This window comes from Acyrthosiphon pisum, chromosome X, assembly GCF_005508785.2.
Source record: "Acyrthosiphon pisum isolate AL4f chromosome X, pea_aphid_22Mar2018_4r6ur, whole genome shotgun sequence".
In the NCBI taxonomy this organism is placed as follows: domain Eukaryota; kingdom Metazoa; phylum Arthropoda; class Insecta; order Hemiptera; family Aphididae; genus Acyrthosiphon; species Acyrthosiphon pisum.
The window spans coordinates 8864162-8930404 of record NC_042493.1 but is presented as its reverse complement, the minus strand read 5'-3'; the positions used below and the strand labels follow the sequence as shown (position 1 = coordinate 8930404).

General features: G+C 28.1%; 1 protein-coding gene across 1 annotated transcript; it reads left to right on the top strand.

The window, feature by feature from the left end:
- The first annotated feature begins 5997 nt into the window (after nucleotides 1-5997).
- LOC100164184 (KN motif and ankyrin repeat domain-containing protein 2) lies at nucleotides 5998-61070 on the top strand. The gene is made up of 13 exons (XM_001942584.5): nucleotides 5998-6362; nucleotides 20445-20665; nucleotides 21885-22029; nucleotides 22093-22226; nucleotides 22299-22379; nucleotides 23024-23117; nucleotides 29079-30021; nucleotides 53330-53422; nucleotides 54061-54193; nucleotides 54255-54365; nucleotides 56993-57205; nucleotides 59677-59877; nucleotides 60038-61070. The coding sequence occupies exons 1-13, from the start codon at nucleotides 6326-6328 to the stop codon at nucleotides 60293-60295; spliced, it is 2664 nt and encodes an 887-aa protein (XP_001942619.2). The 5' UTR covers nucleotides 5998-6325; the 3' UTR covers nucleotides 60296-61070.
- Nucleotides 61071-66243: the final 5173 nt, after the last annotated feature.

Below are 66243 nucleotides of genomic sequence, written 5' to 3'. Positions count from 1 at the left end.
TTCAGTCAAAATTTCATGCATCCACGGTCAGTTTTTTAAAGTTACACCAAAAACCAAAATCGATTTTCTCGAAAACAGATTTTGCGTAAAAATTCCCGTTTTTCCTTAATTTTTCTTTTGTTTTTCCCGGCGCTTTTGAAAACTACTGGGAAATTTAAATTTTGACCTCCCCAATGCACCAACGATATTCACTTTCTGATCGAACAAGATACTGAAGTTGAAAATCGTAGCATTATTTCGACTACTTATCGTGTACACAGACACAAAAAAAATAAAAAATAAAAAAATAAAAAAATAAAAAAACACACATCATTGTAAAATCAATACATTCATTGTTCCACTCAGAATCTAAAAAATTGAAAATGAAAATGTCCGTAAAGAGCTCAAAATAAATCAAAATATTTTGAAAATGTTATGGTGTATAGAAAATGCTAAGATAAACATTCAGTCAAAATTTCATATATCTACGGTTATTTTTTTTAAAGTTACACCAAAAACCAAAATCGATTTTCTCGAAAACAGATTTTGCGTAAAAATTCCCGTTTTTCCTTAATTTTTCTTTTGTTTTTCACGGCGCTTTTGAAAACTATTGGAAAAATTTTACTTTTGACCCCCCAAAGTACCAACTAGATTCACTTTCCTATCAGAAAAGGTACTGTTGAAGAAAATCCAAGCACTTTTACTGTCCTAAAACGTGATGACAGACTCAAAAATAAAAAATAAAAAAAAATAAAAAAAAATAAAAAACACACATCATTGTAAAATCAATACATTCATCGTTCCACTCAGAATCTAAAAAACATTTCCCAAAACTCGCAAATACTGTTAACGTTGCTTTAGGTAAGTATTACAGCTAAAAAAATTTCAAGTAAAATTCAAATATGTACTATATATATAATACAAAGCTGAACATGAGTTAAAAGTTAAAACGTTAAGTTATTTTTGTTTTATTAAAATATAATTACAATCTGTACACATTTGGTACAATAAATAATTTTGATTAAAGATAATATATACATAGCGAGACTAACAGATATTGGGAGGACACTCATGTAACGCCACTGTCAAAAGAAGATAGGCGTTCTATTAATGGATTGTTGTGATAGATTAACTTAGAGTGAAAGGAGACGTAGTGAGACTTAGTTGTGAGAACGATGGAATATTTGGGTCTTTGTGGAGATTATTATATTTGTGATGTACTATGGAGCAGAGAAAATTTGCCGCAGACAGATTGACTGGAATGCCTGAATTGTTCTCGTGTTGAAGGGTTTGGCAGAACCTCAAATCTAGATGCCGTAGGACCAAACAGGTCTGATGATGGCTTTGTATATTAGTAGTTTATTACTGATTGCAGCTATCTTAGATCGTAGAAGTGGGCGGAATAAGTAGAATCTGGAGTTGACTGTTTTTCTTTTGTTTTTAAGGTGTTGGGCAATGTTAGGCGTCTGTCAAATGTCAAACCTAGATATTTCATTGTCAAGGTAATTGGAATTAGGTTATTATTGAGCGATACAGAGGGGCAGACTGACAGTCACCTAAGTTAATTTTAATTAAGTTAATTAGCTCGTTACTTTTTTTTAAATTAACTTTTATTTTAATAAGTTACTTTTTTTTCAAGTGTTAATTTTAAGTTAATTTTATTTCAAAAGTATCTAAATTAAATTAATTTTTGGCCGGAGAATAATGCAAATTTTAAAATGATGTTTTTACTTTGATGTATCACTTTAAATTTACCCAGTAATTTTCTCAAGCGTAAAGAAAAACTATCTAATAAACCATAATATATGTCTGAAATTTTTTATTTTTGCAAATTATCAAATTTTAACTTTACACTAAGTTAAGTTACTTTTTTTCCAAAGTTAACTTTTAACTTAACGAATTTACGAAAAAAATACGAGTAACTTTTAACTTCATTATTTTAAGACAACTTAACGAATTAAAAAAATTCGTTAACTTGCCCAGCCTTGCACTAATATAATATATATTTCATTGACGATAATTGAGTGTAGTATTGTTTACAATTTCTACTTATAATGGTAATATCGTAACCGGTTAAGATATACATAATTATTTCGTTAAATTATAGTAATTATACGGACTAATAAGAATAGAATTGGTTTGTGCGTCAATAACAATTTTACATTCATAAATATCAAAATTTTAATTTATATTAACGCCTTAACGGGAGTATATAGGTATATACATATAATTCGTTTATATTATAATCTTGTCAACGAATCATAATATTATAATTTATAACTATTAACCATAAATTAGTTTTATGAACGAGTTATAATGATATAATATATAATCATAATATAGTACGGTTATAGTTGAAAAAAATAATACTAACAATACCTAGTATACTAACTGATTATACAAACTCTATTTATTTCGGTTTATATATAATATTATATTATACACAAGATACATAATATTATACGTATACAGTATACTCGTATAATAGCCGTATATACAATGAACATTCACTATACTATGATGCTCGTTTAATGTCAAATATATATTATCATATTTGTAATTAATGATTACTTGTTTTACAGAGCTTGTTATTAAGTGGCGCAGGCAGGTACTATACTTAGTGCACAAACTTTGTTATACGAAGCATAATATGTTTATTAGGTATTATACTCGCACTGTGCTATAATAATTAGGTACGTTAAACATGTACTACTTAATGCTCGTCGTGTTGTCAGCTCAATTATTATTATATTAAACGTTTCGAGAACACCCGTTGAAGAAATAATCGTTTAAACGTTTTAAATGAGCACTTTAAAGCCGATTGATGCAAAAATATAAATAATAAACTTAATACCATACATATTATTACAATATACGAATCGTAAACGCGGATTGCTCCGGCGACGGCGGCGAGTTAAAGATAATTTGTGGGTGGCTGAATTAAAATAATATTTAATGAAGTTTGTATATTTATTATTTATATATATTATTATATTATATTATATTATAATAATATTGTATAATATATATTATTTTATTATATATTGTATTATATTATAATACGTGTACATTTTTTTTAGAATATAATTCTAAAAAATCTGCTTAAGTTGTTATGTTTGAATTCAAAATATTATTGGCCTTTAAAATATTGAAATATTCCAGTACTTGGTTCTTGATTTTATATCTATATAAATTAAACTATCATTTGACAATAATACATGAATATAATATCTAGATTTTGAACGCCTAAATATTACAAAATGGGGTAATATATTTACTATATAGTACCTAGTACCTACTATGTTTCATTTATGGTCGTAGTTCTGCTTCTGATAAATGATTTTTAAGTACCTATTACACCTATAGCTATATGCGTCCATTACGGGTTTGTACCGTAGAGTACAAGTAAATATTTAGGCGTAGGTATACGTAATACAAAGTGGCCCACACAGGTCGGAATTTGGAAAAGTAGACAGCACAATCTGTTCGGTGAGAGTAAAAAAAAAAAGAAACACGACTATACCTAGTCGTTTTTGTTAATAATTATTTTTATTCAATATATTGACTATTATTATTAATCAGTTATAGGTATAGGATGATATATCGGTGGTACGTTCAACCACGTGCCACCGCCTCTCGGTCACGAGCTCTACATCAAAGTGACTAAATTATTATACCAATTAGCAGTGCAGGTCGTGAATATATAGGTTTGAGTTTACTGTTTCGAGTTTTATTTGCTTAGAATACTGTTTCGAGTCATTCGGTTACTCGACAATAACACGCGCAATACAATGACGCATATATAGGAGGTGTTAATGGTCTTCGGAAGAGTTTTAAATCGTCTTCAGCATTCGTAGAGTATTATTTGCCTCATCATATTCCAGCGTCTCCTATATGGGCGTGAATCGCGGCGGTAGATGGGGGTCTGTGAAGTTTTTCCGAGAAACCATATAAGACACCATTAACAACGATTAACGATCCAGCGCGGTGTTTGCTAAACAGGAAAACAAAAGACGACAGAGGTGTGCAACGTTATTGTGTGCATGTGTACATTCCTATTATGCTATAGTAATCATAATATTGTAATATAGGTACGCTGCGCGCCGCGGGACATTATTATATAATATAATATCATTCTTCCGTTTGTAACTTACTATTTATGAATATAATAATATATTAATAATTAATAGATAGGTAGGTATATAGATACATTACATTATATATAAAATATGGATATTATATTCTACATGTAAGTTAATGAATAATTTATTTCAACCATAAAAATTAAACGAATTAAAAAGTCATCAAGAGTATATTATGTTTGATAGTGTTACATAATATATTATATAAGATTAAAGTTTTTTTTTTAATAGATCGGTTAAATTCAATTGTTTTGCATAAATATTAATATGATGATTTTGCCTGGCGGAGTGGCGAAGTATGTTTGCAGCTGTCTGCAAATTTGCTGTCATATTATATAATATACTAATACCGATTTAACCAAAATATATTAGTATTTAAAGTTTACAAAAAGTATTTAACTCGACAGAGATTTGATTCAAAGCATCGTTATTTACCAATTTAATAATATAGCTTAAAAGTTAAAGCTAAGTCAACTTTAATAGTTTATAACTATTAACTTGTAATTTCATTAATACCTGGTATCTATGGTAATAGGTATCTTAGCGTAGAAATTGTCTATAATAATTTTTTATTTAAATCAAATGATTTTTATTAAGTAGGTACCGGGGTCCGGGGTAGGTACCTAATTATATTACTTGACGGCAACGATGATTAAACTTTATCCTAATCAATGTCCACTTCTATATAATATAATACCTACCTGGGTCTAGCAATAATCGTGACTGTAATCGTAATAGATAAACAGTTTTAACCGCGAGTCAAATCAAACGCGGTTTCAACCGCGCGGCGCAACCGCGATAGTGTGACATTTAGTTCGTTATGCGGGTACACACGTGATAATATATAATATTATACATACGTTATTATGTTAGACAAAAATTTCAATTTAATATTATTCAATCGGAAGAAAATACTATCAGGTAATCTAAAAAATGATACATTTTGAATGTTTTCTAAGAGACGTCAAACCATATTTGGTAATACGTAAATACATAATGTCATTACTCATTATATATAATCTTTTTATTTTATGTAAATACTAAATAATAATAATAATTTTTAATAAATACAAATCGTAATACATAATAAATATTTTTTGCTAATTAGTTTTTATGGATGATATTGTAATATTTAAATGTTTTATATATTCATTATATTAATAATGTAAAAAAAAATAAATATAAAATGTAGGTAAGTACCTATTTAGAATTAGAGAAATGCGTGCGATTTATACTTTGTGTATTATTGAATGATCTTTACCTGTTTTACTAGATATTAGATAATATTATTATAACATCTATATACATATTGTTATTATTAAATATAAAAATATGTGGTAGACCGTAGAGTGTAGACCGCATATTATTATGACAAGAATACCAAAATGTTTAATTTGCCGCTCATACGACCCGTAGGCCATAAGCCTGTAACATACATTTTATATTATATTATATTATACGTCATATATTGTTCTGTTAATCAATTTATTACAATATTATAAACACATAAATGTATTAAAATATACATGTACCCGCATAATAATATATTAATATGCGTGTCTGTGTGCTTTTCCGAGGTGGTGAGTATTTTATTCAACAGTTATAAATTAATAAAAACATTTCAATCATAATATTATTAAATAAATATTTTTTAGACATTTTAACAACAGGTATTCTGTATACGACTGGGCTGAATTTTGGGGGATTAAGCCCCGCGGTGTGCTCGTGTCGATGATTTAGAATGGAGAAGAAGACTCGAGTCGGCGTTGGCGGCAATGTTGTTGTACCGCACGCCGCCATCGCAGTACCCCACCACGATCCGCGGCACGACCGCCAAAGACGAACGGCCGCGGCGGAATCGGTCCGGCAAAGCGGTTTCCCCGCCGCCACAACCGTTCGCCGGTCCACCGCGGTCGGTACCTGTTTCGCCGGTCGTCGTGCGCGCTGCTCCTCGCGTCTTGTAAAAACGATTTTCCCTCCGCATCCCCTCGTCAAAGGTGCTCGCAATTTTCCGATTTTTTTTCCCGGTTTCCACCGTGTTTCGTGAAAGTATTGGTCTAGAGGTTTACTACACCTTCCGCGGGGCCGCCGAGCGCGTGTAACTCCGCAGCCGCCGGACCATCTGTCGTCGAAAAACCATGGAAAACTCCGGAGACGCGACGACGTGACCCACCGAATCCACTGTCGCTGCCGCCGCCACCACCATGTACTCGGCGCGAAATCGGAACGCCATGATCACAGGTGAGTTCAGCCGACTATGCATATTAATTATATTCGTGGGTGGAGGGTGGGTGGGTGGTTGCAGACGACTAACCGATTTTGACCGACTCTAAGTAAAAGTTTTGATCGCAGATTCAGTCTGCCCCTCAACCCACCTCATGTAACCCACCCACTGCCACCCACCAGAAGTACCATTGCGAATCGTGGTTAAAAATAACAGTTGCTGGTAGGTATTATAATAATATTATGTAAGTAGATCATATATTATTATGATTTGTGCAGTAATTTAAAACTGTAAAAGCATAAAGTATTATTATTATTATTGTTATTATTATATTATTGTTATCGGTGTGAAATTTCCGTCGGACGACTACCGCGACCGGATGGTGTAGGCAAAACCGGTGTTACATAAATCGTGGTGTCGCACACCGTCGCCGTTACACTTACCTACGAACTGCTGCTGCTGCAGCTACGGTTTAATAATAATAATAATAATAATAATATTAATATCGGTTTGGTACGCTCAACAGGATATCTGTATAAACGACGTGCGTGTGTACCCGCGGGTAGGTGTCGTCCGCGCGTGGGATTCGTGTGTGGTTGGCACCGCGGTGACGACGGGCCGGCGCGACTGCCGTCGTCTCGCGGTAATAATATTTCATCGCCACGCTTTCCTGGAAACGCGCGGGCCGCGACGAGCCTCGCTCCGATTCTGAACACCCCCCCCTCCCCCAGGGCTCATCACCATTGCCATCCGCACATTTTGTGTTTTATATTTTTATTCCTACCCTCTGGCCCCAACCCCGTCGTACTCACATAAAACGCGATATCATTGTGCGTATAATATAATATAGGTACCGCGGAACGTGCCCGTACATTATTATTATATTATACGGTTTGTCGGTATATACGTATATAGTACCCATGTCCTATATAACTATGTGTGCCCGCGGCGCACGTAATCGAATCGATTTCTTTAGAAAAAAAATCGACCGTCGGTTTTTATTTTATGTTTCGTCTTCACCGAACCTTTTCGGACCCAGCCGGTCTTACAATATTATTATATTATTATACATTTATACATACACTGGAACATTGCGACTACGGCGTCGACCGAATGTGGGTATACAGACACGTCCGTCTTGTTCTTTTTGAACGTCCGTTTCGACGATTGTTATCGAAAACCCATTGCTTATTACTATTATTATTACCGTTGTTGTGCACGTGAAAATCGCGCGAGCATTCGGCGGTTGGACGTATATTATAGTGATGTAAAATAGGAGCAGGTGGTATCCGCCGCTGCTGCAATTTAGTGCAGTAGTCTCGCCGTCGCACTTTCTGCTCGCAGTTTCCGAAAATGGAACTGATTTCGATGTACAAATACGTACCGATATAATATGTATATGGATATGTACGATTGTTTTCACTTTTTAGAAACTCGCACAAAGCTCCCACACGATCTTTTGTATAAATTGCGCAGCATCGGGTACGTTATAACCCCCGTGCAGCGCGTGTACAGGACGAGTAGGACGACGTGCGTTATATAAATGCGGTATTGTCATCTGGTTGATTTGTTTTTTTTCTCATCCGAATCGGTCACGCGGTTAAATTTACGACTAAATCGAAACGAACACGACACGGACGCCGAAAATGCATTAGTACTACTTAGGAACCGGGCGGTGTAAGTGGATTCTTACTGCATAATATTATAATACCTGCATGCGCCATGCATGCGTCTGCAGCAGGAGTGCAGTAGGTAGTTTGAATAAGGTATAATATTATGTTATTATACCGTAATTTATAAAATAATTATTTTCGACTGTCAAGGTGACGTTGTCACTCCAAGGTAATACTTTCTCCATTTATTTGATATTACTCCTCTCGTCACGGTATTTATTGTACCTACCAAATGCCGAAACTATATATATATATATATTTAATGCCTAGATTATGCATAGATAATTCGAAAACATTAATTTCAGATATAAAATATTACGACACTACACGGTGATTCTTTTATAAGTAAACGCTCTTTATCCTTTAAAAGTTAAAATACCTATGGACGCTTTTAAAATAACAATACCTAATAATAAAAAAAAAAAAATGCTTTCAGTTTTGAACGATAACAATTTTGAATGAATAGTTAATTAGTTATAACTTAAAAATATTTAAAATTGAGAGGAGCGGAGTAAAAATAAATTATTTTCATAATCGTCAATACTTTTTGATACCTACCTATAATGCGTGTTTACTGTTAAAATAATCACCCTGTATATTATATAGATATATACGTCCTTGATATTATAGGTACTATTTGCGCCGAAACGTAAGTACGCGAATAGGAAAACACGATTATCGCCGCCGTCGTGAAACGATATTGAATAGGTACTACGTACGTAAACCGCTCGCGTAACATATGTTATCTCCAGTGTAGTGATGATGTTTCGCTTCGAAGGTGAACGTTTAGCCACCGATTACCATGAATACCTAACCTACTATATGTTCGATTTTTAAAGCATACGGTATTGACTCAAATGTAATTATTGCGTTTAACTAGGTTAAAGCTATAGTTGGTTGAAAAGTTTCGGATTATGCAGAATCATTGCGGCATTTTCAACTTTCTATTGCCTATTTAATTTACTGCCAAGTAAACTATATAAATCCTTTATGAAATACCAATGATAAACGAGTTTATATTATGAATATTACTTATGTTTAGTTTTATACACTTTTACAAGTTAGCTAAAAACCTTATCACCTTATAATTGAAAAAAAAAACAAAGTTTTTTGGCATAAATTAAATTTTAAATTATAGGTATTATAGGTATTATAAGTATTATACTATTATAATTCATTATAATAGTGTTTACAATGTATAAGTGAATTAACCATTGGTATTATTGCAATGTTTTTAGAAAAATAAACAATTTATATCTACATAAATATGTATGTTGAATAATATGTGATATTATTACTATTTATTAATATATATTTATAATAATTGTATATAATTAATTTGACATTGACATTTAATTTTGATTGTCAAATTTCAATTAACTATTATGATATTCCCATGGGTTTGTTATTAAATCAAAATATGCTTATTGAATACTATAATAAGTACGAGTAGTAGAACTAAACTTCAACGAGTTTCAGTCCCTCTTACGTAATAAAGAATAATATCTAATATTAATATGTGAGTAATATGTTTATTGTATAGATCAGTCATTATTCTTTAGTTTTGTTATAATCCTGCAATATTCTATGGGTTTTTATCAGAAAGGTAGAAAGGTAGACACTAAATACAACACTGAAATAAATACATGTTACTGTCGTCTGTCGTATCACGGCCGTTTTATAATTAGTAATCAAAAAATTATTATCACCACGAAGTAAAAAAAAAATTCAATTCAAATATAATATCAATAAAGACATTTCAAGAAGTATTCGGTAGCAAATAACATCATCGCATTCACGTAATATTACCAGCCACGACAACAACTATTCTCATTTGTGTTTTATTTTTTTTTTTATATATCATAAAAAATGTGGATAATAAATAATGACAGTCAGTAGCTATGAGTCGTATAGCGTCATTATTTAATGTAGTATTACAGTTAGACAATTATTTAAATTTTTAGAATCGATTATAGATAGTAATAATATTTTTTTTTCGCTCGCGATTTGTTTAGACTTAACATGCTGGCACACCGGAACACGCCATATAGCGCCTAAACAATAACATTTATCTTATTACCTTTTTTTCCCTTCAATATAATGGGTAATAAATAATATTGTGCTAAAAAAATGCTACAATTTATTGAACCTGTACTGTCAACTGCTTTGTAACATTTTATGGTAACTTATTTTGAAAAATTCAGTACTTGTTTCCCATTCATGGAAAATGAAATAAGTATGTAGGTCAAACTAGATATTCCTTATTGTACTTATCCGATATACATCACGATGGTCGACATAGCGCAGTGGAAACTTCACTGTTTCATTTTATACACGTCCATGAAACGTCGTATGTAGATGAGTAATATTTTAATAAAGTACATTGTTTTATTTTTGTTTTCATTTCAATATTCATATTGTTTTCTTGTACCGGATTATACATTCGCGTGGTTTTATAAATTAATTTTTATAACTTTTTTTATCTAATTTACCTTTACGTTTGAATGTAATATCGTCCCCGTTCATGCAAAGTACACTAAGTCTGACTTAGAAATTTGTATTTTAACAATAATAAGAATTATAAATTTCACAGTGTCAACATTTACAACTACTCCATAAACAGCTACTTCCCTTAATGGAAACTCAATTAAAAAAAGAAAGAAAAAAAATTTGGTTACATATGGTATACATTTAAAGTTTGAAAAAATTGCAAAAGTTGCAAAAATTCCAAAATGTTTGGACTTGTGTTTTGCATGAACGGGGACGATATTATCCTACACGTGTTTCAACAACTTGGTAAATAATATGTTGTGTACATTATACTGATTATACTGTAGTTTTGTAAACAGATGACACAACGAAGACACCGCGATAATATTATACATTGAAATTCACGTATATCATTAAAATATATAGGGAACATTATAACTTATAAGGACTATATTATTATTATTATCATGAACCACGCACTATTCTTGTAAACGTGTATATTAACTATATTATTATTTTATACTATATTTGGCAGCAAATTGGAATAATTTTCACTTTTACGTTAATCACAGTCGGGGATCTAATAAATTTGAATAATATTATGTTTGCAATATTATTATTCATCAATATTCAATACCTAACCATTACAGTATCCTGCAATCGCTCCACTTATCATATTTATAAAGAAATTTATCAAACACTTAACAAGTAACGACGCCATTATGTTGTATTACAATTTCACAGATTTTTTTTCGTATAATTTATTTATAATTAAAATAAATTATTAATACTATTTTTTTCATAAAATATATGATTATGTTCATGGTTGGTGGCCATCATGTTAGATCGTATCTTGCATGAATGTATGATACGTTTCACCTAAGGTCGTTTGACGATATTAATTATAATATGATTAAATTGGAAATTAACCCCTTACACATTTTATGGTCTTGTTTGACTTAAACTTTTTGTTCGTGTTTTATTTTTACTAGCGATCATTTCAAACAGATGGGCTGCAGAATTAAATTATAAATTACAGAAAATAATATAGATCAAATCATTACGAAGTTATTATTATATAAAAAATAATTTTAAAACTATTGTAACGTAGGTTGTGCATAATGCTAATTTTTAATAATTTACTGTAGCCTGTACTATTAAATATTAATGCATTAGAAACATATTTTAAATGATTTTGTAAATATGTAATTCATCAAATGAAAAATACTTTGTTATTGTTAAATTATAGATTTAAATAACTTAAATAGGTTGTACAATGTACATATGTCAATAGTTAATATATTAAAGTTCAGATATGCGTCAATTATCAATACCTACATCATATTGGATATAAGTAAAATAAATATTTATATATTTCGTAGATATAAATAATAAACATTGATATTATAGAGACATGACTACACAAGTATACAATATTACTCATGAGCCAATCTTACTGAGGTCAGTAATTTACTAAATATTATTATTAGTATTTGGAAAATTGTATGTAATGTGAAATACCATTGTATTAAATGGGTAGGTAATAATAGAAAAATAACATTAGAAATATTTTAGCCTCTCATTGATTCAGCAATTTCATTATTTTAATAACGTTGGTAAAATTAATTAAATGTATTGTACAATGTACATATTAATTAAATGTAACTATTATTTTATTTAAATAAGAATTAGTTATGCACACGAGTTCGGAAAATCAATACCTACCTACTTAAGGGAACCCATGACATTTATTAATTCGTTATAGTATGTTGAATTTTACAGAAAAATTCTGAATTTATATGTTATATATAAGTATTTATAAGCCAATGTTCCTTAGTTTTATAATTGTTCACTCTAAAATATTTAAAAATATTATTTTAATAAAAAACATTATGTAAAGAAAAACGGAATTTGTTCCATCTTACCCACCACCACGAGGTAAGATGAGACATATAAATGCCTAATAGATATTTTTTTCAAAAATATCAACGTTCGAACTTTTATTTATAAGACGTTCACAAAAAAAAAACACATAAATATTAAACATACATATTAAATTGTATAGCCAGACTTTGGTACCTAATACTTTAACAGAACCCCGTATGACTTGTCTCATTATGCCCCGGATAGACTAATTATGTTCAATGGAACCTAAACTATTAAATAAATACTTAATCAATATTTATTAATAATACTTAATACTACACTAAAGAAATATATAAATATATTAGAATAGTTTTCGTTAAGAATTAATAAATTATTCTTGCCTTAAAATAACGTAGAACTTTTAACAAAATAAGCCATTTTGAGACAAAAATAAAAGAAACACTGATATTATGCCATAGGTATCAATTAGTTATTATAAAATTACTATCAAAAATCATCTAACTTATAAATATTTAAAAGTGGTCTCAAATATATTATTATTAATATTTATGGAGGAATAACGCTGTCCCATCTTAACTCGTATTCATTTTGTAGGTACTCATCTTGCCCCATGTTCCCCTACTTTTTAAAGAATATTATTTAGTTTTAGAGATATTATATTAAAATATATTTAGAAGCGATATAGTATAAAATTATCAATTTTATCTATTCTAACTTGTATACCATCGTCATAATTATAGTTTTCAAAGTTATAGTTACAACTGCATATTTTTTTTTATTATTATTATTATAAAAGCCACTAGTATACAACTACAATAACTTAAAAATTATAGTAAAATAAAATATAAAATATTCCATATAGTCTAAATAATTTATATCTTAATTAACTTAATTGCATCTTATCTCTTGTATTGTTGCGTATGTGTAACCTTTCAAGAATTAAAATTCTATATTATTATGTTTTTAATTATGTAAAATATTCATTGTATTATTTAAATATATAAATTGTATAATTGTTGAGCTATCGTAGTCCCCGATTAATAGCTATAAATAAAAAAAAAAAAAAAAAAAATATAAAATGGTAACTGCATATTATATAAAAGTTTATTACAATACTGTGCATATTTTATAGTCACATTTAAGGATACATACCTATTTTTTTTTTCATACCGAGAAAATAAATATTTAAATCAATGCAATAAAAGTTCTAATGCATACAATAACAGTTACTAGTTAAATATAAATGTGATAGCTACATACTTCATATCTGGCCCTTATTAATGCTATGTTGTTGAAATTGAAGGCTAATTTTGAATACACACTGAAAAAGGGCACGGTGCTCATTGTAATTGACATAAGAAAAACCTATGTAAAATACACTTGAAAACAATGTTGTTATAAGTCCAAGTGAATAATGTTTTTAATCATCTCGATTTCAGTTCAATGACAGCTCTTTTGAACACTTAAGATATAAACTATTATATTATATGTATATGAGCTTAAACATTACACACATGTATGTGCATAATATGTATAATACATATCACAGATAATACATATCATAGTGCATTTATACCTACCCATGTTTTAGTACCTTATTTAACTTTTTAATTTATGCATTTGAGTAGAAATAATATAAATACAATTGATTCTATTAAATCATTTTATCTTTTAATTTTCAAAGACTTGAAATATTAAGTAAGAAATAAAACTATATAATCATTATATTATAAAAGGTGGCTATTGTGCCTAAATATATATGAAAATTAAACGATTAAGATAATGCTAAATTCAGAGTATTATAACTTGTTAACTTGTTATTCATTGTTTAAGTGAAAAGATGATCTGTAAATAACGTACAGTCAATATTATTCCGGCTTACGATGGATAGGTACCTATCTAAATGTTAACGCCGCTTCTCTCAAAATATTATTTATATTTAGGTAATCTTGACTCAATTACCTTTTGAGTAATTTCTTGGGAATTTTATGCTGTTTTTACTTAGATTATAAACGGGTACATAATATCTAAATGTAATACTACTAAATAATAGTACCTACTAAATAAATAATATTGACATACCTACAATATCTACCGGTCGATATCATTATATCAATCGTTTCCGGGACATTTAAAAGTTATTATCTAGATTATGTTTTGACATTAATTTCGTGAATTTATTGGTTTACGTCACTTTATACATTTGTCGAAATCAATTATTATTTTAAAATAAGAACATTCAGTAGATACTTCATGAAAAATCTATACATTTTATAGATTTGATAATATTACGTTTTCTGGGATGCAAATAGTTAGTATATTAGATTTGTTTTTATAAAACTTGCATTTTGTAAAGTGAACACCACGGATATTTTGAAAACTTGATGTTTGAATATTAATAGTAGGTAATTTAATAATTTAGCACAAAAAAACTTTACTTTTTATAAAGATAAATAATTATCATTCAATTTGGCAACTTCAGCGGGTTTGTTAAACACTGCAGTGTCGCTAAAATGACGGAACGCTATAAAAAGTTGTGAAGTGGTTGTTTCAGGCATAATAAAACATTGACGTCCTAAGGCATTATACAGTGGCTTATAGTAAATAATGTTTTATTATGTTTAATAAACTATTCTAAAATTTTAAGAAAAATTTACTATATTGACGTTTTTTAGAAACCTTTTAATTTTCAAACGGATTATGAAGTATAAACATATGGCATATTAAAAGTGATTAATTATAGTTTATAATTATATGAATCTATAATCGATAAAAATGTTTAATATATAGTGATACTTATAACTTTAATGTAGGTATATTTAAATAAAATAATAATTTATTTAGCCTTTGTTTAAGTCTCAGAAAATATATGTCCACTTTCAAGTATAATATAAAAATAAATTAAAATTTGACAATATTATATCAGTATTATTGAATTTATGAATTATATAGATACGTATTTAGTAGGTTTATATTATCGAACGTTTACTATTATTATTTCTTTTATTCTTTAGTGTTGTTATTCAATATAATTACTTTAATATTATTATGTAATACATATCTCAACGTTTTCTGGGTTTATACATAAGTCATGTTATGACGTGAATAAATACAAATATAAATCATGCATGTCTAAATAATTGCATCTATTAGTCGTAAACTACGTATATATTTTTAACATTTTATAAAAATGGAACGCACTCGATTTGATAAATATAATCTATTTTCAATAGGTATATAAATATTTTATCCTAAAAGTTAAAGTATTAATGTGATTATTATTATTGTGGGCTTGTTGCTGGAAAACATTTGTTCGAGTCAGGAACTGGAACCGAACCTTTAAAATATAAAAAACCGGAACCGGAACCGGAACCGAACTGAATTTTTAAAGTTAATAGGTAGGTTCTTTAGGTTCAAAAATAAAATAATTTTATTTATAATAGTAGTATTATTGTTTAGTGTATAAACTATGTATGATCATATACTCGTATTATGAGTTTTCTAATATTTATCATACTATTAATGAAACCCGTATTCCGGATAGGTATTTAAAATTATTATATTTTTCGGTATACCTAAATTATCTGTAACCGGTACCAAAATTATTTGGAACCTTTATTTTTTTCTCAAAAACAAGAACCGAACGGGAACAGTTAATTTTTTTTTGGAGAACCAGTACCGGAAACGATACCGATAAATTCAATAGGTTCCCGTCCTTGGTTCAAGTAGAGAATAGTGAACTGAAGTCTGAAATAATGCTATTATTTACTATAGTATATCTATAATTTATTCACTTTGTTTTCAATATTTCGTAACTCAACCATATTATAAATTCAGAATAAAATACTTAATCATAAAAATGCATCTGTATACAGAAAAATGAATGCTATTTACACCCATCAAAAAATGAAATGTTTTTAGATTCATGTGTATTGATATTATTTTTACTAGAATAACAATACTACTTGTTAATAAATGACACCCTTATAAATAAACTTCCGTTAATATTAAGTAACAGCATAACTTTGTAGTTTGTATAGCTTCGAATATTATAAAAGTTATAATTTTGTAACAAATTTAGTTATACATAAAGTACAGAGTAAAGTAAAATTACATAAGTATAAAATCGTTTTAATTTATAAATTATATTAAACAACTCATACAAAAATACAAAATAAATTGACCACATACTTTAAATACCTACTTAAATTACCTACATAAAATATGATATAGTTGTAATATATATCTCTCAAACAGATGTTCAGTTATACGTAATAATAACGGTCATGATCTGAAAATTGTAATAATATTATATATTTTACACGAATTACATAATATTTATTTTAATTTTTTATGAACTTTAATTGACTTTATACGATTAATTCGTTTGTTATTTGTAATGTGTTATCGATCAGTGCCGTTCAAACGTAATAAATGTGTAGCACTTAAGGTAATAGTAACTTAGCCGTATGAATAATATAATGTAATATTATAAATATAATTTGTTTTTTTTTAAAAAAAAAATTATAATTATTATTAATTTATAATTAAATTAATTGTTTGTAAATATTAAAAAATGAAACTCATAAAATAATATGTGGTAAAAAAATTAAATTAATCCGTTGAAAGTTAATAGTTATACTTAATGTACAGTATAACTGTAATGGGCAGAAACTTATAAACAGATATATAGTTAGGTACTTAGGTAACAAAACATAGTTTTTAGGTACTAATGACTTTATATGTGTTAGCCCGTTTAGGAATCTTCTTTAATAGTTTAATAGTTAATACTCATGATAATATCAAAAAGTATTGATGTTTTGTAAATATATTTATTGATTATTGTCACAAAACAAAACGTTTGAAAACAATTTTTATTTTTCATTGGTATAATTTTTAAGTTTGATAATTTTTTAAATGACAACATTTAAATTTATATTCAAAAACAGAATATTTTTTTTATCAAAATTCCGATGACTAAAAATTCAATTAGAGTAGAAAATGTATTATGCGGTTCAATTTGTCATACATTTTAGGCGTGTGAAGTAGTAAATACATATTTCGCTCACTTAAACTTTTGATATACATTTTTAAAACAAATTTACTACTCATACAAGAGTGGATTTTTATAATCAAAATATCTGTAAAATATCTATTTATAAATATATATATATTTCAAAAACGTTAATTGTTATCTACAATAATTAACATGACGTGACTCAAAACAATATAAATATGTGTTATAAACATTATATTTCATTATATTTTTATTAATATGTAATATTGATACTATTTAACTTTTATTTTTAAGAAATATATTCGTTTCTTATTTAGGTATCAATGCAACTTTTTCATCTTTAAATCCTTGCCTTTTATATTATAATAACGCAGAGTGTAATTCATTTATTGGTTTACATTGATGTCCCTTTTTTTGTTATCGAATTCTAATATTGATCCTGTCGTAACGCTATGGAGCAGAAAAAATATTCAACTTTAAGGGTACTTTCCAATAGAAAATTGGACATAGTTAGAACTTTCAGTCAAAAGTAGAAAACTCTCAGTAATCAAAAACAGCTACAGTCTACAGATAACGGTATATTTATACAATTTTCTTTTTGGTCGTAATTAATTAACAAATAAAGCGTAGGTACGTACTTAAAAATATGTTCAGCAAATATTTAAATATATTAACATTTTGTAAACATAATATTATTTTTAAAATATTTTAAATGTTTTTGAGCTATAAAGATTTACCTACCTGAATTGGAAAAAATATTATACTTCTTTATTTTTTTCAACTTATGTTTATACTTGAGAAGTACATTTTAAAGGTTTCATATTACTTCTTCTTTTAGAAACTAAAAATCTTAGAATCACAATTGAAATTCAAATTTGGATAAAAATCGTAAAAATCTCGAAAATTTAAAGTTTTTTGTAGTTAACGATAATTCTCAACGTTTGAAATTCAAATTTGTTCGAAATTATATATTTTAAATTTTAATTGTAAAATCAAGATTTATCCTTTAAGCGGTTTTTGTCATTTTACTATAGGAAATTCCAAAAAATATTTATCTTAGAAACTTTAAATAGGTATTATCTAACTAAGTATCATTTAAATTATAATTGTCTATAGGTTTTTATAAAAAAAATATAAACTAGGTACATAAAACTTAATACAAGATCCCTCTTAATTCGAGGCAGCATTTTAAGAATATTGAAAGTACTTAGTCACCATTTTTTGCAAAGTGATGTGTTTTTTTTTTTACTAAATTCATCAAAATCATAAAACTCATGACTATTTTGTAGTTTTTAATCTATAATATAACTTTTTTTTTTATAGACATTCATGTTCAAATTGTTATGAAATTAGATATTTAATACCAAAAAAAATGAGTTATTTTATGGTTGGTAATTTAAAAAAAAACTTTAAACTTTTTTACATCTTCACATTATTATTGTCGTATTTAAACTAATTTTAAACTGTTTATACTACGAAACTATTCACTACTGTTATTTCGCGAATGTACAGTCGGTATTGACTTAATATTATATAACATTTTATGAATGTGGTAAAGTTATGATCAACATACCGTATTAATTATTACTTATAGAAAAATAAATTACTCTGGTAAGATAAATAAATTATGAAATATCTTAGAAATATTCGTTACTGTTCAAAATCATTTTTTGTTTATATTGTTTTTATAATTGAGTTCAAATTTAACACAATCGTTACAGTCATACAAGGTACACTAGAAATCAATCTACTACACAGGGCATAGGCTACAACAGCATTTAGCAGAATGACTTCTCCGGTATTTAGTTAGAACTTTCAAATATTTTTCAAGATTACCTAACAATACAAAATTAATAACACACCACATTGCGTAACTATAACGCTTCACAATTGCCATTGTCATTGAGTTATCGAAAATTGTTAAGCCAACACAATAATGCACTATATCCAAGCAGATACACACCTAACCACCAACTTTGCTTTGCGAGAAATCATCGTCAAATTAGTCCGAATAATAATTGTTCTTGACTCTATGACCGGGAAAGAAAGTCCTCTCTCCTCATTGCCATTTCTCATCTCAACTATCCGACGACGAATATTATGGCATGGAGGCCAAGTTTATCGTATAAACCATAATATATCTACTTCATATATGTCCATATGCCCTTGATTATAATTTATAATGTGGCTGAATGTGTAGTAATTAGGTACCCACCTAATTTAGATCCGATAAGCAAGTGTGGGTATTTTGATATACCTATGTACAAATATCCAACCAATGGAACGATTTAAATTACCTATTTGTAAGGACTCGTTGATCAATAATAAAAATATATGGTAACCACTCGACGATTCGCTTTCTTATGGTCTGTTACATTCAGCTGTTCTTCTTCCTATAAACAAGTACATTGTAGTTTAAAATGATATTAATTGTAAACAGCATTTTCAGTTAAAGACTAATCTCCAATATACAACTTTTTTATTCCGATTATAGCTTTGTGTATACTAATAAAAAATCGAGTGTATTATTATTATTTAAACTACAATATACTTCTGAATAATGTGAATGTCAGTATGACACTATGACAAATACAAGATGTAAAAAAATACAAATGTAGTATGAATGAGCTAAAAATATTTAATGTGTTATGTAAAAACGCATGAGGCAGGTTACACAATTATTGCACAAATTAATATTTGGAAAAACTATAGGTATAGGTAGGTGCAATTTGGTTATTAGGTTTTTATATAATACCATTGGATCTAGTTAGAAATAGCATTTACACGAGCATAACGTAACATTGTAAAGGAATTCGACGTTGTAAGTGAAGACCAGTTTTACGCGAGTACATAAGACGCATTCCGTATGTCTTAGCGTCCATCCGTTTTGAAGTTGAAGTGCCCAGCAATCCGTGACCATTATTATTATTATTGTTACTCTCTCTCTACCGTCGAGTCATCTCGGCGTTCGTTCTCTTTTCTTTCCTTTATTTTTTTTTTAACCGGTTTTAATTGTTTTTGCCCCCACGCAGACGATACTTTTCAAATACAAGACTGGCTGCGGTCAAACGGCAACCATGACCGAGGCTACCCGGAGTTTGATTACCACCATAGGATCCGCCCTCTTTCACCAGTTAAGAGGCACCGGATCTCCACTATTACCGACGGGAGAGTACCGGACCGTCGGAGACAGCTCAAGTCAATGGAATCGCTGTTGGGATTGAGCGATGAAAACTTAAACGGCAAATATCTGGTACGTGACATATAAGTACAGTACCGGATACAGTGTATCATTATGTAACAATATTTCAAAGAGGAAAACAAATATGATAACACAAATATTGTGTTAAAATCGTACCTAAATCTACTAAGTCTAGCTTAGGTATATAGATTTATAAGGTGATTCACCAAGCATGGCCATTCTCAAATTCTCCTTTAATAGTGAATTTATTCAAATTCTAATTTTTAGAATTTTTTAATATACTCAAAGACCATTTTTTTTTTTTTTTTTGTACTGCAACTTAAGGAGTGCTCGTGGCGATACAAACGTCTGTAAACTGAGGAGCCCCCTTTTTACTACAAATATTATTTATTGGATAATGTTTTTGTTAATTTTGATGTAGGTACCTACCTAATACAAAATTCGAACGAGTATTTTCTTCGTTATTAAAATGTTTGTACTATTAAGTATCCTTATAAGGGTTTTAACAAAAATGTAAAATATATTTAAATTGGGTACTTATAGTATTTATTATATTTGGGCTATAAAATAAATTTTTATAAATTATTAATGTTAATAAATTTATATTGATCACTAAAATTTCCAAATTACCATAGCCCCATATCTCACAAACCCATAATCATGGACCTATTTTCCTTAGCTTAATATAAATAATAAAATATAAAGAAAACAGTAAATTATAAAAATGTAGGTTTAAAATAATTTCACTTCTACATAAATACCACGTCTCTACGACTAAATGGTAAATAGAACTTGGTAGAAAAATAAAATACGACTCATAATAAGATATTAAGATGTATAAATAGGTAAGTAACAATATAAAGTATAAATTTGAATAATGTGTGACTTTTTATTTACTTACCTAATTTTTAGTTAACAATTAATGTTCATAATACAATTTAACAAATATTATAGTATCTAATATTTTTTTTTAATTTAACTCTGAAATAAATATTTTAAATAACATTTAATACAGATTTAACTAAATAATTGAATTACAAATTGATTTAAAATTTTATCGGTTGCATTTAAACTGAAGTTATTATTTTTTAATAATTTAAATTACATTTATTAAAACTGTATACAGAAGTTGGCTAATAGTTAATCAATTACAATTATTAAAGTCATAATTATATATTTTTTTATAGATTTGAACAATTTGTTTTCATTTAAATTTTGTTTCAAATTGATATGACGCACATTTGATTATAAATATAATTATTTTTTTAAGAATTCCGAGGCTGTTACGAGAGCATCCCCGGATGTGCAGGACTCTCTGGATAGGGCTTTAATGGACTTTGAAGAGACCCTTGAATTGGCGTTTCAGTCAAACTCTATTGTTCCGCCACCTAGAGGATTTTCCAATCAAAACTTGGGTATGTTGGAACGCAGGATCAAATGTCTGTGAAGCAATTTGTTATTGGAAATTTGAATTTCAGTTGAAGGTGATGAATCGAATTTCAATAAGCTTGACAGTAGCTTTGAGAGCAATACGACAACTGGCAGTAGTGGTTATTCCACCAAGCCTGATCAATCCATGCATCGGTCTCTAAACACTTATAACGAGCTCCAAGTAAATTTGTGTTGACAAATTACGTGTATGTACGTAATAATATTAATGACTTTAAAACCGCGGTGTTCACAGCTCATCAGGGAACAAATGGTGAAGAGCTTGGAGATTATCAAAGATTTAGAAGAACAGGTTAAACTGGTGCCTATGCTTAAGGTAACATCTATAATTAACTTCATAATTACCATAAATACACTTTTATTACGTGTTAATACTAAAATTAGTCGTCGTGAACACAGTGAATGTGTTAACAAGTAGAACAAATCGATGACAGTTTTGTTGCGTGTCGTTGGAAACAAAGGTCTCCAATTGCATATATAGGGATACAATTTCAAATCCATCGTATTTCTAGCGTGATATACTTCATGAGCGTAATGCATTTTAAAACGATTCCACGCTGTCAAACAAAATTATTTTTAATTGACACATTCGTTAAATAAAAAATACTCCAATCTGTACGCGACCATTGATTAAAGTAATTGGATATTTCGTGCTGCGAAATAATTTCAGTAAATTTCATACGTAGACACTTTAAATATTATATTTCTAACGTGTCGAGTATACAATATAGTAATAATAATATGAAATTTAATAAAACCAAAATATAAATTCTGGTGAGACACATTCACAGTTATAATAGCTTATTAATTTCACGCGCATATTATTATAAGTAATTTTATTTGGGTTTCTATGAGGTGCGCATATTTTATATTTCTGTGTAGGCGATGCCTTAAAGAAATAGATACAATAAATAAAGTTAAATATTTAACATTATGGTTGGTTTTGTGTGTGTAAAACAGGCGCAGGTATCCTCATTGAATTTGGAAAAACAGCGCCTATCCTCTGAATTAGAAAAACACAAAACATTTGAGAACACAAATAAATATGCAACAGGTAAGTGTTTTTGCACAAAATATATACCTTTTCAAGTTACTAGATGGGCTAGGTTTGGATTTGCATGGCGAAGTTGTACGCACTTGCCGAAATTACTATACCTACGCAATTTGAATAGCATTTTAGATCTCGAAGGTCGTCCTAATATAATAGTATAATATCACCGGATGTAATTACGCTCCCCACACAAGACTATTGCTAACAATATATATTAATAAATTCGTTTCCAATAAAAAAACATAATATTTTATGTCTATTATTATTCATTTATAAGTTATAAATCTTATTTTATACCCATTTACATATATTTTGGGAGTTATAAATTCATTTTTCTAAAACTAATCGTACCTATTTTGTTTACTGAAATCAGTTTCGAATATCTTTTAAAATATTTTGTACAAAAAAAAAATAACTATTATAGATCTACGTAGGCACTTATTTATATAGTTATTTTAGTTATTTGTTTGATAGGTTGAAAATCTTAATTATTTTATTTTAAGACTTTGGAATGATACATTTGATAACTCATGCTAAGTTACTATAGTCTATAGGTACACGATATTTACTAGTGTATAGATAATAGACATATATTAATAATTAAGGCTAAATAGCCGATGGACATTTATTATTAATACCAGACACTGCATGTTATTGATGATGTTATTATTGTTATGGTCTTCTTATTGAAAAAATAAAATAAATATTTAACATTATGGAGCATAACGAAGAAAATGATCATCAATAAACGCACAAACAAGTATCTGATAATGTAATAAAATAATTCGAAAATATAATTAATAAATAATGATCATAATTTATTATAGGTACCTAGTTGATAACTGATAAATTATTGGTAATAATTATTAATGATTTAAAAGTGTCATGTATGTGTACGGGGACATTAGATTATGTTTTTTTTTTTATAGGAGAGGATTATTAAAGTGACAATAACCCAACATAATTCACAAACTGCATGAAATTTAAACAAGAATATAAAAAAAAATCGTTGTGTCTTAATCCGAACATATCTATTTGGTTTTCATAATCGCTTTAGGCGTAATTTGAAGTCCACGAATTTCCTCTCGTTTTACTGAGCATATTAATACATTGATATTATTTTAATATTATGGTTTTGGTAAATAAAAGTTTTTAAAGTAATTTTTTTGAGGTATTTAAATTTTTAAACCTAATTATATAATATAATAATAGTAATAGCTTATTATATCTTAATACAAAACGTCCACGTTCATTCAGTTTCCAAGATGATAGTCACTTAATTAAATATATATTTTCACTAAATCGACTGTTTTCAAAAGTTTTTTGTTTATTTCATTTCTATAGTTAAATTTACAACATACAAAATTATATAAAAACTAGCTATCCCACTCGACGTTATCCAGGCTAAAGATTTTTATTTTTAATAAATAATATTTGTACAAAATGTATATATGTACCATATTTCTTCTAATTTATTATAATATAGCTGATCCCGCACACTTTGTTGCCCGTAAAAAATGTCAATCTTAAAAAATGTGTGATTATTTCAATTCCTCTTGGGTGTAACTCGCTGCCGTAAGTGTAACTTAGCCACTCCAGTAAGCAATGTGATCATGTCGGATAGTGGACAATGTGTGACAGTATATCAAGTAGTCATTGCGCGAAAATTCAATCGTAAAAATCTCTTAATTACCTAGTTTGTGTAAAACAGTCCTTTTGTCGATTTAAAATATTAAATTACCTAGGTTTATAATAATATTTAAAAATTGTTTTTGTTATAATACAGAACAAAACATTTTCCATAATATCAAAAATTTTATATTCGTTACATAAATTATAATATGTTATTTGGTTTTCTATTTTCGATGTCTTAAAATATTCTTCACCTATTGTAGTCAATTCTGAAATTTTTTTTATGCAATTATTTTCACTTGAATATTGTTCCCATATCGTACAATTATTATTGAGATTACGCTGATCATTTTACATGTTTATTTAGAATAAATAGAGATAAGATCAGATTTTAAATTTTATCGCGATGTATATAATATCTAAACGTGCAGACGTTCATATTTCCAAGGTTAGGTAAATATACTTAGAAATAAGTATAATACGAAACAAAACTATACAAATACAAAATAACATAATATATAATGTACTTATTTATTATGTTTCGTGGACATGTACTTATACCATTATCATTTATCACAACTATTATTTACAATTGTCTTCTTTTTTGTTTTTCAACATTTTATATCAGGCTATATCTGTTACAAGTTTGAACAATAAGCTTATTTTGTGATAGTAAATAAAACAAAATAATGACATGGAAAACAAAGTGAAGAAGACTCCCAGTGGGCATTTCAACGTGAAATAATTTACAATTTTCTAAATGTATAAATATGCCCATCACCCATGTCCAAATACCTTTATGTATATACTATAGGTACATAAAATATAATATTAATTAGGTATTCAATATAATCATATTTATCACGTACTCATTTCATATACATTTGTTAAACATTATTTTTCAAGTACAATTTTGAACCGGTGGCGGCTCTAGGGTAACATGTTTTTTTTTTTTTTTTTTTTGGGGTGGCTCATTAACATATATATTTTTTTTTACATTTGATGATAAGTAACTTTTTATCGAAATTTATTGAAATGGTTCAAAATAAGTGACTAAATATCATATAACCCACACTAGCCATTAAGCTTATTAATTACCCACTTCATTATGACAATATTGTAAAAATATATGTACATATAAAAAATGTTTAACCTTAGATCCTATCTGACTAATTTTTATTTTTATTAATAACTTAGAAGACGTGTTTTAATTTTAAGATTAATAAGTGTATGGAAATATGTAAATTACGCTAATAGACATTTTGTTTTTCAGCTTATTTTATTATATTTTATAAGAATATTAGACGCACATGTATTTTATGTATAGGTACCTACTCATTTAGTTGTTTGCTGTGTTTGCCGTGTGACGTAATAATTTTCTCGTCTAATATCGTAATATTGCATTATTTTTTGTTATCCATACTTATAACTAATGAATTATAATATTATAACATATTATGGACAATGATGGGCCGGTTTATTGTTTCAACGGGTTTTGTCAACAATTTAAAGTGACAAAACAGTTTTGAACACCGTGGTGTATTGTAAGCCATAACCAATAACTATCTCATTTAACAGTATAACACAAGCTCATAATATTATTTTGTTAATAGACATGTACCCAATACCGGAGTTTAAATTGATATAATTTAAATTTCTACCACGCACCCGTCTGTTATTTTGCCCATTTTAAAATCGATAGATCATTTTTTTTTATAGACTTTTTGCGAATGATCCTGTTTTGATTTACGTGATTTACATACCGGTAAGCCGGGTGCGAATAACAGGAGTGATGTATACGAGACCATGGCGTAGGCAGGGACAAGTGCCTACATCGATCATATATTATATTATTATATTAATGTTACAAATTACAATACAGGTATACTTAATACTCACATATAATATCTATACTGAATAATTCGATCAATATTCTCGTGCATAAAAACATAATATACGTTTTATAACATTTTACCGTTTTTGTAAACCATAAGTTACGTTACCGTGTATTTTTATTACAATTTCAGCAAAATGTTGTTGATATTATAACTTAAAAGTCTATAAAAAAATTGTGCAGTTGTGTTTTTGAGATTTTTAAGTATCCGTAAGAATAACTTATGAAAAATCTAGTATTCAATTTTCAAGGGTTTTACCAAGCATACAATTTTTTATTTAACACAAAAAAAGAAATTAAAAAATTAAAAAAATTCAATGTAGGTATTTGTCTAAACTCTAAATATTAAAAAATTGCATTATGTAAAGGAAATTATATTTGAAGTAATATTGGAAAGTTTCAAGTTGTACTTCAAATAGTATTTTTGAATAATAACAATATTCTAGGTAATTATATAGGTACGATTGAATATCCTGCAATGCCTTTGTAATTTTAACTGCTCATAAAACATTTCTGCGGCTTTTAATTCGTTTATAAAAAAATAATATTTTCATTTTTTTTTATTTGAGTATGAATCACTTATGAGAAACTTTATACTATTTTTCCAAGCTTCTTACTCAAAATTACATTTTTTTCATATATTAAGAAAAAATATATAATATTAAATAGACTCAATTAAAACTTCAAAAATTTACAAAATCACAAAAAGAAACAAAATATTTTGAAAATGATATCATGTTTATTTTATATGAATATTTTGTGAACATTTCAAGGTAATATTAGGTATAGGTATTTTTTATTTTGAATTACAAAACAAAACTTGTATGAGGTCACTAGGATAATCTTATATCAATTAATTGTCAAGCCTTTTGGTATTAAAAGTAAAAAAAAAAAATGGTATTCATTTTTTACTACAAAATTATTTAGATATTTTAGCGATTTCGATGAATTTTGCAACATTTTGAACTTGATGATTTAATATTCTTATATTTATCAATTTGGACGCTAATATATAGATGTGCAGACAAAATCCAATAAAATAGAAAATGCCAAATACACTAATATACCTAACACCGATGTTATGAAGCTTAGAATCCAAATTTTGTTATGGTAGATACCTATATATTACATATATTATAGGTACCTATATAATATAAATTATAATAGTATAATTACTATGATATGTAAACGGGCGCGATGGTCGTCGGGTTGATGGTTTTCGAAAACGAGCTGACGGAACGATCATATACCTATAGTCTACACAATATCTATATATTAGAGCGATGTGGGGGAAGCTGCACGCATACGGATCACGCGTCCTCAGAGCACGAACGTCGCAGCACATGGTGGTGGGCAAGATGACTATAAATAATTAACACGGGACGAAGCACAACGTGTCTCGGGACTACGCTCCGAGTATGGTATATATTTTTTTTCCGATTTTTCACTACACATGTAAACACGCAGAATCGCATTAGCCGTTTGAGGACAAACGAGTACCTAGGTCGTAGTGGTCTGTGTGTGTTATTGCGTTTTAAAACAATTAAAAAAAGTTCGACGTATATACACGAGACAATAACTCATCATGATCTCACCGTGAAATATTAAATAAAATAATGTACCAACTCCTAGGAAAATTGTTCTTTTTTACGTTTAGACTACATTTTCACATATCTTTGAAAATATGGTGAGTTATGGGTAAAATAAACTAAGTATATAACGATTACCAACGATTCTGAAGAAATTCACATATCATAATCTATATGTGCAAATAGTCCAAGGCGGCTTCAGGAGGGGGGGGGGCTAGGTGATGCGGCCACCACCCAAGCACATATTTCTAAAATATTTTATATTAATTTACAATATTGTTACAAGCAAAATTACAAAAAAAAAAACATATTACGAGTATAATATTATATATTATAATATCGACATTTTTCTGAAAATTATGTTTGTGCTTCTACGTTTTTTTGACATAAGCTAGAACGAAGGCGGGATCTCATAATCTTAAGTTGGCTAAATGTTCTCTCTCAGTTAACTTCGGTTACAAACAATGTTAAAAAATACTCATATGCCGTGCATAAATTACTGTATGCAGAAATATGCACGTTTATAGAGGATATAGTATTTTATATACTCAAATTAAACAGCTCTGATTACTGTGGATTTCATAAAATTCGGATAATTTGTATTTATAATTTTATTTGTATTACCTGAAATCAATGAACAAATTAAATATGAATTTATTTAATTTTACGAGCAAAAAAACTAAATTAATTTAAATTTGACTTATAAAAAACATCAGAAATCATAGGCTCTAAGGCGCTTGCCAGTTGGCTTATTAATCAGTATTTTCCCTCAGCTCGCTCTATATGACCCGCTCATTCTAGACTCTTCTCTTTCCTTTAATGATAATTTATATTCTTATTCGTTTTTAGTCGGTAGTGGATGGTCTTTGTCGGCGTCTCCGGCTAACAGGCGCGTAGCCGTGTCCACCAAAGAGGTGGGCATCAATTGCGTACCCATGTGCCGGGACGTAGGAGTGACGACACCGTCGGCCACGTCCGTGAACACGTCCACAATGACGGAACGGCCTCCATCCGGGGCGGCCGTGCACACCCAGACGGACGCCGCTACCAAGACGGCCACAATTGCAACGCACACCCAGACCAAGGACGTCGTAAAGCCGGCCACCTCAGTGGCACACACTCAGACTACGGCGGTCACCGACGTCCAGCCGGCCACTGTAGTAGCGGCGGAGGTGATTGCTGTAACGGCGACAACAACGGCAAACGTCGGCACACAGTCTTCCAGGCCGGCGGCCGTCAGGACAACCACGGTCGGTGTAACAGCCAGGCCGCGGACGTACGACGCCAGCGTGGCCGCGAAACCGACGCTCAAACACGTCGGGTGTTCGGCTGACGTATCGACGGATGCGAAACCAGCCGCGGCACCGGTGACGCGCGCCACCCAGACGGACGCCAGAGACGACCGAAGCGGCCATAATCGCACCACGCAAACGGAAGCCGCGGCTGTTCCGGAAATTGCCGCCATCCGGGCAAATCCAACGGAAGTCGCTTCCACTCTGGCTCATCCAACGGGATCTGCGGTCGCCCGGCCTAATTACGCAACGATCGGCCGACGGAGCAATTCGTTCCATCATTACACGGCGGGTGGTGCCTCGGACACGACAACGTCGTCGGTCACGTCCAAGATACCTCGTCTGAAGCCCGTCACTCCCGAATTCAACCGGAAAGTGTTGACCAGACAGGACACGTACACCAAGACCGCGGCCGAGATCTGCACCGACGATCTGCAACAGCAACCGTCATTGTCGTTGTCACCGCCGCCGCCATTACGCGTGACCGATGACGTCAGCAGGTAAGAGAATCCTACGAATAATGTTACAATCATAAATTAAGGGCCCTGATTTATATGCAAATGCATATTTTTCTACGATCCAACTAGAATAATTTTGATTTTATATGTCCACGTTTCGTAATTTGTAAATTCTATGGTTAATTTTTTTTTTTGTATAGTTTTGCATATTCTACCGAAAATGCATATTAATTGCTGCATATTTCTTGATAGTTGCATTAATGTTGCATATTTTACAATTATAAAAATAATAATAATTTAATATAAATAGTATAATACATTTTAAACACAATTTCATAAAAATAATGTTATTCTGAATTTTAAAATAATAATTTTATATATAATACTTTTATTCTTACACAATGTAATTTAAAAATGTTATTTTGCATTTTTTTTAAATACATTTTTTTCTACGTACATATATATAGATTATGTAATATTTTAACTCAAAAATGTATAGTTTATTAATTTGTAAAAAAATAATTTTGCATATTTATGATTTGAATTTGCATATTTTATAGATTTTTATTGCATATAAATCCGGGAGGAAATCAGAATAATATTAATGCACTTTATGATTGACTTACGACCTGTGAATATATAAACTTTAATCTTAACCATCTATATAATTTAAAATTTATAAACTTTAATAAACATAATAATATGATATATGAATAGGTTACCATATTATATATTATTTAAATAATAAATTTATAAATATATAAATATATTAATTTAAATAATATTATTTAATATATTCTCATTAGATTAGTTATAATAATATCCTCAATTTAGTTAATCATTTACATGACTACATCAATGTATTATGTTGATTTAATATATCAAACTATATGCCCAAATGCGCCCGCAGCGTGTTATTGTTGATAGCTTTGCAAATAGAGCCTGACTGCGTCCGTAATTGTATCCTTAATTTTAATTTTTCATAGGTAGGTATATTTTTTTTTAGAAATATTAATAAAAATTCAAATTGATTCACACATTTCTAATCAATATTCTCATCAATTAATGCCTAAAAATCCCAAAAAAAATTGAATCGAAATTCATGAATTTTAAACTATAGTTAATATAGATATAACTAACCCTATAAATAAATTCTAATCATATATAGAGTGTTTTTGCCCAACACGTCCACGCGGCGTAATACCAGTAGCACTGCAAAACCGTCACACATTACACACGTATATAATAATAATAATAATAATATGTATACTGCGACGACGTACATTGCGGGTCGTTGACAGCTGTAGTTGTGCTGCTGACGGTATATGATAATATTATTATGGTGTCTGAGGAATAATAATAATAATAATAATAAAACAGTCCGGTGCGAAGACTGGACTGTGACTTTTACGCTCAGACCGGATTCCTAATTCGGCGGCGTGCAATATAACCGCAAAGCTGCGCGCAAATTACTCGATTTTATTGTAACTCGAAACAATCACCGCCACTGCATCAGCTTCCACGAAACCACAGTAACCTGCAGTGACTATATTTACTATTCCGAACAGACTACTATAATATCCCGGAGTACTCCGTAAAAAATTAATTTCTTTGGTTAATCGTTGCTGCATGATAGGTACGCGTCCTCCGAAAAAAACTATTTTTGTCCGTTTTTTTCATTTCCGTCGTACCTACGTACGTATAGTGTCTATAGTACTATTCTAATAGATAAACGCAGAACAGTGAATATAGAGAGTGAGACCCCGTAAACTACAGTTAAAATATTTATTTTCAAACAAATATAATGTGGTAAAGTGGTACCTATTAGTACTTTATTATAATAATTGTAGTATTGTACGTTATTGCTTTGTTGTCAGTCAGTATTAGTTGCAGAGGTAGCCTAACCTACATAATATTAAAATTGTCATTTAGTATTTCGAAACTTAATAATTTAAAATTAAATTTGAATATAGTCTGATTATATTATTTTTTAGAATCAATTACGATTCATAGGATTGATGAACTGCACGAGTCCATCATCGTGTGTACCTATATAATATTATTGATTTTGAATAAATTCAGTATAACACTATAACTCATAAATCTCGAATCCGAAATTAGATGTGAGAGAAAAAAACGTATTTTGAATGTTAATAGTGGCTTAGACTGCTTAGAGGTATATTACCTGAGATTTATTAAGATATATATTTTAGTAACTCAGTACAAACTCGGTTACAACCTTGTAATTATTAACAATTATTATCCAGTTTAGATTTGTATTGCTTTTTGGTATACTCGTTTTATTTGGTGCTTAGAGATAGACATCTTTTTTGTGTACCGAACGTTAGTACTTACCTACAGATGTCTGCTAATACTAAATAAAAACCTATAAGGAGATTTAGGTCATTAAGCCCATACCTACCTATAATCATTAATATTTGTAGGTACCTGCCGTCGTTACGGACATAACACGTTTGGACATACACTCGCCAAAAGTGTACTCTTTCCTCTTCCACCAAAAGAGATATATTGATTTATTCAGCGTTTCACCAAAATAATCTTTGTACATAGAAAGTATATTGAAAATTAAAATACTATAAAATATTGAAAAAAGCCTCATTTTATACATTTTAATAAAATAATTTAAAAGAATATTTAAAGAATAATTAAGCAACTTTTTACTGGTATCTACGTAAGTCATGAGTACGTCGAATACACTATGATAAAGACAGTAAAATTCATAAAGTCAAAATGGTTTTTTTAAACACATGTGAATACTTAATTTCTTGAACTCACTTAAAAAAAATTATTTTTGGTTATATAATTTATTCAACAAACTGGTAGGTACTAACGTACATATCCGACTGACTTACGACTTCAATATTCAGTATATACCGGTCCTGAGTATTCGTATTATTCCTTAATAAATTATTCATTAAATATAAAGTTATTTTTAATTATATTTAATAGGTTTATTTAATGTAGGTATATTGTATTTATTAAATTGCTTAATATTATACTGCAGTATTTGAATATTTTATATTATATAAGTGTTACTTATAAGTATTTAAAATAAACTGAGGTACTGTATATAACAGATTAGTATATATAACATGTATAGAATATGTATGTATATAACAGTATAGAAATTGTTTTGTTGGAAACGTGGAATCAGTCAATATCTCATCTGGGGAAATTGTGAAAATAGTTATTGGCAGTAAAAGACGAGGTACCTATATTATAATGGCTGAAACGGGTACTGGTGGAAAGTGGAAAAGTACACACTTTTGGTGGAAACGGGTACCTGCCTTCGTTACATTTTTGCCACTTAACATCTGTATAAATATTTCCAAGGTCTAAATACGTGTATCATAAAGTTGTGAATGTATCATTTGCAGTGTTTACAATATAAATTATTAGTTCTTACTAAATAATTTATAACGGATTTAACGATATCAAAAACCAAAGGAAAGATTATACCCTACATCTAAATAATTTGCAGTATTCGCCATGGAAGGATTAAAATAACATGCTATATACATGTTTTCAAATAAAAAATTACCTTTTGACCGAATCGTCTTGTTCATCTCAACTCAAAACTATTAAATTAAAAATTAAAATATATATTTCATTAGCGGCCAAGTAGGTACAGTTTCGAAATTAAATTACATCTTGTGTCACAAAATAGAAATGGACCTTTAGAACCAATTATCCAGTCCAACGATGACGACGGAGATTAGGAACTAATATAATATAAGTACTAGCAGTTGAACGCAAATGCACACATACCAATTGCACAATTAGAACGGTTATTATTAATTAATATTATTCTCTCGAAAAAACAGTGCGTAATATTATGTAGGTGTACATTGTATTTACTTGCCGAAAGCTGTCGATCTTAATTCATTCGGATAAACTCGCACAAATGCATTAATCGGTTTAATTTAATAATGCATATGGTACGTGGACCGTAAATAACCGTTTCATCCTTGACCCGAAATTGAAATTTTGTTCTGTTCTACAGACCGTTCCACACCGTGTAAGTATTCGTGTATCATCAAGAAACGTTTTATTTTATTTCGCGGAGTCATAGTGATCTAAATTGTAATCATTAAACCAAATTAATTGCATGCTATAATTATAATATGCTGCGGATAATTTATTATTAATTAGTGACTGCCTGGAGCCGGATATGACCAAACATCATCGGAAAAACTGCACTCCAAGTCTCCAACTCTAGGTTTTACTTAATAAAAGTACTTCATAAAACCAACAACTAACAATGTTTACTGTTTAATTGACTTATATATATTTAATATAGGTACAACATTTTAAATTTTTTATAAAGTCGTTAAAACTGCCTACTTCAAACCCCATATTGTGTTGAATTCTCTTAAAGGTGTTAGAGCTGACTCGTTATTATTTTTTAATAAAAAAAAAAACTTACCTAACAGAAAAAACTCACACGCACTGGAAAATACAAAGATGAAGCTTTATTCAGGTCGAATTGGACACTGTCTTAAAAAAGCTTATTTTCAGAAGTTGTAATAAATGCATGTATTGCAAATGTTTAAGTGTTTTTAAATTATTTTTCTATCGTTATTTACATTTAATTCAAAAATGTCGATTAATCTTATTAATTAATTTAGACGACTGACATACGACTGGCTTGTGCCGCAGAGCGGATCGTAGAGATCGTATTTATGTATTTATTATCACTATTAATCTATCTGTGCTCACAGTATATAGGTATATAATTTGATGAATTTTTTTCATTTTCAACACAATACATTCCCTTAGCCGATAATACGCTCGTTCGGCGTTAAGTTGGTAACAGCCAACAGGTATGTTATATTATACTCATAGATGCCTGTTGTACGGTATACCTATTACCTATATAATATACTATGGTTGTATACATGACATTTAAAATTATGGCCCGGATTCAAAAAAAAACATCGCAGGTATTCGATTAAATCGTATTTATCAGCGACGAGTATCCTAAGATTTGTGATGTCGTCTAATACACGAGTATAATATCGTGTATAATACTATAATACTTATGCGACTCATAGGCCTATATGAGAAACTCGAACGATGGATTTACATAATGTTACTATGAATAATAAAATCATGGTTATACTCTTTCGTTTTGGACGAATCTCGTTGTATCACTCCGATTACATTATAATTTACGACACGACGTGGGGTTATATACCGCGTGCATGATATAGGTAATAATACGCGTTGGAATTAATAATTCTAATATTTTTTTGTTCCTCACGGTTCGCGTGTACCCGCTACAAACAAATAACGTGCTTTCGATTTCTCGTTTTTTTAAAAAAAAAATAAATAATTGTAATAAATCGAATGCTAGCTGTTTTCTTTTTCCGACCACCTAGGTATGTATACATAGGTACAAGGTGCAGCTTACCTCATTATTAAACACACGCATTTCCTCGACAATTATTAACGTTTTTGGAAATATATATTTTTTACATATAATTTGAAGTCATTAAAAGACAACATTTTTTACTATCCTAAGAATTTATATACCTATGTAAAACCCGAATTTCGAATGAATATAACACTACTATCCATTCTAACAAACTTATAAGTTGGTAAAAATTTTAGCAAAATGTTGGTCTACTACTACGCTCATGGCTCATATAAATTTGAAGTACTTATATATTATAGGGCTATAACAATTGTCTAACCATTGACTATATTATAATAATATATATTATATATAGGTTAATATAAATTAAAAATTTTTAATTTCATATTCCTACGTGAAATATTTTTTGGAGTATTTATAAATAGGTTCCTAGTTACATAAAAATTTAATTTCGAACAGTAGTTAATTATAGTTATAACTTATAAGTACAAGGGTTTCCTGCAAATATTGTCTCAAAATATACACAATTAAATCGTTTATTTGATAACTATAAATTTATTAGTAAGAACTTAATAACAGAAGGTTTGAAGTTGACAAACTCTATTATTAGAACTTCCTATAATCACGAATTATTAACTTACATCTTAATTAGATTTTGAAAACAGTATATTACTTATAGTTTAATTTCACTTCAATATACATTTTTGTCAAAATATGCAATAATCATCAAATACAGAGAACGTAAAAATAATCATTGATATTAACGTAAAGATAACTGACGAAAATCCAAAAATTGAAAATTGAAAAAATATACATTTGCATAAATATCCTCATAGCTAATTTACAAAAATAGAACAAGAAAAATGTAAATTGAACTTTATACTAGGTATTGCATTTTACGTGATATAAATAAAATGTCTATAGTAAATAACATTGTATATTTGTATATGAAAGCATAAGATAAATCATAAAATATGTATCATAAAGAATTTTTAGAATTCAACTTAAAAAACATATGATTATTGGCTCGAAACTTTTTGGTTTATAAAGCCAATATATTTTTTTATAAAAAGTAGGTAGTAAGTACCTAATTTTTTTTTCGTATCAGGCATCAAATTTGTCTTACGTTAATAAACTAGACAAATTTATATAACTGCTTTAAAATTAAAAAGCAGGTAAGTGGATGTCGCTCTGCTGTACAGTAGATTACAAGTGGGTCATTGTTTAATGGATTGTATTAGACTTTGAATTCAATGATATAATATTATTGTATAAGAAAAACGATTCTGAGCGGAGACGGTTTGTCAGTCTGGATATTTTATATTGTTATTATTTATTTTATCATGTAAATTGAATTAATATTATAATATTATAATTTTTATTCGTTTCTACGGTGATAAACAAAGCGTTAAAAATTAAAATCCCATTTTTAGCGTTTTTTCGTAATTTTTCGGTGGTTTTTCCCGTAGCATTAACTATTGAGATAAATATAATATAACAAATAACTATTGAGAAAATCGAAAAATGACTTATCTAAAGTACCATTTTGATCCAATTTTCTAATGGATAAGGTACTATATGTTGAAATTGAAGCACTCCTTCTGGTAGAAATTTTGTATACAGGATATATAAAAAAAAAAATAAACACCATTGTAAAACCAATAGCTTCCTCGCTCCGATCAGAATCTAAAACAAAATAATAAAATCACAGTTAGGCATAATATTGCATAAAGACATAAGTTTATATGTTTTTCTTTTTGTCGTCGTTGGCGGGCCACTACAAATAAAATAAGTTCGGGGCCCCTGGCGATCGATAGTTAGCTGGGTGGGCCAGACCTTCACTGACTGGAGACATTTTTAAGCTCTGCTAGCTCTATAGGTTTGCTAGTTTATGAGATTTATTGTTCCGGATTCGACGACGATGACGTTCGTTTTCCATTCGTATTCGACAATATTAGAAAATATTTTGTCTTGTATTATATAGATACATAATACCATATGACTTAAAATTAAAAACCTATCTCGTCGGAAATTGTCCATGAAAACATACAAGTATTATACTCGCATATCGTTAAGTTTGTTTTTTTTTCGTTGTTTTCGGACACTTAAAACAGTCGTTTTTCTGGGAACTTATATCACATTATATTGACTTAGTCATGCGAGTCGCGCCTATTATTCTCGTGTATTTTTTTAAATCTCCTAACGTATTATATTAATATAAGTTGGTAATATTATCTGTGTTGTTAGATCGTCACAAACAAGAACTTCCTAGCATGTGCCGCGGGGACGAGAGATATAAATTATACAATTATATTTTGACAGTAATAATAATTTATGGCCATAACAGTTTACAAATAAAAGTCGTTATATATACAGCCGCATAAGTACTGTAACATAGTATAATATATCATAGGCACCGACGCGTATAAAACGTTTTTTTTTTTAGGCATTGGTATATAATTTTCTAGACGACACCGGTAAAACCTAGACAATAACGTAGACACTTCAGACAGTGTTGGTAAATGTAATTATTTATAATCTCTAATATTATATTATGTTTGCTTAAAGGCGTACCTATAGGTACTTTTATAATATGAAATATGAATACGAAGTGTAAAAGACCGCATTTACCCGCGAGTAATAATGAAAATAACTATGAGTTGTATTATTAAGCTGACAGCCTAATAACAAGGATTATACACGTCTTCGTGTTTGCATATTCTATTCTCTATATAGTATGTATATAGCAATGTTGTGAGTTGTGACTTATGCATGAGGTATACCGTATACATAATATTATGATGATATTGAAGTTTTTATAATCAGCCTAGCTGCTTAATAAAGGACATACCCAAAATACCTCAAATACCCCCAAGAAAAAACATTTACTATTTTAATGTATGACGTATATATTTTCGTATAATAATACCCCTTTTCTGTTGTTTTTTGTCATTTTTTCCCAATAGGAAAAAAAAGTTTTAATTTTGTCCCTCTAAGTACTAGTTAGATCAAATTTACTACCTGTAGAAATTTTCAGAGCTTAAAGATGAAGGATATTCTGTAATTTTTACTACAAAACGTGATGTACGCGTAAAAAAAATCATAGTATAACCAATACATCTCAAAAAAGTTATATTTATTTTGAAAATTAATTGAATTATTCATTTTCTAGTACTTACAGAATCCTATTTATATTTCTAATGATATTTTTAAATTAATTAATTTAACTATTAGACACTGATTATTAATTCGATAGATGGTAGGTACTAGGTTGAACTATTTGTTTAGCCAATAATAAATAATAATAAGGCCAAATAATGAACGCTAATAATTAGGCAACGGATTTCAATGTTATTAAAATACAAAAATATGTAGGAACATAAGCATGGAAGTATGAATATTCATAACACATGTGTATAATATAATACATTTGTAAAAAACATTTTCAATTTAGTGTAAATAAAAAAAATCTATGGAAAACACATTCAATTTATTTGTTATAATATATTATATAAAAAATTTAATACGTAATAATATTACGATCTAAAACATTACTTTTGGGTAATTAGAAATTAGTAATTTCTTATTAAAATCCTGTAATCCTGACTTTCGTGTAGCATTGAATTATAAGTTGTTTTGCTTAATTGTGAAATTTAGCCTATTAGGTCTCAAAATATTTTTAAAAATACTGAATGAATGTTCCACATTACACCTGATGTAATTGGTGCATATATAAAGCTAGGGACATCTGAAGTCAATAATTTTGTACCTAAATTTGTAAAATGTCTGCCAAACATGATATTGTTTTGTTTGTCTGAAAATAAATGAGGCCAGGATTTTTTTCTTTAATAATATGAATTTAGTTTTTCATGATATCCCCTATTTCTCCATTTATGAACTGTAATGTTTCTATTACCGGTTCGATAATTCCTACATGCATTATGCATATTGCACATTACCAATCATAGTCCATAGAGATATATCTATTTTCTACAGTTGTATTTATTGAATGTGCTTTATATCTTAAATTCACTGAGAAGTAAATGAAATCATTTCGGACAATGTTTTGTGCTTTTTCAATCCCTATATATGTTTTTGAATAAATTTCTGTAATAATTAGATCTTGTATTAGACTCTGAGCTGAGCGATGAATGAATTGGTAATATTCCCAATAGTTTTCAAAATGGCGGGGAAAAATAAAATTAAAATTTTTCTTTTTAAATCAAAGATTTGAAGTTTACACCAATTATGTTTATTTTATAAATTCCTATACTTGATAAAATGTTCAAAATATTTTGTCAAAAACTGGAGTTATAATATGTTTAGTATATTAATATGTTTTCTTAGTTTCTTAGTTCCGATTATTTTAAAACTAATGAGAAATTTACCTATAATACAAACCATTTTCTACCAGAAAATATTCACATACTTTATAATTAAAGTATTTTTACTGCTCCAAAACGTGATGACAGACACATAAATAAAAAACACAAATCATTATAAAACGAATACATTTATCATTTTGCTCAGAATTTAAACGCCTGTATTACGTAATCATGTATGTGTTCTTTCAAACACACATTGAGAATATAAAATTATACATTAACCTCAAATTTTTAATAAATCATGCCTACAGGCCACGACCAATATGCTTCTTGAATGATTGTCTCAAACGGCAAACAATTATGTTTCACAAACAAAAAAAAGATTAATAATTTAAATAATATATACGAGGAACTGCAAAAATAAAAGTGCAAAACGCAATAAATTTTTGTTTTTACTATTTTATCGTAATAAAATAAAATTTCAAAGAATCTGATCAAAAATACTAAAAACAAAAAAAAATACGTACAGCGTAGTTCAATGCCAAAAAAAAAAAAAATAATATAACAGACATTATAAAATAATGGTACCATATAACACATATAAACTTTTTAAACTTTAAGGGTTGTACATTTTTTTAATAATGAAAAATTAATAATTAATTGACATATTTCATCTAGATTAACTTATCATTAAATACGTTTTTTATTCTGTTATTAAAATGAAAGCGATTATAAATTTAATTTTAAATAAGTTTATTTTATGTTTTTAGATTTTCAGTCAAAAAAGTTATTAAAAGTAAAACAGCATATTTTAGTTTAGAAAATTTAACAAATATATAATAAGCATTTTAATAGCATTTATATAAACAATTATATACGACGAATATTCAATAGAAATATAGAACACAAAGCTTAAGCTTATTTATAAACAAAAATCTATAACAATTTCTTTATTTATATTTTATTTTTTTTAAATTTACTAAACATTGTTATTTGTTATTACCAATTCAATATTTTTATGTAAAAACATTACAAAATTATATATTAATAATATGAAAATCCGTTTTGCCCCAATTGCATATTTATTTTTTGACGGATATTAGTAGGTGTTGTGATTAAATATAAACAGCTAAAATTTCTCAAAACTCTTTGCACTATATAAACTTAAATATAAAATAACGGTTTAGCTAATTTTATAAAAAATTAACAAAAAAATAAAATTTTTTATAATATTGATTATTGATATGATAACACGGAACCATATGATTATCAGTGATGCAGCCACGGAATTCAAGATTACAGCTTGACATTTCTACTATTATAAAAAAAAAAATAATTATACTTGATCGAGGGACTGATTTTAATCAGCTATTTAATATTTAATTTGTGCTAAAATGTTATTATGTCCCCATTTTTTCCAACGTTTTCCGTACGTACGGTTTGCCAATCAATACATTACGCCGTTGTACAGATATTATAAATTATAATATAAGTAGGCACTTAGCTCCAAACAATAAATATATTATGTCTAGAAAGCAGGGCTTAGCACCCGAATCATTTATTCGGGTTTCGGATTTCGGATTTCGGATGCTGGATGTATTCGGGCGTTCAAACACCGGAATAAAAAGTTTAAACAAACATTCGGGTTTTAAAAATCGCTATTATTCGGGTCAGTAATACGGGTGTTGAGTAATCTGAAAAAAAATAGCTCTTGATGACCACCCCCCGTCCCCCCCGCACAAAAAAAAACTACTTATACAATGACTTATTATGTTATGTTTATGTGAAATGATATAATATATAATAAAATATGCAATATATATATTATGATTTATCATTATTATTGAACAACTAACTGCAAAATCGAACTCATCACAAGAAATACATACAAAATGATATATCACATGAAGAGTTTGTAAAAAACAAAATTATTCGTGTTTCGGATTAACTCGAAAGATTTATTTTGGTTTTGGTTATACGGGTGTTTTGAAAACAGAATCATTCGGGTGTTTTGAAAACAGAATCATTCGGGTTTGGTGTGTTTGATTTTTTAAGGGTGTTTAGAGTGTTAGAGGATCGGGTTAATTCGGGTGCAAGGCCCTGCTAGAAAGTGTATAGGTAATAAAAGTATACTGATTTGGTGAAAATTACAATAAGAGTATTCCTTTTTTTGAATTAGATACCTACAACAACACAACAAATCGATATTATCGAGAAATGTTCTTGCGTAAATATTCATGTTTTTCGCTATTTTTTTAATAATTTAACTCAATTATTTTAAAAATTGCATAGCATTTTCTTCTATTGACCCTTACTATATAAGTCGAAAAATAACTTCTACTAACTTCTGTACCGCACCTGCAGATGCAATTTGCTACCAGTTGAAAACAAAATTACGAAGTTCATTGTTGAGACTTAAGACCAGAAAATAGAATGGAAGGTTATTTATAATTTTATTATACAATTCTAACAATTAACTATTAATTGTATTCAATGAAAATTTTCAAAAACGTAGTAAAAATTACATTCATGATTCGAATCGTACAAATGACATTTTTAATACATATAGTTACTTACAATATTTTGTTTTACGATCGTTTAAAGTTTTAACTACCTGCCTCGCTACGACAATTTTTTTTTAATGCATTTGTGGTTTATTTGAACATAAACACTTGATCAATTTAAATCTGTTTCGTAAGCTATTTTTCTACGAGCACTTTTAATAGTAAAAAAAAAATATTTTTATTTATTAGCGCTATGCTTTAATACATTGATATGCGTATTTTTTGGAGAGCCTTTTTACACATTTGGTCAGTTATGTTATTTAGGTATGTTTATGTCCTTAGGGTTAGCGAGGCCTCAGATAAAAAAATAATTATGAAGTCTATCATACATTATTTTTTAATAACGTGTTTAAAATGTACACTATTTTGTGTACTGTTCATATTGTTTGTTTCAAAATTAATTAATTTACTAGTGGTTAGACAGTTATGTTTATTCAAAATATTAAATTGTAACTATTTTTACTTTGCAGAGTTATTAGGTATGCAATCAATTAAGTACCTGGATTATCGTACAGTCCTGTTTTATTTGTTCCGTTTTACTATTTAACTTGGTTTGCATTTTTCCATCTGAAATATTATTTTACTTCTATTAGCAGAGTTAAGAATCGATAGTTTTACTTAATAATATGTTTTGGTTATTTTGAACTTGACGTATTGACTTCAACTACTGGTGACACACTACCACTATTTGGTACTAATAATTTACGTAAATCCCGCCGAAACGATTAATTTACGTATTTTTCAAAAAAAAAAATTAAACAAAGAATTTTTTTGACATTCATCAAATGAATGTTCTTTCATTTTATTTATTTTATGTTAATACCGCTTAAATTTTTGATAGTTATCGCGTAGTCGATTACTCAGTTTTAATGACATCGGACAGACGACAACAAACGAAGACATGTACTAACAAGTAACAACCATCAATAAACAAGTAACAAGGGTCGAGTGTTAAGTCAGAAATTTCGAAATATCACTTTAACAATAAATATCATTGTATCTAACTATATATGATAAATAATTCCTAACTTTTTAAATTAAATTCCTAATAACAATTTGACGAAAAATTTGGTTAGTGGCCGCTATACACACATCATCACGGCTGATATTCTATGAATACATTTTATTATTATCATTATTATTGTATATTTTAGTATTTTGTAGCTACTTTATTTTTAAGAAATTCTTTTATTAATTTTCTATGAATTAAATTTTAAATACTATGAACATTTAAAAATAATAAAATTGTTGAAACCAATTTTCCTATTTCTTCTTCTAATACCTACGAAGCCCCAAATCTCAGTATCAGTAAACACAGCTAGAGTCTGGACTATGCTAGTCAAATCACCCCTCCCCTAGGACATCCTTAGATAACCAGGGTGGTAATGTTCATAAATCGCCTTATATTGATACAGATCTTTTATTTTTTTTTTAATTGACATATTATTTTATATTTCCTCCACAAACACTAAAAATTCATGTTTTGTGTTATATTTAAAGATTTTGAACGAAAGTAATGTAAAGGATAGATATCATTCCATATAATTTCTATTTCATAAAATCAGTGATTTTATATTTGGCAAAAAAAAATTTTAATCTATTAAAAATGCTAAAGATTTATTCGAGAGTAAGAATAACAAAAAATATTGACAAGTTTACTATGTTTTAATCAAGGTGGTATATAGGTACTACTTTTTTGTACTTATAAGTATAATGAGCAATGAATATACAGTCTGTAGGTCCGTCAACTAAGCTTTGTATAGCAACGTGACAAATAATTTAATTTATCATCAACAATCATACAAGATATTAAGATCATAATTAAATAAATACATTTATAAATATATCATAATGGACATCACGATTTTACCTTGACTCGTGACAAGCGTCTTCGCGGGAAATACAAATTAAAAGTATTATTATATATATAATATTTATCATTCATGCAATAAAAGTAAAGTAATACAATTATTATCAAATGTTGAATTATTAAAGAGAGCTCTATATAATATTCAAATGTTATACCGTATTTTCAATACAATAAGATAAATAATTATAATAATACTAAAAATAATGTAATCTAATGTTATGCAATATTATTATAAACTTTGTATAAAAATTTGGAAAAACTAATGACCTTAGTTGCTGAAGTTTAAAATCAATAAAAAAAAATATATATATATATATATGAATGTAGGTACAATATTACAATATTTTCTTGTGAAATCTAATCCTGACACAATATGATTTATCTTTAGCAGTCACTGTTTAGTTTACCATATTTTTTAACTTAAACCTCAATAACATTGAGTATTAATTTCAAATACAATACATTTAATTATTTAATTTTCTGTCCGTTCATAGTTAATTTTCTTTCTGAATACTTTAGATTATAATCAATTATTCGCCTGTTTTAAAAATGGAATTATAATTTATATCTCCGTAAATTGACACTATTTGTGGTGTCAATACTTGCAGGTAGTTGGTTAATATGAATATGATGATCAAGAAAACGATTTCTTACCGTATTTTCTACTCCAGTCAAAAAAAATTAAAATGAATTGTTGTACAAACATTTAAAAACTTGTTTTTACTATGTACATATATCGTATACAAATAGTAATATAGTAATAGTAATAGTAATAGTATTTATAATCAACGACAATAATATACAACCTGTTGTGGCGCACTCGCATGCACGTATGTGTGTGTCGTGTGTGCTGCCGCCCAGATAGTGCATAACACTGCGATACGATATTTTAACTCCGAAATAACACACATTTAAAATACAGCACCAACATTTAAAACAAAATTTCACTCGGGGCCCACGCTCCTCCCCTAAATGTGTCACTGTTAATAATGTTTAATTATTTTTATGATTAATTAGTAAACTACGATAATAGGTATATTATTGAAAACAAATTACGGTTTATTGTGACGTTTCAATGAATTTTCGTTGTATTTAAAAATAATTCAATATTTAGAACTTTTTTAAGGTAATCTGGTATTATAGGTAGGTACTAGGTAGGATTTATTTTGGTTAAAGTTGGCAATATCCTGTATTTGCTATTCCACCCAAGATACGCCCCCGGTGATTTTTATACTTACTATATTATTAGAGTATAACCAATCGTTCAATTCAGTCAATGTCAATAATCAATAAATTATCGTGAAAACAAATTAAATAATATTATACCTACTGGCTACTTTAATATGATAATATTTTATGCAGATTTTATTTTTCACATTTCTATTGAGAATTTAGCCTTCCTTCTTCTTGCCGCATACTGCAGTACATACACTGTACAGTGTACATGGTAACTCATATTATATATATGATTATTAATTTAGTTTCTTTTGTATCGATTGTTGTGGTGTTGCGGAATAACCTTCAGAATATGTTTCACTCCGACAATATATTTACACGATACCACAATAACTCTAAATTACTTCAGAGTTTATTTATTTATTTTTCTAATTGCTATACAATTGCCTCGGGTCGTCAAGTACGCGATGTTTTTTTTTATCTTGCATTACCAATATTATCATTTCTGTTCTTTGTCATATGTAGGTAGATATAATAATGATTTCCAAAAAATTTTCGTTTTCCTAAATGTATTAAAAACGGGAAAAGAACAATAGGCCATGGTGATAATAATAGACCACGTGGTCTTATTGTCACCCTTTTCCAACCTTTGGTCTTATTTGGTCACCTTGCCAATAAAAATCACCTTATAAAATGTGAAATGTCATAAATAGTGCATAAATATTGCCTTGACGAGTATTTTTTTCTCGTATTGTGCATACTATATTGTATCCGCCCAAACAATTTCTAACATATTCCGAAAAATATTGCACGCACATAAATTGATTTAATATTTTGAACAATTTGTTTAGACTGTAGACAACTAAAAAGTCACGTGAATAATAATTATTATATTTATACAACAAATATTTATGATATTATTATTATTATTATTATTATTACTAACTCCCTATACTTAAATTTGTACAGTATAATGAGTGATGACTATTGTAATATGGAAAGTCGTATATTAATTATTTGTTTCAGTTTTATTTCAGTACTCGATATGGACCGGAACGCACTGGACGGCGTTCCGGTTCGTAATATTAGCTTAGCTTTTGCGTCCGTTCCGGTTGGTTAAAACTAGATTTTTAGAATTCCGGATCATAAAAATATAAAGTAAATATTGAAAACAAAACTTTTAAATAACCACTCGGTAAGATATTGCAGACAGTATCACAATCAAGAGGATTAAAATGATCAAATCTCCTTTTGACAAAATTTGAATTAACAAAATTCTACGAAATCCAATAGGCATCATATTATTTTCCATCACGCGTGTAGTTGCCGACTATCTTTGTCTTATCCCAATAACAACATTATAATCGAACATGGAAATATCTATAGGTATACTATATACTATAACAGCGGTCTCCAATTGGATTTTGTAAAAGGCCAAATATTATTTTTGAAAATTACTTGCAGTGAATACGTTTAAATTTGTAAATAGTATTGACCTAAATATAAAAAGAGTCTTAGTTGGGTGCCCCCCCCCCCCTTGGGCGTAAAGGTTCCTAGTTCCTAATTACATTTTGAACAATAATAGTTATAAGTTATAAAAGTAAAAAAGTATTATTTTAATAGATTAACTATTAAGTAGGTATTTTATTTTATTTACTCAAGTATAGAATGTTGGATTTTAGATTATAGATTGTAAAATTTAGTTTTACTCTTTAGTGCGGGCCACACAAAATCTATTGAAGGGTTACATGCGGCCCACGGGCTGCGTAGTAGGGACTGGAGAGTGGAGACCGTTGACCTATATGATACAATTATAACTGCAAGTTTCAAACGCTAAAAAAAGTAACAATAAATACGAAGCATTGTGGAAATTATTATAAAATCTTAGTTTTATAACTCCATTTGTTTAAGCATATACCTAGTCTTAAAATAAATATGTATATATTATATACTAGTATATTATATATTATTTTAAACATAAATTTAAATTTAAAATTAATATTATTATAGGCATATCTGCATGATGCATATTAATTTTGTAATCGTCTGGTTCTTAACATTTTCCATTTCGAGCAATAGTTTTACTCGGATGACGTTATATTGCTGCTATACTTCCCATTGTACGTATTTCGCTTTATAATATATTGCTGGCTATGACCATACATATACCAGTGTATGGGAAGTTCCTTATAAAAAAGAATTTGTTCCTTTATCGTTCCTTTGGAAAATGAACGAGTTCCTTTTTTAGTTCCAAATAAAATAAAAATTCTCAATTAATCATTAATGTTTTTTTTTTTCATATGCATACTTTTTTCATTTTTAATTATAATTTACACCTAAAGGTAGGTACATATTTTATAATTCTATTTTGAGATTTTCTTCAAAATTAAATTGTTGGCTGATGTATGTCGACTGTCTTATCGTTTATTGTTATAAATAATTATACTTTATAAAGGTACTCACTTCCATATAAATTATAACTTATGAGTTATGAGAAATATTAATTAAGTGACTATAATGATTAATGAGTAACGATTAACGTTGATACTTGATAACGATCGCAAATTGGGAATATACATTAAGTATATCCATTAAAAAAAATATATCTTAATTTCAATTATTTTCATATCTGTGTAAATTATTGGAACTATAGAAAGGAACGAAAAAATTTGTTATTTTTCTTTGAAAAAAGAACTCATTCATTTTCTGGTACTTTTCTTAAAAAAAGAAGGAATTCGTTCCTTTCAAACACTGACCAGGTGATTATTTTAAAAGTAAATACTTATTTTTCCCAAATGTTTAAGTTCATGAACATTATTTTTAATAATTATGGGAACCATTATAAAAATATTTTTGAAAAATAGTGATAATAATTTTTACTATATTATAACGTTACAATTGTATAAGTTTTTACTTTTAATATGTCTAAGATAAATATTTTTCTGAAAATATTGTAATTTATAAAATTGATTTATGGAGCGAAAAAATACCTACTTAAAAAATTTTTATTATCGTTACTATTTTCTCGTATAATAATTATACGACATATACATTAACAATGAATTGTATTATTCTGTTGTAATTCAAAAATTAAGAGACTTGAAACTTATCGCCAAAACATATCTAATTTTTTTAATTTTAAAAAAAATATTTAGACCAATTATACCACGGACTTATTAAAACAGTTTTACATTATTGCATGTTAGTACTAAGTTATAACTCATAAGTAATAAAATTATAATAATATAATATACGATGCTTACGGCAAAAATATTACAATGAAAATAAATATACAATGAATTGTCATTAAATTCAAGTTTAATGTATCGATTTCAATGACCTACTCAATAACGAGGTACACTTGAAACTTCCCTATATATAATATAACAATTTATACACTATAATGCAATAGAGCGAATTCCCAATTTTTTTTTCAATTTTTTTCATGCGGTTATAACTACCTTTGTTGTTAATGTCTGGATATAAAAATAAATTAAAGTCCGTTACGAAAATTACTTTTTGAACTGTTAATTATTATTATTTTATTTCATATGGATATTTTTATGTATGCAGTATACGATAAAAATATATTCATGTTTATTTTAACGATTCGAATATACGTTTTAAATGTTTGAATGTTGAAGAAATAACTAATTTACCTAATTGAATTTTTTATTTCTTTAATCACTGTTTCACATTTAGTACAAGTTATTTAAATTATTATAGTACCAAATAAATCCCTCTTATAATTTTTTTTGCATTAATGTATAATTTAGTGTTTACCGACCTCTGACATTTAAAACGAGCTAAGAAATATAAATGTCAAAGACATAAGTAGGACATACAGATGTATAAGAAAGAACCAGAAAAGCACTTTTTTATTCTATGCATCTTAAGTCTACTTATAAATTTGCCAACGTACATACAAATAATTTTATATGGTGACATTATTATTCTATTAAGATGCATAGAAAAAATGCGCTTTTCTGGTTCTTTCTTATACACCTGTATGTCCTACTTATTTATTTGACATTAATATTTCTTTGCTCGTTTTAAATGTGATTGGCAAGCATATAGGGTTTTTCGAGATTTGTAGCTATATTTTCTTATGTATAAAAATATACCTATAGGTTACCGATGTAAACATTTATCATGTTTCATAACAGTGATAGTTGTGACATAGGTACCAACTAACTAACCAATACATTTGGTACCCCCCATATTAAAAAAGTTTTAAATCTACCATTGACCGGAATTAGTAAGTACAATCTACATTATGTGTGTCAAAATTATATATCTATCAGTACAGTCGTACTCATGTAACCGATCAAACGATCTTTATAAAAATAAACAACTCTTTGTAAATGTTCAATACTTTTGTTATTAAAATGTTTAATATTGTCGAGTGGTTGTCCAGATTGACGTTATATGTTTGATTACAGTGTACATAGCTTAATAAGTGTACCTACATAGCTTTATAATATATCACTAACCATTAGGTACATACGACATACCTAATATATTATGTGATAAGTAGGTACCTATTTAATAAATCACAATAATAAGCGCGGACTAGTCGTAATTACCCACAACTTGTTTAAAAACTCTTATAATGAATTTATTTTATCTAATTATCATCGTATTACATCTTGGACAGTTAAACCTAAGTAGATTTATAAAGTATAAATAGTTTTTAATATGTTCAGTGAAATCGTTAATTGTTTCGTTTTAATTACGATTTAAAGCTAAATTTTAAGTCTTAATCTTCATTCGATATTTTTTTTATTAAGTAGTATAATATTTCTCTGATTTCTTTACAAATTAAAATATTTTTGACTATCACAATAAATATAAGTTAGGTACCTACTGACTTTGTCTGACAGGCATTACTCGTGTAAGTGCAAATTATCAAAAATTAAATGAAAAGATTATTATTATAAATGTATATTTTGATTTGGTGCCTATACAAAACTTTTATATTAACTTTTATTGTATAGATATAATTTATTAAAACGTGAAAATACGCCTAAAACGTTCATATTCACATAAAGTAATGTAATTTATAATTGTATAAGAAACCGTACTCAATTCATGCTGAAGATTTAAATATATCTACAATTGTTATTTATGTCATCAAGTAATTTATCCTGAGAAAAAAAAATATAATTATGTTTATTTTATATTCATATTATTATTTTGTTGCTTTTACATCATTATTAAGGTTTAAACATTGCATTCTGAACATTATTTGTGTTTTTACGATTGTTTTTTTTACCATATGTCAATTTTTATGCAAGATAATATGAATATGGAAAATACTCATATTCACGCTTTAAAATCGCATTTTACAGCCAATACAGGCTTTATAATTATTTTAAAACAATTTTAAAATATTAAGGTATTATTTAGGAATTTATATTTTTCAGCACACTTACTAATTAAACAATATTTTAATCTTACAACAAAACAAAGTAATATTATAAGTACTTATCAGCTAACATTTTTTCAATATAAATCTCAATTAAGTGTATTATAGTATTAGCATCGTTCACACATAATTTTTGCAACTTCCATTTGGACCAGTAAAAGTTTTATTAAGTCTATTTTATTATTTTAATAAATAGGTACAATACCTACTAATTCCGTTGCACTAACACTGTTTAATACGTACGTATGAGTTATGATTATTTAGGTAATACCTTATACCTATAGTTATAGTGTCATACAGTAAATACATGTTGAGTTTTTTTTTTACAAACATTATACATTATAGGTATGTGTAATGTATGTTAGCTACTGATGTGTGCTATCAGTGTGTGTATGTATACGTTAAATTATCCAGTCCATCTAGTATCCACTTAATGTAGGTACTTATGTAGTAATTATAGGTAATACCGATATCGAACAATATAGTATGATGTGATTTGTCAAATCTTGCTTTATTGTTTGTACACAGTAATATTATATAAATTATTAACTATTTAAATGCTTTGTTAGCCTATGAAATCCAAAGTATAGGATGGCAAATGTATTGAGTCATAGCACAATTCACATGCAAATGTGGCCATATTATTTATATTGCTATATGGACCTTACCTTTTTTAAGTACCTTCTCGTTGTCGGTGTCGTAAAATAATTTAAATTGGCTGTACCGATCGTTTAATATATAACCGTAAAAATATCCATTTTAGTGCAGAATTGGGGTCATTTTTTATGTTCCGTACGGTATTTATATGCGACTATAATATTTGTATATACAATATAATACCTAAGTTTACTAGAGGACGTTTTCACAGAGAAGTTACTGCGGGCCACAAGGGATGATTATATTGTTGTAATAGGAATACCGCGAGAGTCAACAAGAGCACTTTTAGTTTTTAGTCTTGTTTTTACCGATCATCTTTTCTGAGTAATAAAATAGAAATAAATAATAATAATAATAATAATAACTAAATAACATGGCACATTATCCTGTTTGCATAATAATTTCCTAATATTTTTAAAGTTTATATAGTGTGTCTATTTATTATACGCATTTGTACATATAGACATATGGTATGAAATATGAATGCATGATACGCGTGCGTCACAACTCACAGAGCAATAATTATAATATATATATCTGTATAGTAGTTACCCAAGAGAGGAAAAAAAGTGTTGTTTATTGAACCGATTATTACAAAATATAATATAAATTATGTTGTTCTGTGTTTAAAAAGATAACATTAAAACACGGAAAAATTCTACACTATTGTCATTTAATAATGTCTTTTGTCGTATATGTATACTGTATAGGCAATAGTTGTATATTATATATTAAATAGGTCTCATTACAGAAACTGCTCGTAGAATATTATATTATTATACACTATTATACAATATAAATTTACTGATTTAACAAATAGGTACCTACTCTATTTTTGTAAAATGTTTAATAAAGCTCAATAGAAGTATGGCCACTATCAAGTTTAATCGTGTCCTTTATGTGAATTTGTATTGCATAGGTAATCTAAGCCCGTTGACGATAAGATCGAGTAATAATCTTCATTTTTCAAAAATGATTTGGTATAGGTACCCCACATATAAAAATATACCTATATCATAAATAAGTAATTTTTAACTAAAACATGACCTAATTAAAAAGAAAAAAATGTGTGATCGGGTTGTGTAAAAAATGATTTAACATTCAAAACATTCTAAAATTTATTTTGTATCCTTTTATTTGATTGATTTTTTTCAATTGTCTTTTCTTTTTCTTTTGTTCGGTTCGTTTTCTATTAAGCTCACTCGAATCATTCATGTGTCATCCGTGGAATAATAGTCCACATTTCGTTATGTAATTGTGTGTAGCTCCAAAAATGTATAAATAAGACGTTGTATTTGTACATTGGTTTTATGGTTAAAAACCGTTCAAATTTACTCAACATTTTTAAAAGTTTAAATTTGCATTCTTTATGTCAGAATAACTTATTATATTTGTAATGATTTACCGATTTGCGAATACGTAGGTATAGTTTCTCATTTTATAACCACAAATAATATAATATTAGACATTAGTAGATATCTATACCTATAATCTAAATGATATATATTTTATATGTAAATCATGACAACATTTTTTTTCATAGAAATATGAAATATTTTTTTTCCCTCACGTTTTTTAAATCTTCAAACCTATTATTTATAATATGATAAACCAAATTTCTAAAATGTTTATGTATAAATCAAAACCTTAACTAATAATATATTATGAACACAGATATGAAAGTTACATAATATTATAATGCATAAACAGCAAACACGTAGGTAGCTGTATAGTATAATATACATATATTACCTATGTTGTTTGGAAAAATCCACACACTACAAAAGATTGTTTCTATATTTTTAACTTATTCCATCTGAAACATGATATCTGTTGTTGTTATTTGATTTTGAGTGCTGATACTATACCCATATATTATCTGTATAACCACTAAAAAATAATTTCAATATTATCATTCGCTTTTTATTTTAGATCTAAAGAATCAATGTCGTCAACACCAGAACTTCAAAATGGGCTTCCTGAGTCGGATATGAATTTCCAACCCATCCAGGATGAATTGTACAAGTAATTAGTCATGTTTGATAGAACTCACGTTTAATATATAATATATATATATATATATAATATGTATAATATATACATCTAGATAGGTATATAAACTATAGTATACTTATATACCTCGATGATAATTAATTATAATACGTGATATTTGGATTCCTATCACACGCCGAGCTAAGTCTCATGTTATACTTTAGAAATGGCCCAACAAAATGATAAAAATAATAATACGTATATGATTTGTTAAAAAAATAATGTAAATATTTAATTTTAATTGCATTTGATTGCCTTCTACAGAGAAAATGATTAAAGTGCAGTGTCATAAACTGAATTAAATGGAACGAATTCAATTTTTCTTAGACGCGCATATTTATTATTATAAATTATAATATTATCTCGCTAATATATTAATATTTTGTTCGTCCCATGTCCGACTGTCAGAGTATGATACAAATGAAAATTAGTTATTTATGTTGCATGGAAGGCCCATTTAACACGGAGGACCCGGACGGGTTAATAACCGCGAGTACCTACAATAATAGTACTACAATAATAATAATAACAATTTATACTATTATAAAACATATACGATTTCACAACCGTGTGGTTTAAATTTAAAATTAATTGTATATAATATTATACAGGGATAGTCCTAGCAAAGAAATGAAGGGCGCGTTGAAAGTACTCAACGATTCTCTGAAGAAAACGTCGGCCACGCTATTGCCCAGAACACAATTGAAACAAGCCATCGATATTGTCCGAGAAGAATGGTTCAAGGTTTGACTGAACCATCTGATTATATAAATTTTCATAATTTGAAAAAAAAAATGTCTTACAGGTGACGAGCTCGAGCAATTGCGGTGGCCAACTCGTAAAGAATTATGTAAACTGGTTCACTTCATACTCACCGGTCTTGCTGGAATTCATAATCAACATGACAGATGCTGCGGTAAATATCCCTGATAGCATTTTGTAATGATAATATTATAATAATATTATTATAATGTTATAATAATATTTTTAGTCAATCATTTGGTATCTGGGATATTATATTATTGTGATATTATTATCTGAACTAATATTATACTGCTCGCATTAGAGAAATGGACACATACTAGTTGCGGACGAATTATTCAGGTCAATATTATAACATAACAATTGCAGACACGAGTTTCGTTTTCATAATACTAATTGCGTACAGAGCTTTTTTTAAATAAAAACCACGTGAGTTGTGGACACAAATATTTCCTTTCACCACTTTTTTAGGACTTGGGACCAATTAAAAAATTGGTAGGTGGGGTTAAAAATATTTGTGTCTTGCAAAAGAGCAATAGTTATTTTAAAAATTTTATTAAATTATGTAAAGTTTTAATTTTGTGGCATTATGCGATTAAAACGGAATTTAAAACCGTTAATCACACGTAACTCTTTAAGTTTTTCACTATACATTTTTATACAGAAAATAAACGAACAGAAAGACGACAGTATGTGATGCGAGTATGGTTGTCGATAAACTGATTGAACATAGACAGTGATTTCAAAAGCAATGGCACAATCTTAATCGTTAATATCAAACAGTAATTTCTCAACGTCCACAATCGCTATATAAAAAATAATAATAGGACATTTATTTTATCCCTAATTAGTATCTTATATCCGTGTCCGCAATTCGTATGTTACGTTTTTAGATTTCGTCCGCAACTCACATGGTTTTTGTCACTTTGTCCGCAATTCGGAAACACCGAGAGAAATCGTACCAATTGATCGGAATTTAGTAGATTATGTGTATCTAACTGCCGGCGATTGAGAATAAGCCAGTGATACGAGTATAGATTATAAACGGTGATGTGAATTTAATGATTTTATTTTTATATTATAATTGAGTCGTGACTCTCGCGTGACTGTTCTGAATAAAAAAAATAATGTATTTTGCATATCCGAGACATAATAGTATATAGGTACATAATAATATATGATTGGTTTTTATTGGATATAATTTTGGCTACTGTTTTTATGTGTCTTGAAATGTATTACGTATAAATATGTGTACAAGGATTTTAGGTACCATATACCATATTGACATATTGTTATGATGTTATTTTCTCTTATAACATTATTTTGTTACAGACATTTTTAAACGAATAAAACTACTATTTTTATTCAAAATATATATAATTAATGATAATTTTTCTGCAGATATAGGTTATAAGCTATAAATAATAATAAAAATAATTATAAATTCACTCTAGGGCCGTGTCAATAATATTATACGCCTGAAGAAATTAATTTTCACTTTTTTAATATGTTAAGTTCAAACTCAGATGGGTAACTAAACAAAAAATAAATATATATCTAGGTATATTAATAATGAATAAATAACCAACACGTATTATACCATCTAATAAGCGTTTGTCAAATATCTCAAAAAACTTAAGTACCTACTAACTATTTACATCATAAAAATATTATTGTTTGTTTTATAGCTCTTTATATAATTTAAAAAAAAAATCGTTTTAATTAGGATACCTATTAAAATATTTCATAACCGTATTTATTTATAACCCAAGTGTTTAAATTAAAACTTGTATTTTTTTAAATTTTTACTACGATTTATTTTCTGATGAGGTCTATAATATTATATTGAAAGCCAGAACCTATATAAAATCTGTATGCAATATAATATTTTAAGTATTTATAGGACTTAAAATCATAGTCCTAATATTATGGTTTATGACGTGTGCTGTGTAGGTTTTTAAAAAATATAGCTAGCGTTATATTATGTCATAATATAGTACAACTCGTATTCTCTCAAAATACTTCAATAATTGATTTTTGCGAATGTTGTGCCTACATACTGTGTAAACTAATGCATGCATACATCTAACTGTGTAAATTATTTCATATAATGCGAGTTTAGTATACAATATAAATAAAAATTTAGAACTCATATACTTCTATAGATCTCACTCGAGGCCCCGAAACACTCATTATGTTATAACGAATTGTACAAGTGTTTTTCACAACGGATAAGATTCATTTTTGAATTTTTCGCTTGTTCTTACGGCTCTTTGAAATAAACCGTAATGTCCGACAGCAATATGCAAATGAAACCGATGTAGAGATAATTATTTCCAGTTCAATAAAGTTTTTGAAATGTTAACATGCGTCTAATAAATATAGATATTATTTCTCCGTTGTATACGAACAATAAAAACACAAAACATCAGTGTATAACTGTTATCGCTGTCGATCGCGAGTCACGACGCGGTGACGTGAACTGCTTTACCAATTAGTTTTTATTTGCGTTTGGGAAAATGTATGTGAAAAAAAATTGTAGTTTGCATATTTTAGCATAATATTTTGATTTTTATTATTATTATTTTTTATACATATACTTATATAATATTATCCCAACCGCTAAGCGTTTCGTTTCTTTTCCAACGCTCTGAATTGATACAGACACGTACCTAAAAATATAATAAAATATTACTACCACGCTATAAACAATATTTATGTTGTATTGTTATGTCTAAACACTATTTGTGAAGTTTATTGGATTGTTTTTTGTTTTATCAGGGCAACACCGTACTGCATTATTCGATTTCCCACGGAAATTTCGACGTTGTGTCCACCATACTGGATACGGGCGTCTGCAATGTCAACTTGACAAATGACGCGGGCTATTCAAGCGTCATGCTAGTCTCGTTGGCCGACATAAAAAATGACGACGAGATGAAAATCATCACAAGACTGTTCAAATGTGGCGATGTCAACTTACAAGCTAAAAAAGTTAGTATTTCAAAACGCGCATACAAGTTTATCGCGTACAAAGTAAAGCCTTCGTCAGTGGAAAATCTAATATTAAAGTTACCTAACATAACCTTTGAGTAGGTAATGACTAAATCGCATACCTATATTATATCAATCTGGCAACAAAACATGTGTTATATATTTACATAGAATAAAATATTTTCCCAATAGCCACATGATAGGATTATTTAGATTACATTAGAAACAATCACTTTTTCCTTGACCCGTTTGAAGTCTTAATAAAGAATGCGACATAACTTTGTAACATAATATGTTCTATGATTAGTTCGGTTGGCTTAAGTATGTATAATGAATAGTGATGTGTACAAACTTACAGTATCATGGAGATTATTTCTGAAGCGAATTTTCTCAATTTCTTGAATTGTTTTTTGTTTATTTAATAAAAAAAAGGTATATTTTAACTATTTAGTATAATTATTCCAAATTATAAAATATTTATTTTTCTAGAGCAAATTTAAACATTTTATGTTTATCCTAAACCGATGATTTAACGTTATCAATGTTAAATAAAGATTGTAATCTTTTCTCAAAACATTCTTCGAACACAGAATATTCCATAATTTTATTTTTACCCAAATTTCATCGGTTTTGGATAAACATAAAATGTTTAAATTTGTTCTAGAAAAATAAATACTTTATAATTTGGAATAATTATACTAAATAGTTAAAATTGAGAAAATTCGCTCCAGTGAGAATAATACGATATAAAAATAAATAATAGTTAATTAAATCAAATGTACAAAGAATCTGGAAAGTATACTTCAGAGAGGTAGTAGAATAGACACTCGTCTCACTAAGATAAAAAAAAAAATAAATAAATAAAAAAATAAATAAATAAATAAAAAATAATAAATAAATACAAATTAAAAAAAAACTATGAACAATCGGTTTAAAGTAGGTACCACCCACTATATAAAATAGATTTCTGATGTATAAAGTTATAAAGAATCTTGAAACGTTGGTAGCTTTTTTAGTATCCGAAGCTTTACTCAGTTTCTAAAACAATAGGTTACAATAAGCCCGAACTTCTTCAAATATTAGGTAGGTATGTACTGGTAATGGATGTGTATTTAGATGATAATAGCCATTGCATTTTTAAAAACGATTCGGATTGAAGGAAACTTCTGGATCAGATTATCCCGGATTTATTTCTAAGAATAGTTATTAGTCGATAGTTATTAAATATATTTAGACTATTATTATTATTTTCATAATTTGATGTATTGAACTACAAGCTTTTTGCAAAAAAACTATGAGTATAAGTTATAAGTTAAAAGTCATTGTCAACGTACCATAGAACGTATTTCAAAAATATCTTACAATTAGTTTAAATATTTTTAATATTATATTGTGTATAATAAATAATTATGTACGTAGGTAATGACAAAAAGTGTCATGTCATTACGAATAATATTTTTTGAACCGTAGCATAATAATTTAAACCCTTAGAGGATAAACATTATTTTGAATATTAAATTTTGAACTTACAACGCATAAAAAAACTTAGTAAAACTTATGAGTAACCTTGTATTCAATCATAAAGTGTTTTGGTAACCTAGCAAAAATTCTATCATCATAAACAAAACAAAAAATAGGGGTAAAAAAACTTTATATAGATCGTATGGAACACTTTTTAAGAATTTAATCTTATATTATAGTGAACTGTAATTGAAAACTTGACACATGAGTTTTTTCAAAGCACAATTAAAAGTCAATTAATTTACTACAGCTTTTAGCAATTTATAAATTATAACTATATAGTTGTGCAAACAAAAATATATTTTATTTTCACGACGTATTGGCATGTGCGTGGGTGTATGTGAATTAAAAGCGATAATGGATTACTAATGTTCATATTTTTCTCATCGACGTTAACACAGCCCAAATGTACATGTCACATAAGTTGCCTAAATATTACTCCTTAAAACATGCAATACTCCAATCCCATTAAGCAGTTGGCATTTAATTTTCTTCATTTTAATATAAGAGTGACTTATTGTCAAATTCAAAGGTTATTTTACATTTTCCGTGTTATATAAGATGTATTTTGTTCGATATTTTAATTTAAAAACTAATTACAAGCGTGTAAATTGTGGCAAATTAAAAAGTCTCAAAATTACTTTTGAGTTTGAAAATAGGATAATATATTGTAAAATTAACTCATAACTAACGTAATACGTGATTTTATGCTATATAAAAAGGGGACAACGTGACTTTGGGTATGTCGTTCTCTAATCTCTAATACTATTTTTACAACGAGATTATTTAGGTAATCCATATTTTGTAAAATAAGTAATAAAAATTTATAAAAAAAATACGTATATTACATAGGTGCAACATGCTATGTTTTTAGAATATGTCTTTTAAATACCATTATCGTACAATATCGTTATTTTTGTTCGTCAACTCAACATTTTTTTTGTTAACAGCATGGTCAGACGACATTAATGTTGGCAGTTTCACACGGTAAATCAGAAGTGGTGAAATTACTTTTAGAATGCGGAGCCAACCTAAACATGCAAGATGAAGACGGAAGTACCGCCTTAATGTGCGCGGCCGAACACGGTCTTCAGGACATCGTTAATATACTGTTGGCTTGTCCGGAATGTGACGTGTCCATCGCAGATAACGTAATAATTGATCATGAAATATAGTATTTTTATTTTATTTTACAAATAATTGTAGAACTAACATTCTGAAACAAACAGAAAGAAGATCAGATAATATCAGAACTTTTATACATACATATATGTATTTTTTTATATTTACTAATTCGTTTATTTTTTACAGGACGGAAGTACGGCACTCAGTATTGCCATGGAAGCGGGACACAAAGAAATCGGGATAGCACTGTATGCCAAACAGCATATACTGTCCCGAGAAAATTCACCGTTCAATTTGTCGAAATCGAAGCGGTCGAGAAGCGCGAACACCGTGATGCCGTCGAATAACATGACTTACTCGCATTTGTCGTTAAAAAAATCACCGAGTTTGCAGCCTAAGGAATACGCCACGCTTTCTTCCATGCTGAAAACGCGGATTCCTTAACATATTATAAACCAGTAAAATAATAATATGTTTTTTTTTATCATCGACCAATGTACCTACGCTTGAAGTTGTTTTTATTTTTGTAATAATATTATTGTACTGCGCCGCACGTGTTTTGCTGTTCTGGCGGTTTAATATTAATTATGTTTTTTATTTTATAAAATAACCTCGTAAAAAATGCCGAAATATATAACTGTGGTTAATAATGGTCACTGATTAGCATCTAAGCAGTAAGCTATTCTTTTTTATTATTACATAATAATAATATGTGCAGATGTAATATTATGTTATTTTACGTTTACCCATTAGGCAATAACACAACAATTTTAAAAACAACAAATCTATACCTATTGTTATCATCAAATATTTAAAAGAAAAAAAAGAAAAATATGATGAACCTAGTATAATAATTGTTTTTCTTATGCCATGTTATTTCCATAACATTTAAGTTTGTTTGGCCATGGTAGCTTTATTCATAGGAACGCTTCATTATTATTCTGTCCAGAAACAATTAAATAATTTGCTGTTAGGACTGGCCCAAGAGTTCTTGGAAATCAAGTGCTTATATTAATAATTTTAAACATTTTAAACCGACAGTAATATTGTATTATATTTTGTTGAGTAGCGCTAAGTCTTTTTATTGTTTTAATTTTACAATACCTAATAATTTTGATAAATAATAGATTAATCAACTACTATCCGTATATTCATAGCCATAGTCTGGGCATCCCGGAGTTAATAATATAATACAAAATATTTTATTATTTGATATAAACGTGATAGTATTATGTTATTTTTATTTGAAAATTAATTTAGAATCGAATACATTAATGTTATAGATCTTTTAACTATTATTGATTAATTTAAGGATATATTGGACGTGATGTTATAATAGTATACTCTATAACTAGAAATATGAAATTTACCGGTAAAAATATTTTGGTAAATTTAAATAAAAGTCGAGAAAATTGGTAAATTCAAAATTGTTTGAATAATAATTTGTTTGTGTACTTTTAACTACCTATTACTGAAATTAGAAATGTTCATGCCGATATTAATTAATAGTTAAAATTTATAATTTATATCATTAGTGACAACATTTATAACCATTACAGAGGTTTTAAACAAATTAATAAGTAAATATAAAATATATAAAATATAATGTACTTAATATATAAATGTATAAATACATAATAATAAAATATCACATGTTGGTATTGTTTCCCTGTACATAGGTGTCATGTGGGTTATTGCAATAGATGTCTTACATTTGAATTCAAACATTTAAAATCATTGTATATGAAAAATGATTCTGAGTGATTGAGCAAAGACTATATTATAATATATTACTAAGTATATTTTTATGATTAAAATAATTTATTTTACTATAAGACATTAGTACTACAGTAGGTTAAATTAAATTTTTCCAAAAAATTGCTTTGCAAATGTATTGAATGTACAAAATATAATAATATACTTTAAAAGTTTCAAGTAGGTAGTAGAGAGCGAGTTAGTTGTTACACATTTGACATATCAAATTTTTAAAAATTTTATTTTACTATATGGTCATACATTTTGTAATACAATTTTATAAAGTAACTTCCTAGGTAGGTACCATTTTATGATAATTAAATGAAAAAATTGTATTTTAATACTAAAAAACCCTGATCAAGGCACTAGATAAAAATGTATCAACCTGCCCAAGGGTGGGGTAAATTGTTATAGTCCAGGAGTACATTGTTACAGTCTACATATTGAATTATTATTATACAAAATAAATAATAAATTAAAAGTAACAGTAACTATAGACATATTTCATAAATATAAACACCTATACCGAGGTATAAAACAAAATAAATATAAACAATTTTTCATTTTATTTCAAAAACTCTTTATACAATAATTAACTTTATGTGATTCATAAGTTTAATTATAAGTAAATTTTTTTTCTTTTCATAACAAAAAAATACATTAATAGCATCGAAATATAACTACGTGCCTCATATTGTTTTTTTTTCTAAGAGAATTTATTTATTGGAAATGGAATTAATGGAAATGAATTCTATATTTTGAGTATGGTGTAGTACCTACTATATTATAATGAAAAAATATTAAGTGACAAAATAATCTTAATTTAAGTTAGTGTGTTGTAATTAAAAACACAAATAAACTTATATAAAAAAAATACTTTTGATAACAAAAAAGAGAAAATTGTCCTCAATTCTAAACACTGATAATATGATACTTATACTCGATATTATCACAAAACACGTGGAGTTAATGATAATAGAATTTGTTCGTTCAATCCCCACAGTCTTAGAATAATTGGAGGTACTAAATATTTTTACTGTAACATTTTATTCGTGTAACAGCTAACTCAGCTCTCTCCTACCCACAAATAATATACAACAAGTAGTTAGTCATTAGTCTTCGTTTAATTATCTAAATTCGTTCAAATTTGACCTTAAAATGTCTATAAAAAAACTGTATTTATATATTTTTTTAGATTTTAATGTTACAGTATAAACTATTTATGAGGATCCTGGTATTACATTTTCAATCCTTACCTATACAAATTGGACATTTTATACATTTTTTATTCCAAAATAATTTGCAAGCTTTCGAGATTTTGATGAATTTTGTCATCATTTAAGCTTCAAATACTTGTAAAAAAAAAACAATTGTATACTTAATATTTCTCAACTACTATTATAAAAACTTATGAGGAACCTTAGTGCCATGTCCCTCGTCAGTCCCATTTTTGTTCAATTTTATTAATATTAGTTTTGTCAGTAAATAAAATTACGGAACGCTTTTTAGCATTCTCAATCATTTACGTAGATACATATAGTATTTCAGAGGTATGGTAGAAATAATACCTCCATAGACGTGAGTACCCTAACTATCGTAGTATTCATAGTCAATGATATTATTACCTATTTTTAAATTGCTAATTCATAAATTGAAAGGTACATCAACAAACATATTTTCATGTAGTACCTACATTAGTACCTATTATAGTTCTTCAATCTCAATGATTAATTTTTTTAACTACTATTTTGAAAATAATTAAAATTCAGCTGTCGAAAAAATCCTATGACAATTGTTATAAATTTTCAAGCATTTTGACCCCATGAAATTTTTTTATTTTTTATTTTTTTTTTATTATTTACCAAAAAAAAAAACATGTAAATAAAACGATAAAATAAACATTTGGTGATATTGTCAAGTATCTACAGTTATTAGTTTGAAATCCAATGATAAAGTCAATAAATAAATCATTACTCAATTCGTAGCAACGAGGAAGAGAAAAAAACTTAGTAGGTACGTAATAATATAGTACTGTCTATACAAAAATCAGTGCTATTATTTTGTTGCGCCTTGAATAACCAACAATACCTCTTCATATACGTACACGCGTTGCATGCCTTAAGGGGATCGCAGCACTCGTATTTTTCATACGTTTAAGACCAATAAGCGGTGGTAAATTACACATACTTCGGAATGTCCGATTTTAATATTTTATACGTGTATACACTTTTTTACAAAATATATAGGCTCTTTAGGAAATCAATTTTCAAATTTAAAAGACCTTAAAATTAAGATTTTTTTTCCGAAAATCCCATGAAATAATTGTTGGAAATATAACCATTTGATCTGTAAGTTAATTTTTAAATTAATTATTAAGGTAATATTATATTATTGAGAAAATTAAATTTATTTTGGTATATATTTTTTGTATTATTTTGGTACTAGGTAACTTGTTGTACCTGCTTATTAGAAAAATACTAATACAAATGCTGAGAAAAATGTAAGCTTATCTTAAGAAAACCTCCATTCCCCAGGAAAAAGATTAAAAATGGTACCTAAATATAGTAAATAATTAATTTCATATCATATATTTATTATTCATATACAATTTATTGAAATTATATTTATATTATTTATATTAATTTAATATCATTTAATATGTCAGGATATTTTGTTAAAAGTCCGTCCAACCTAGAAACTTATTGCAACCCTAAGAATTCAGCCCAATTTACGCCACTGCACCGCATTTTATTTTTATCTTATAATAAATAATAATAATAATAAATTATAATTTTCGGTCAATAAGTGGGAGTGAACTAAGCTAGTGAACTGACCCACAAAGTAGTTCCCATAATAGACAATCGATATTTTTATTTTTCAAAAAATGTTATTGCCAGATAATATGTGAAGCAAACACGGGGAGCAAATAAATATTATTGACAGATTACCTATAAACTCATATAAATTAAGATTTCATAAAATATTAAATATAGACGAACTGCAGACTAATGACAAATATCTTTATTTGGGTTAGACAACAAAATGGCATTTAACCACCTGTAATATAGATACTAAAAAAAAACATTATAAAAATTGAGTACCTATACTCGTCTTAACTTGTAAAAATGGGTGTAAGTCTAAATAATAAAATAAATAATAATAACCAAATATTTTTAGAGTGTACGCAAGTTTACCTCTTTGTGTTACACCTTGGGTACATAACTAAAGCCTATATGAACTGAAACGCACCCGGGCTACGTGAAAAGTGTAATCTTTTTTTTCTTGGGACGCACGGGACGTTTAAGCCTACGCGCTCGAGACATTTAATAAGTGTGATTTCGGGATACACTCGAGAAACTTTCTATAGGGAGAATATTACATCTCAAGAATGTTTCGGTATATTATATTTAAAAAAAAAATATTGTACCTATATCTAAATTAATGTAAGTTAATTCCTAATTCTTATTAACAAATACATGTTTTAACAAAAAAACGATGTAATTTTTATAGACAAATGCGTACAAATAAAAAAACCAACTAATACATAACCAATAATTTAAATAGTTAAACAATGTAATATTCACACATAGATAGGTACTTTCACTCTACCATAATATTAATACTTTAATAACTATTAATACATATACATATTAATACAATAATGCATAAATAGCTAGAAATTCTAAATATACATTTTTATGATCAATAAGAAGGTGAGGAATGTTTGGATAGTTTAAATCAGGGCTTCAAAACGTTTTTATAACGTTATGAATATAACGTTAAACACATCAAAAAACGATTGAAATCGATAGCGGATAACGTATCAGTGAACGATAAACGATTGAAACGGTTAACGGGTAACATATCGCTAAACGATAAACGATTGAAAACGGATAACGGATAACGAAACAGAAACGATAAACGATTGAAGCATGATATAATTGCCTGAACAATAAAATATTTATAAAATTATGACTATCAGTAAGTTATATATTTTGGTTATTTTTGTAATATTATATTTTTCAATCACTCTGTTTTGTGTGGGAAACAAGCTATATCCATCAGATAATGCTAAACGCTTCATAACGTTTAAATTTTTAAAACGTTTAAACGCTTAAGTTGAATAACGTTTAAATTCAATATAACGTTAAACAGTCATTCCATCATAACGTTTAATATACATATAACGTTAAACAATCATTCGATCATAACGTTTAATATCCATATAACGGTAAACGGTATTATTATTTTTGATTTAAGCCCTGGTTTAAATTCTTAAAAATTGCATACAAATAAATCTCCTTTAATTAATTACACACCGACGGAACGGAGGTGGACCGGAATCCGTCCAGCGTTTGTGCATGGAACAAAATATGTAGTTTCTATATTTTTAAATGTTAACATTTATAATATTAATTCAGAACGGCGAGAGAATAGGTTAAAGGCCGTGGACGTGCACTACAAAAATTGTTCACAACGATTCTATCCATGTTCTCCTTTGGATCGTTGACATTCATTGTACCTAGTGGGAATGTATCACCGCGGGCCGGATACGGACGGAAACACATTTTGTTCTCGCATTTTACTATATTAGACATTAGTTATTAGTATATTAGATACTGTCAATTGTCACTTTT

Excerpts from the sequence above, each read along its gene's own strand:
- LOC100164184 (XM_001942584.5), top strand. The coding sequence starts at position 6,326 with ATGTACTCGGCGCGAAATCGGAACGCCATGATCACAG. Across the intron at positions 20,666-21,884 it reads ACTTAAACGGCAAATATCTG|AATTCCGAGGCTGTTACGAG; the intron begins GTACGTGACATA and ends TATTTTTTTAAG. Across the intron at positions 54,194-54,254 it reads TCCGAGAAGAATGGTTCAAG|GTGACGAGCTCGAGCAATTG; the intron begins GTTTGACTGAAC and ends AATGTCTTACAG.